The following is a 72,089-nucleotide window of genomic DNA, read 5'->3' as shown; positions in this document are numbered from 1 at the left end:
AGGACTGAGGACCTACAAAAAGCATGCAAGGAATTGACAAGGTTCACACCAGTCTACTGGGAGAGGGGACCCATAGTACCAGAACTGAGGCAAGCATGAGTGGAAAGGACAGATCCACTGAAGCCCAGTGGGATGGGGCTCATTATAAGCATGTTGGGTAGTGGGTGTCATGCTGGTTCCCACAGGTGGGAACCACATGTGGCTATATGTTTATGCTGGAGGGCGGGGAAGGGAAATGGAGCCTGCCAGCTCTTTTGTGTCTGGAGAAGTCCCTCAGCCAACCCTGCCCCTCTGGGTCACACTCTGAGATTAAAAAGTAACTCTTCCTCCCATATGCCTCAGATATTTTTCAAATTGCTGCTTCTACACTGTATCTCTATAGGCTGCTTGTCATGGTGTCTCTTTCAAGGCAGGTACTTTGCTTCTTATTGCACCTGGGATCTACCAGAACAGTCTGCTGATTTTTAAAATTCCAGTCTTTAAGTCCAGCTGGTTGTATGAACTCATGAAATTTGGGCCATCTAGTTTTGAAAGCCAAATATAGGGATTCATCTCCCCTCTGCCGGCTTCCCAGGGTGATAGTCTGTTTCTTTTCCTTCCATGTGCTTGTAGCTCCCTCCTTCCCACTGATGGTTCAAGGTTCTGTTAAGCTCCCTACTGATCTCTGCGTTTCCTACCATCTTCAATGTGGCCTCTTCTCTACCTTTAATGTGTAGTTTGTTCTGCTAATCTTTGGGTCATTTTCTGGATTGCTTATTGTGATGTGTTATCTAGTTGTATCCTTGGGATGAGGTATGCTTAGGGTCCTCCCACTCCACCATCTTCCTAGTGTCTCCTCCTTGGAAATCACCTTTGCCTGAGACAACAGGGAAAGAATAATAAGTTTCTTTGTTACTTCTCAGAGAAGTTTGAGGTCAGATCCAAATTTCCCCAAGTTGATGACTAATAGCAGTTACAAAGAAGTAAAAGGAAGGAAAAACAAAAGCTCATCTATTAAGCATTTTATTTCATCCCTGATGATCCAGAAGCCCTCCCTGTTGGTTTTCTTTGTTATACAGTTGGTAAGTAAGTGACTTTGGCAACTTACCAAGCCTGTCTGTGCTTTTGTTCTCTTATCTGAAAATAGAAGTAAAAATGTCTTCTATCATAGGATTGTCATAAGGATAACATGATTTAACTTATAGGATTTCTTTCTTTTTTTTTTAAGATTGTATTTATTTCACAGAGAATGAGAGAGTGATTGCATGCAAGCAGGGGGTAGGAGCAGAGGGAAAGGGAGAAGCAGATTCCCCACTGAGCAGGGAGCCCAGTGTGGGGCTTGATCCCAGGGCCCTGGGATCATGACCTGAGTTGAAGGCAGATGCTTAACCAACTGAGACACTAACTTAAATGATTTGTTAAAACACTGTCTGACATAAAGGCAAATGCTCCATAAGTGGTATAAGCCCTCTTATACCATTATTTCCCTCCAGCAGTCAGAGCAGCATCATCATCACCATCATCATCTTCACCACCACCACCACATTAACAACAATAGCCTTAAAAATAGCCTAGTGGGGATGCTGAAGATGGTGGCAAATCAGCTTGGACAAGAATTTCTCATTTACACTTTTGCTATTCCTCCTTCAGGAGCCAGGATTATTTCAAGAATTGACAGAGGTTCAGTGGATCTCAGGCACAGTGCACTATCCTGATTCAGGCATTTATTTTAAAAAAAGGTTGTTTTATTTTCAAATTCAGAAAAATTTAGAGAAAAAAAATTTAAAACCACTTAAGGTATTCTAGTTTGCGGAGGCCACTGTGATGTGTATGTTCTAAGTTTCCCATATGCGGGTAACTGAAAAGGAATAAAATGACTCATCTGGTTTGTTTTCCATAATCTCTCATGAACTTTGCTAGTTTAGACCTTTAAGTGGAAAAAAAGAAAATCTTGATTTTGTTGTTTAATAGCAGAGACCTTTTTTCTCTATAAGCATTCTCTCTATACATACATTTATACAGATGACAGTCCCTCAGCCCTTTCATTTTACTTCTTGGTTTAACTGTAATACTGTGTTAGTGATTTTTTTCAGTTTTCTCTTTTAACTGGGATGGTGTCAGATGTTGCATTTGTTGTCTGCTTCACATTTCCTCGCCCTTTCCACCTATTTACTTATCAGTGTTCCTCCCCATATCTGACTGGAGCCTAGCAGAAAAAAGATGTCAAACTGAAATTAGGATTTTTTTGGTTTAATAAATAGATAGTTTACAAAGGCATTTGTGGGGCTAGGGAGCCCTAGGGAATAGTGGATCACCTGATGCTAGTAATAGAGGGGACTGCTGTAGGGAAAGGGAGTGGCTTCTCAAATCCTAATGGAACCAGGGTGAGAGGGATGGAGCTGTGATGAGAGGAGCTGTGACCAACAGGGTGAGAGAGGCAGCCAGCCAGAAGTTTCCCCATGGAGACTGGGGTTCCAAATATTTCCACTTTTCTCTCTTCCTTCCCACCAGTCCCCTTCCAGGACTTCCCATTGGCTGATCCCAAGTGCAGCAAAGGCGTGGGAGCCTCTTGGTACAGTCACTACAGGTCAGCCTTAGCTGGGTAGAGTATGTTTGTAGGGAATATAGATTATATCCACATGCTTCCTACCCTTTCTTCTTTCTTTTTCACATCTGAGACACAGAGGCAATACCAGCAGCCCACCATTGTCCATTAACCATCTTTTCTCTGCCCTGTTATCAGCTCCTTCCTTTCAATCAACTAGGTCCCATCACTGGATACTTTTGTTCAGGTTTCTTCCATTTAACAACAACACAATAATGAAACCTTTCTTCCTTACTATGTGTCTTTTTAGCTTTCTTGAAGAAATGACAGTTAAGGCTTGGAGGGTTGAGCTGGTGTTAGCCAGGTAAAGAGTGCATTTAAGGCAGGGAGAACAATAGCAATTAGGGATAAGTAAAGGTCAGTGTGGTTGAAGCCTAAAGAGTAAGGCACAAGAGACCAAAGGACTAGCCTGGACCCAGATCATGCAGGACCCTCTAGGTTTCAGAAAGGATTTTAGATTTGGAAAACAAGGGGAACCTGATGCAGTCACTACTGCTGTATAACAAATTACCCCAAAATTATGTTCAGATGTTGTGTGGGGCTACTGTTAGCTGAAGTCGTAACTGGGTTGGATCATTCAGATGTTTCATTCATGGTTGAGAATTGATGCTGGGAGGTCATCTGAGGCTCTGGACTGGAGTGAATATGTATGACTTTTCTGGAATGGTAGTCTCAGAGTAGCTGAATTTTTCACAGTTGCATCCCCCAAAGTAAGTATCTCAAGGAAACTATATGAACGCTTTGTGACCCTTTTGGACCTAGCTTCGGAATTTACACAGTGTCCCTTCCACTGCATTCCATTAGTTATGAGTGAGTCATCAGGCTATCCTAGACTAAAGGGTGAGTGGAATTACATTCTACCTCTTGATGTGGAGTGTCACAATCACATGTGATCTTGTGAGCATGTGTGATGGGAGTTATTGTGGCCATTTCTGAAAATACAATCTATTAACCCATTGAAAAATTTGAACACAATAGTAATACAGGCCAATAGATGTCCTCAAAGAACACTATGATTGCTTCTCAAACTAAACTTTAGAGAGTGAACAAGGCTGTACATGGCAGTCTATGAAGGTAGTACATGCAAGAGATGACAAGGGCTTGGTGTAGAGTGCTGAGAGTAGAGATGATAAGCAATGAGCAAATCTGAGTTAAGTTGTAGAGTCAAGATTGCCAAATCTTGATGAAGACATGTGATAGAAAAATGATGCCAAGTGTGATTTCCAGGTGTTTGGATTTGAAGCTGCTGGGAAAATGCCAGCGCCATTTACTTAGGTTAGGGAGTCAAAAGGAGGAGCAATTATTAAGGGGAAAATCAAGGCCTCACTCTAGGTGGAGTGTAAATTGCATTTGGGGCAACTGAGTAGACTTATAGAGAGGCTAACTACACACTGCCTGGAGCTGAGAAGAGAATTCCAGACTATGTTAGAAATATGGAAGTTATCGTGGTCTTGATGATATATAGTAAAGCTATGAGAAGGGAGGAGATATGATTGGAGAAAGCCCTCAGGGAGATGAGAGATGGAGTGTTGGGGGAGAGCACAGAGGACCTGGATCTAGCTACTGCGCAGAGGAGAAGCTTCCAAAAGAAACAGAAATGGCCAGAAGTTGAGTTTATTTTCAGTGGAAGCACATGCACTTTTTCCAAACCCACATCAATGAATACAAAATCTCAATGTAAAACAATTGGAAATGTTAAATATGCTTCTCCCAATTATCTCTCTCTTTTTTAATATTAATACAACCATATATATATTTTTAATTTATTTATTTTCAGCATAACAGTATTCATTGTTTTTGCACCACACCCAGTGCTCCATGTAATCCGTGCCCTCTCTAATACCCACCACCTGGTTCCCCCAACCTCCCACCCCCGGCCCCTTCAAAACCCTCAGATTGTTTTTCAGAGTCTATAGTCTCTCATGGTTCACCTCCCCTTCCAATTTCCCCCAACTCCCTTCTCTTCTCTAACTCCCCTTGTCCTCCATGCTATTTGTTATGCTCCATAAATGAGTGAAATCATATGATAATTGACTCTCTCTGCTTGACTTATTTCACTCAGCATAATCTCTTCCAGTCCCGTCCATGTTGCTACAAAAGTTGGGTATTCATCCTTTCTGATGGAGGCATAATACTCCATAGTGTATATGGACCAAATCTTCCTTATCCATTCGTCCGTTGAAGGGCATCTTGGTTCTTTCCACAGTTTGGCGACCGTGGCCATTGCTACTATTAACATTCCCAATTATCTCTTAACAAGGATTCTTTCCTCTTGATCAAGCATCTTTCATACTTCACAGCCTAGCAGGCAGTTTATGAATTTCTGTTATTTCTGTGAGTGTGATATTTGTTTAAAATAATTTGCCATTAGAAATGAATGCTGATCTCTGTTCTCAGATAACTTGTTTTGCATCTTGTGTTCTCTTTGTTTAAAGCTACCTAGGTATAAAAACTATCTGGGTGTAAAAATAAAGTAATAACCTAGAATTAACTTTTAAAAATGTCACATGGTTGGTTTTATTAGAAGTAGTTTGTATACCATCCTGCTTGTCAGAGAAGTAACTATTTTGAGGTAAATGTGATGAAAACCCAAAAGGAGCCTCCAAATTAGGTAGTTAGACATAGGTAGGATTTCTCTCAAAGCAACAGCATCACGAGGTGTGTTGAGTGGCATCAAGAATATGGCTGGGTTGTATCATTTGATGCAATATAAAGGTAAAACATAGAATATCCCACTTTGTGTGTGTGTGTGTGTGTGTGTGTGTGTGTGTAAAATCACAAGAGTAGAGACTGACACGGATGAAGGTGAGAGAGGTAAAATGGAATAATGAAACAGAAAAGTGGGAAAGAGTTGTAATTCATGACTAATAATGGGGAGCACATAGAGGAATTATGTGGAGGAGATTTGGAAAACATTCTGATGAAAAGAATATTCTGATTTTAATGCTGACCCACCTAAAGAAGTGATCACTAGAGCATCCTCTAATGAGTCTTCCACCTTCTCAAACTTGTAACACTGATCACCTGCAACAAGTGATTATAGAGGTCTCCATTGGAATTACTTGCCCCTCTTTAGAAAGAGGGTCTTTGCTTAGTGGTATTTTCATAGCACGAGTTTTGATGCAATAACAGTGAAAATATGCTTAAGCAAGAGAGCGGCATGATCTGTTTCTTAAGATGGACGGGGGATGTTGGTGAGACTAGAGGCAAGGTGAACAGTTAGATCACCTGTAACAACCTAGACGTGACAGGATGGGCACGCGAACTGACTTGATAAAGGAGATAGAAGGGACAGCCTAGAATTGAGGGCAATTTTTGAAGTGGGTTAAACAGATATTGATGACTGATTCAGTTGGGTCTGGTGACATAAAGTTGTGATAAGGCTGATATATAGCCATAGGCAAACACAAATCTCTAAGATGGAACAGATTGTGGATATGATACGAATGATACAACTGCAGAACACATCCATGTGTTACCGTGTCAACAGCGCTATGAAGGGGTCAGGCAGGCATCATTCTGCTCTGAGGAAAGGCAACTCAGTCACTTCTAAAACCTATGATAGTCCAGATCTGTAGAGGTACTTCTCGCTTGCCACTAGCACACAGGAGATGGGGAGTAGGAGTAAGGGAAAGGATTTATCCATCTCTCCAGCACCATTCTAGCAATGACCATTTCTCCCTGTACTTTTATTTTTATTTTATTTTAGTATTTTATTTTATTTTTTGTGTTCCAAGATTCCTTATTTATGCATCCACCCAGTGCTCCATGCAATACATGCCCTCCTTAGTACCCACCACCAGGCTCACCCCCCACCCCACCAAAACCCTCAGTCTGTTTCTCAGAGTCCACAGTCTCTCATGCTTCGTCTCCCCTTCTGATTTCCCCCACTTCACTTTTCCTTTCCTTCTCCTAATGTCCTCCATGCATTCCTGTACTTTTAGTTACGGTCCTCTTCCAGGAACAGTCCCAGGTAGTCAGCTGGTCACGACAAACATCTTAGTGTAAATTAGGCAATCTTACTATGCATTGATTTGCACATGACTCATCCTAGTTCCCCTTCTAGTATGCCAGTTAGGTACTGGGGAGACTTGGAATTTAAGAGCTACAGTTTCCACATTCTCATGCAGCCAGGTTCTATATGTGACTCAGGTTTTATATATACGTGAGATTTGGAAGAAGAAAATAAGTGACGTGTGGCACTGTGGTAGGAGCATTTATTTCCTCTGAGGCAGCTCTGATGAAAAATCTGGGGAGAGAGGTGGATTGTGGCAGGACTGAAGTTGTCCCGGGAATGTTCTCACGGTGGGTAGGGTATTTCTCCTGTCTGCAGTCTCTCTTGACTCTTGACTCTTGACTCTTGGCCCTGCTGGAGCTGTAGTATGCCATTCAGTATTCTCTAATAAATGCCTTTCTGATCTAACCAGCAACAGTAGATTCTGTTGACTCTACCTAAGAATAATGATAATATTCAAACTACGTGTCTGTATCTACCTGCCTTAATAGACATGCATATGTTTATGTTGACTAACTTCTTTTGGCACAAGTGACAGCTTTGATAGTGATTTCAGCCTGAAACTGACATTTTAAAATTATGAAAAATTATGAAAAATTTAGAATTATTTCAAAAAATTTATTTAGTAGGGATTAATCAAACACTTAGGATTTTTTAAAACACAGTGCTAGACCTGGATGAATTTGATGTAGTCAATTCTGGCCTTCAAAGAATTGCAAAACTTAGTGTCACTCTCCTGCTTACAATTCCCATAGGAAACTAACCTAGGAGGGACAGACATGCATTTATTACATGAATAAATAAAACTATATGCCAAAGATACTTAGTAAATAAAATGGGGAGAGGTTCTTCTGGGATAGTTAATGCCAGACTAAAACTTCTCTTGGCCACCAAACCCTGCTTCTAAATGTGACTCTAAATTTCCCTAATATAATTTTCTTATAGTAAATTTCTTCCTTCCAGGGTAATTTGTTCAGGACAGAATTAACAGTAAGGTTTTCTTCTGCTTCCTGGTTGTGTAGTTCTCCTAAAAATCTACTGCTTTATTGTAGTCATGCAGACTCCCAGTTGGTCAAAACATGCATTTCCAGGCAACTTTTTCTTCTAGGTACTTATGCCCCAATTATTTCTTTTCAGGACAAACATTAGCTTATCTACTGCCCAATCTGTCCAATTATGCTACCCATCCCAGACAACTAGCTCCACAGGGGTTTTTCCCCACAGTTTCATACATGGTATTTCCTCCCCCCACCCCATCCTCGATTTGGCATTAGTAGCACCAGGTAGACAGTGGGAGGCATATTTTGCCATATAATGCCATTTCACAACTGAGAAAAAAGTAAAATAATGAAACTGTGAGACTTTCCTGACTTTACTCAGAACTGAAGGAACAACCACGTTTTGTTGTTGTCATTTCCCTATAATCAATGTGCTTGTTCAAGGTCACCTGAAATTTGTACTCTAAACACACTCCTAGGGCTTTGAAAGTAGGGACAAGTTCGGCATAAGATGAGAGTGGTGGCTTAAGGGGAATGATTGAGAGTCCTCGTCAGTCTGTGTTCTCAGACCACAAAGCTCAAGTGAAACTTAACATGCCATGTGATAGACATCAGGCAGGTAAGCCTAATTAAGGAGAGAAGGTACTTAAAGTCTAATGTGTTTTTTACAGTTATATTCTTTGCTTGAGGCTGAAATAACCATTCATAAGAACAGAGAACACTGTAGCCACTTCTAAAAATGAACAGTTGCCCACCAGCTGCTCAAACTAACATCAATTTTCTCCCCATTACAATTCATTGAAATCATAATGCATCATTTTTTACATTTATTTTTCAGGTTTCCAGGACTATTGATTCTTTGAAAACCTCAAATTCAGTCTTAGATTTCTGTGGACTTGGCTGGGGTTGACATCAATAACCTGAGCCAGCTTCTCTGAAACACTTTAGATCTAGCATGTCAGAATATTAGCTTGTGGCCCCTCAGAAAACTGACTTGTGCCACCTTAGGCCAAATCAGCTTAATAAACATTTATTGAACATCTCAGACCAAGGCTCTGAGATAAGAGCTCTGGAAGTATTAGTTGGAAAAATGTCCTTCCTGTAACAGTTTTTGGACTAATTGGGAAATAGTCAAGTAAAAACAAAACGAGTCAAACAAAACTCATCTGATCAGACTAAGGTATGATGAGCTATGATGTCGGCCCCTAGAAAAATGCTCAGCAACAAATGAAGCAAAGAAGAGGCAGTGAGTGAATGCTCAGGTCTCAAGCATCCCAGCATTTTAATGGGTATTAACCTTATATGCTCAGGCCATCATCAGTCGTTCATCTGGGAGGTACTGGAGTGAAAAGTAAGTGAACAATAAAAAACTGGAAAAAGAAGTCTAAATGAAACCCAAAGTAAGTAGGAAGGAAAGGAAACAAAAACAATACACAAAAAAACGCCCCACTTTTAGCCAGTGAAACCAAAAGCTCATTTTATGAGATGGTTGATAAAATTCATAAGCCAGAGGCAGGCTGATCAGAAAATGATAAAAATGAGAGAAGTGACATCAAGAGAGATTCTACAGATATTAAAAGAGTAATAAGGAAGTATTGTGATCAGCTTCACACCAGTAAATCTGATGATTTCATAAAATGGGAAAATTCCTTGAAAGACACAACAGTCAAAACTCATATAGTTAACTGAATACCTATGTATCTTAAAGAAATTGGGTTTCTAGTTAGAAACCTACCCACACATCCACAGCCACACACAGGCATGGCAACTCCAGGCAATACAGGTGTCTTCTTTGGTGAATTCCACCAAACATTTAAGAAAGAAATAATAGCAATTCTACATGAACTCTTCCAGAAAAGTGAAGGGAAGGGAATACTACTCAGACAATTTTAGCGGTCAGAATTTTCTTGATACCAAAGGCCAACAAAGAGTATAAGAAAAGAAAACTATGGACTAATATTGCTAATGATCACAGAGCTAGAAATATTAAACAGACTTTTAGAAAATTAAGTCAACAGTATATAAAATAGGAGAATATATCATAACAACATGGGGTAGTCTTGTTTATAACAGTCTTGTTAAGATAGTTTCCTTTAAACTGATATATAAATTCGGTGCAATTCCAAATCAAACTTTAGTATGCTTTTTCCTAGAAATTAACAAGCTGATTCTAAAATTTATATGGATATGTAAAGGTTCTAGGAGAACCAAAAGAGCCTTGAAAAAGAAGAATAAAGTTAGAAGCTAACATCTAATTTCAATATTAATTATAAATATACAGTCATGACATTGGCCTAAAAATAGGCAAATAGGTCAGAACAGTATACAGTCCAGAAATAATCCTACACATACATAAGCAACTAACTTTTGGCCAAAGTGCAAAGATAATTCAGTGGAGAAAAGAAAGTATTAATAAATTAGCTGAAACAAGTGGATATCCATGTGCCAGAAAAAAAAAGTACTTGCATTCATACCTTCCATAATTTACAAAATTTAACTCTAAATGGATTATAGACCTAAATGTAAGTCCTAAAGAAAATTTTTTTTTTTTTTTTTTTTTGTAGGCCTCTCTGTTTATGACCCTGTGATCAAGTTGCATGTTCTGCCAAATGAATGCTCCCCGGACTAAACTCCTAAAAGAAAACACAGGAGAAAATTTTTGTGATTATTGGGTTAGACAAAGATTTCTTTGATATGGCCCTATAAGAACAACCAATAAATCAAAAACAATGATAAATTAGACTTCATCAAAATAAGAAACTTCTCTTCAAAGATACTGTTAAAAGAATGAAAACAACAGAGTAGAAAAAAAAATGTGAAAATCACATTTAGTAAAGGACTGGAATCCAAACTTTATAAATACCTCTCAAAACTTGAAAACAAATATCTTAATAAGAGAATGGACGGAAGGTATGAGCAGACTCTACCTAACTCTATAATTTGATGCTTTATATATTCAAAGTCTGTATCGTTGGATGAAGGTGTTCAAGATTGTGTTGTGACTTACCTATTATTTTTAATTGATATTACCATACCTCTTTGTCCCATGACATTTTTGCCTTCCAATAAATCTTTTCAGATATCAAAATTCCCACTTTACTACATCTGTATCTTTGGGGTAAATACCCAGTAGTGCAATTGCAGGGTCATAGGGAAGCTCTATTTTTAATTTCCTGAGGAATCTCCACACTGTTCTCCAAAGTGGCTGTACCAACTTGCATTCCCACCAACAGTGTAAGAGGGTTCCCCTTTCTCCACATCCCCTCCAACACATGTTGTTTCCTGTCTTGCTAATTTTGGCCATTCTAAGTGGTGCTGGCCACGGTCACCAAACTGTGGAAAGAACCAAGATGCCCTTCAACGGACAAATGGATAAGGAAGATTTGGTCCATATACACTATGGAGTATTATGCCTCCATCAGAAAGGATGAATACCCAACTTTTGTAGCAACATGGACGGGACTGGAAGAGATTATGCTGAGTGAAATAAGTCAAGCAGAGAGAGTCAATTATCATATGATTTCACTCATTTATGGAGCATAACAAATAGCATGGAGGACAAGGGGAGATGGAGAGGAGAAGGGAGTTGAGGGAAATTGGAAGAGGAGGTGAACCATGAGAGACTATGGACTCTGAAAAACAATCTGAGTGTTTTGAAGGGGCCGGGGGTGGGAGGTTGGGGGAACCAGGTGGTGGGTATTAGAGAGGGCACGGATTACATGGAGCACTGGGTGTGGTGCAAAAACAATGAATACTGTCATGCTGAAAAAAAAAATTCCCATTTTAAGTTAAAAAAAAAAAAGTTTAGCTGGTAGGGATCTATATTACCACCCCTTCATATTCGGTGGGGAAGAGCAACTTTCTCAATGACAGTGGTGGAAGACCGTAACCATGCTGGACCTGGAAGTAAGAGTCCCTTGAAATTTCTGACATTGGAAGAACTCAAAAAGAGTGGGAAATGGCACAGTTAGCTGGTATCCAGAAAATGACAAAGACAAAATATATACACAAAGGACAGTGTCCACAAATGGGCTTCCAAGAACAATTTATGAACACTTAGTCTTAAAATAGAATGTGGACCATAATAACCAGAAGAATTTCCTGTTTTAAGATTTGTAAGCAAAAATTTTATAAATGAAGTAGATGGTTTTAATGCAGCAGTAAACCCGGATGCGATCACCAACTGAAGGGTTTTAGCTCAAATTTTATTTAAGGAAAAAAAAAGCAGTATATGATCAGATGCTCCACCACGACAGCTCTAACAGACCTTGGTAGTTACGTTTGTAGAAAGGACAGAGGCCCTCCTAAGTAAATGCAGTTCATCTGAATGAATTTTCTTTTCCCATAGTTACTTTTGCTTTTGAAAATTGAAAAGATGGGCTTTAAACAAACAGAGCTCTTGTTCTCCATTTGAGTACTAGTTTGTAATCTGACAAATATAGAATAAAACTAACCTTGAATTCAGTGCCCACCTTGATATCGGCACTTCTGCCTCTTACTGTCTTTCTGGAAGAGCGAAGAAAGAACTCCACATACCCAGCAGATGCCTTGAATTGGCTGTTTCACTTCTCTGCAAATTGCTACCTTTTCTGATTGTCTTTTCGGAACTACTAAGGGTTGAAATGTGGATGCAAACCAAAGTAAAACAATTCATTTTGTCCTAAGGGTTTTTGTGTTTGTTTAATTCAGTATTTGAGTAAAATCACTTTTTAATAAAAGATTTATTTGTCAGAGAGAGAACAAACAAGCAGGGGGAGCGACAGGAAGAGGAAGAAGCAGGTTCCTGGCTAAGCAAGGAGCCTGACCCAGGACTCCATCCCAGGACCCTGGGATCATGACCTGTGCCAAAGGCAGATGATTAACCAACTGAGCCACCCAGGCATCTCATAAAATCACTTTTGAAGCAGCAGTTATCAACTCTAAAAAGCAATAGGTAGTTTCATTAATCTTTTTCTTGAGAAAACCTTAGTTGTGGGTCATAACCTCTTCTTTAAATAGAATTTAACGTAACACTACTTCATAACTATCCTCTTTCTTGTCAATACGATAAAAAGCATGTGTTAATTAAAAAAAATACTCTACCTCCATTGCTAAAAAAGCCTATAAAAGAACAAATTGTATGACTAGTAGAAAGATTGAGCATCTGGCTGTGGACAATAAAATTCTGTCGACTAAAATTTCATAGGGAGGTAGCTCGTGGCGTCAGACCCTGGAAGGGTAAATACGTTTCTGCAGGTGAAACGGCAGCATTATAAGCAGAGAGAAAAGAATGTTCAGAGGCAGAAGGGAGATCTGCAAAACTTTCTACTATAGTCACGTTTAAATTACCTGGGTTGAATTAGGCTTAAGATACCACATGGTGATGCCTCCCAGGTCTTAGGTCTGCATTTTGGATCCATGAGTATATACAGGAGACTTTGGGGATGTGTACCTCATAACCTTACTGTTTAACTCTAGCTTCCTAGAAAGGAGAGACTGAGGCAAATCTTCTAAGCTGAAGTTTTATTAAGTGCAATTTTAGGATTGCAACAGAGATGAAATGAGTTAGGGAAGGAGCAAAAGGAATTGCAAGGTGGTGCATTACTGTCCTGCAAGAAAGCCAGCTGATCATTTTATCATGTATAGTGTCTAGACAGTCTATAGAGAACCACCTTGTCTGGGATAAATTCTTGGGGTAGAGGAGTGGGAGTAAGAAAGTGTAAGGAATTTATCCATTAGCTCCTTCATCTCCTGTTCCTTTGGGGTCAAAGTTTAGTTTGTTGTTTCTGGTTCATTACTCATTTTCTTTTATAGAAATAGAAATATATATCCATGCACACTCTCTGTATGGGACTTCACAGTCCTCCAGCTGGGTTAGGGGGAGTATGTACCTCCACCCCAGTGATGTCATGCCTGGCCACTCTTAGGCAGATGGGCTTACTGAGCGTTACTAGCTGATTATTGAGAAACGTGACAATGGGATAACTTGGCAAGATTATCCTGAAGATGATAATGCCTAGATCACAGAATTCCAAGTTGTAAATAGGTTCTGAGTACTAGGAATCCTACCCAGCTTAGTTTGGAGTAAAAGGATATTTTCCCTCCTAGGTAAGCCTGTCTCTCCATTGCCATGTTAGTCCACATGGTTCTGAGTAAAGTCTCTTAATAACTGTATATAAAAGCCTGAGCCAAGATTGAGCACCTAGATAGCCTATCTTAGTGGCTATGAGCACAAGCTTGGGGATCATACAGATGTGGGTTCAAATTCTGACTCCTTAACTGTGTAACTGTGGGCATTTTCTAAATTTCTATAAGCCTTTCTCAGAGATAAGGAGAAACAATTTGATGCATGTTTTGTAGTAATGAGCACTGTTGGGTGGGAAATCCTCCACTACCCTGGTCCAAGGTAGTATTTTAAGTCCTAATATCTTGTTGGATGGGTGGGGCCATATGACCTTCCGGCCAATGAATTATGAATGGAAGCTCTGAGTGTCATCTTGGAGCTGGTATGTGTTCCTCTAAAGACCTCTTTCTCTCTAGCATATGGTGATCAAATGTTCAAGATGGTGGCTCAATAAGTACTAGGAACAGAATCCCACTGCTGATCTGTGGAATCCCTGTAGTGTGAGCAAGTCCTAAACCTTCACTGATATAAGCCACTAGGATCTTTGATGGTGTCGATTACAGCAGCATTACCTGTCTTTTCCTGATATAGCATGAAAGCACTTAGTAAAGCTTCTGGCACATAGCAAGTAATCAAGAATATAGTCATTAAAATGGAATCTTATTATAGTTCCATTAGATGTATTCTCCAAAGATCTTTTGTTTTAACATCTTATCATTAGTGAAAAGAAAATACAAAGGAAGAAGCAGAAAGGATCTGAATATCTGTGGAATTTTGAAGTTTCTTTTTTGTAATCATTAATGTTACGATTGAATAAGCATACAGGCAGATCATTATTACGCACGTAATTATCTTAGCAAACTCTGAAAGTGTTGAGACAAGTAATTGTTTGCATGAAAAGTGTAAGTAGAAGCTAAAGTATAAATGCATGTGAATTTCCTTTTCTCATTTAGTATCTGTGATCATTTCTACCTGGTTGTTTGGACAAGAACTCCAGATAAAACATTGATTATTCATTTGAGGGCTATTATAAAAATAACAGGACAGAAGATAAGAAAGCATCCTATTAGCTCTCTTAAGGTGACATTGAACCTGCTACTTTAGTGGTCTCCAAATGCCAGTTATGATGTGCTATATCAGAATCGCCTGGGGAGTCAAATGGGAGAATTTTAATTTGCAAATAACTTTAAATCCACACAAAAGTTGCAAGATTACTACACAGAGCTCTTGACTTCCTTTTATCAGGATTTACTAATTTTTAACATTTCCTCATTTGTTTCCTCTCTCTTGAGACAAGAATATTCTTTTAAATTACCACGGTAGAGTTATCAAGCTCTAATGATTTACCATGGTTGTGCTATATTTATCTAGTCTATAATCCAATTTTGTTTACAGTCCAATTTTGTCAGTTGTCTTAATAATGCCCTTTATAGCATAATTGTTTTTTCAATACAGGATCTAGGCCAGGATTATATATTGCAGTCATTTACCATGCCTTGTTAATCTCCTTTCATCTGGGATGTTTCAGCCTTTTTATTTTTTTTGGTCTTTTGTTGAATTGATACTTTTGACAAATACAAGTAATTTATTTTCTAGAGTGATCCTTACATTGTGTTTGCTTCGTGTTTCCTCATAATTCAATTCAGGTTATGTATCCCTTGCCAGAATGCTATAAAAGCAATGTGTACTTTTCTTAGGGCATCACATCTAGAGGTGCTCAAAACCCATTTACCTCTCCTTAATGAGGTTAATTTTAATCACCCAGTAAAGGTTTTGTCCAGTTCCTCCATCTGGTGGTTACCATTTTGCTTCTTGCAAGTAACAGGTAATTTATGATTAAATACTTTAAGATAATGGCTATATCCTACTCTTCATCAAGTATTACACATTAGATTTAACAATAATTGTTGATTTTGGCCCCAGAAAAACAGTCTCTAAATTTATCAGTTGATCTTCTGTAAGGAGTAACCTAATGTTCTATTCTACCTATATATCTATATATACATCTATGTATGTTTCTATATGTCTATGTCTCTGTCTACCTACATTATCAGTATGGACTCATGGGCCCCTATTTTATTCAGTGGATTATAATCTATAACCATACTTAACCTGTTTAGATGCTCAGATTATTCTGACTTTGGCCAGTAGAACCGCCTTTAAGCTGACCAAACTGGCTGCCATGTCTTTTGGACATGTCCCCCATTGTGTGTGTGTGTGTGTGTGTGTGTGTGTGTGTGTGTATTCTGGCAACACTTTCTTATTTTGTAGCCAGGCAAGATGTTTCAGGCTTATGTTGCAACTACTCTTCCCCAGACCTGGACTATAGTTCCCAACAACTAAGCTAATTGAATTAAATGTCAAGGAGTGTGACCCAGGTAGTATTTTCAAAGAAAAACTCCTAAATAGTTCTGATGCTCCAGTAGCTGTATGAATACTATATTGTTGGATAAAAGGGGTTATAAAATGCCTCCTCATTATGTTAATGATCAGATCCTCCAGCCCTATTATGGGTTCTTGATTTTTGCAGGACTCTATTTTATACTTTCGGACCATCCACATGAGACCCAGTTACTTTCCAGAATGTCCTCTTACTCCCTGGTTGAAACTGGGACAAAGTGGTTCTCTTTTCCATGTGCCCCTTCTTGCCTGGTTCTAGTCGTGCTTTTTACTTCAGTGTCTTCTACTCCCACCTTCAGGTGTTTAGTGCTTTCTTGTTCTATTCCTTCATCTGACCCATCATTTGCCAGCATAAGGAAGGCATAACATATTCCAGGAAGGGAGCAAGCTGTTGGATATCAAGGTTTATTCATTCAATATTTCAACAAATATTTGTGGGTTAGTCTGAAACTTGAACTTGCTGGTTTTTTTTTTTTTAAAATATGCATGAAATCAAGCTGCTTCTTTGTTTCAATGACCTGAGTGGCCAAGAGCAACAGGATTAAAAACTCACTATAGTTTCTCTCTCTCCCTTGCTTTTGGTGTGAGTTCTTAGGTGTTCATTATGGAATAAATTCTCTAAAACGACTGGCCATTGATGATAATGTCCTGGTTAAAAGGTTCACTAATAGTAAAACTTGAGTATGCGCTAAAGAGCCCCTGTCCCCTGGCATTCACTTACATGTGTGCTTCCTTATCTGCTTCTGCTGCAAATCCTGCATGAGTAAATATTTGTGGGTAATCACAGACTAGAGAGAAGTGGAAGGTGTGGGAAAGAAGGATGTACAAGACCTGAATGTGGATGTTGGTAGAGGTGAGGCAGGCACTGAATGCTTAAGACAAACAAATGTCATGTTAAATCCCTGTGTCCAGGGAGAAGGCGACCCAAGACTAATAACAGATGGAAATGAATCCTCATGGGAGTCAACATTGAAGAGAATTTTCGGCATGAGAAATTAGAAGGCAGAAAGAGCCTTCCTTGGAAGCTTTCTAGATCTCCTAGATTCATGATGTGGAGGATAGGGAAAACTAGGAACAGGGTGCTGCCCGGATATAAGGCTCGGGGGATCAGATAGGGGAACCTATTGCTTTGTATATCCAAAGGGCCTGAAAGATGTTTCTTGGAACTTTAAGGCAGAGTGACTCTGGTGACTCTGTAGTCCACACCGAGGGCCTCAAGGGAGGAAACCCCGGAGCAAGATGTGTTCCTCGCTCTGGACTCTGCAAGAACAATGGGTTGCTGTAACGACTTGCCTGTATAAAGCCTGAGCATCCTCATACCTAGTGAAAAAAAGCTTTGCTTACACGGCAACTTGAACAGCCACAGTTGACAAAAGGCCACACCAGGGAAATTGCCCATTGGCCAAGGATTGTGCAGATCTATTTGATCTTGTTTCTTCTTCTTCTTTTTTTTTTTTCTTTTTTTTTTTTTTTAGAGAGAGAGACAGAAAGAGAGGGAACACAAGAAGGGGGGAGTGTGAGTTCCCACTGAGCAGGGAGCCTGATGCTGGGCTCGATCCCAGGTCTCCAGGATCATGACCTGAGCCAAAGGCAGATGCTTAACAACTGAGCCACCCAGGCACCCCGATCCTGTTTCTTCTTTAAGCCTTTTTTCCAGCAGACAGTTATAGAGCTTCCTGAGCTGCTACAAGGAAATGAAAGTTCCATTCACACCAGCACTGATGAGATTGAAGGGTAGATCCTTTAACTCCTGTGGATCTTCCACTTTGAATCATTTCCCTGTCATGGAAATATATAGGGCACTCTTTCTCACAGTCCTAATGCCTGTAACTCCCCATGATCCTCACTGTACAGCTCTGGCTCAGAGGAGGCAAGGGCGGAAAAACAATTGGCCAGGATGCAAGTGTAGCCTGGAAATGTGTCAAAGGTAGAAGGGGCATTAGAGCAAGGAACTGGACGCCTGCTCCAGAGCATGTCTGCTGTTGTGATCTGGGTTAAACTACTAAGCTGGGCAGAAGAGAGGAGAATGCAATAAACAACTAAGAGGTGGCTAACTCGAGTCCGTTGCAGAGTGGGACAAGTTCCGCAAAGCTCCCGATAAATGGAGGTCTTTCTACCTGGGGGCAGTTGGACAGCAGGCAAATGCTCTGCTAATGTGGTTAGAGACACAGCTCAAGAGAAACCCGCAGGGCAAATGCAGATGGTGAGGCTGTCATTTAGCAAAGGCAGAGTTTTGAGAAATGAAATGTTGTTCCCTTCACACAGTTATAGCTCTTCCTTCACTGTAAATTAAATGAGCTCATGGCTTCCGAAAATAAACCATAAATAATTTGTAGATCATCTTTTGGTGAATAATAGCACTCCTTAGAAGAGATGAAATACAAAAACGTGCACGCCTTAATAAAGGAGCATAGGGAATTCGCTTGCTGGTGGTTGGATGACAGCCTGTAGAATCGATGTGCTTTTAATGAGGGTATGTTTGGGGTGTGATGCTCAGAGAGGAAGCTTCATTTTCTGTATCTTGCTGACTTGTGCAATTCTCCTTAAGAAAAACGACAGCAACAACAAATCAGTTACTGAAAGCCCCAGCTAACAGCATTGGCTGAATGATTCATTTTTCTTGTCACTTCTGTGTCCAAGTGGCCTGAGCCTTGGGCTGAGTCCCCATGACAGGATAGCATCTGGGTCCCTGGGTCAAGTGGGACCTCTCCTCCTACCTCTGTCCTCTGAGTCCTTCTCTCCCAGAGGGAGCCCTTTGAAGTTACAGGCTATGTCTCCTGTCGATGACCTCACCTCAGGTAGATGTTCAGAGCTGTCTTATAAAGAGATTTTTAGGATTTGTGGCATTCGCTTTGAATGTATCCTCTGAACAGAATGTCTTAGGGGACTAATAAACAATGAATCAGGTAAAGAGGTTATAATTAGGTAGTTTTTAAATTCAGAAACCATCCATATTTAATATTAGCATTTGAAAACACTTCCTATTGCTCTGCCCACTCAGATTCAGGGACCTGCTGCTCTTCGGGGGCAGCTCACTCCTTGATAGCTGCTGCCGTCCTCCTAGAAACGGGGTCCAGGCGCTCTCCCTGTGAGAGAGACAGTGGATGTCACCGAACCCACAAGTAAGGAGATCAGGAGAGCTCCACATCTATCAGAAGCCTTCACTCTGTGTCTTAGAATAACAGAAAAAGTAAGAGAAAAGGAAGCACCTTTAAGAAAGGTGGAGGTATCTGTTGAAAGCATCATTGTGTTGGGGGTGGTTCGCTTTATGTGTATACGTGTGTATACTGAAGCACAATAGCACTGATCTTTCTGTTGGGGGTCAATCTCTAGAATAGCACTGTCCTAAAAGAAATACAATTTGAGCCACATACAGGATTTTAAATCTTCTTCTAGTCACATTAGAAAGGTTAAGCAGGTGAAATTATTTTTTTTTTTAAATTTTCAGCATAACAGTATTCCTTGTTTTTGCACCACACCCAGTGCTCCATGCAATCCATGCCCTCTCTAATACCCACCCCCTGGTTCCCCCAACCTCCCACCCCCCGCTGCTTCAAACCCCTCAGATGGTTAGGGTTAGGGTGAAATTAATTTTAAAAAATTACTTAATGCATTCAAAATATTATCATTTTGACATGTAATTAGTATAAAAATTATCAGTGAGGTATTTTATATTCTTTTTCTTTATACCAAGTCTTTGAAATCTGGTGTATATTTTACACTTATTTTTTAATTTAACTTTTCTTTTGCAAGTATTTCTTTGTATTGCGAATCCCCTTACTCAACACGATTGCTAGTGACTGAATGCTATTGAATCACAGGAAAGTACTGGAGTTTTCTACTTCTATATATTTGGACATGGAAGGTTTTCATTTTGGGTTATTACAAGTGACACAGAATTGTATCTGAAAAGGATAGTGAATGAGATAACTCTTTTACCTCAATTACCAATCAAAAATTACATGAGTACCCGTGGAGTTTGGAGGTGGGAGGGGGAAAGAGAGAGAGATACAGACAGGCTGGGAGATACATCTGTACATCATTCCCATATAGCGTTCCTATGTGCCAAGTTCCGTTCAGGGGTCGGGGATGAAGGAATCTTATTCCTCCTTAAATTTGGAATCCTAGAGTAAAGGACCTAATGGCAGCCTTGGTGGTCGTTGTGCTCTGGAGATGCTTGTTCCCGTAGAAGCATCCTGGAGTCATGACAACTCATCAGAACAGAGATGGCTGCATGTATCTCCTTGGGAAGGTGGGTCTAAGTTTTCTCTGCTTCCAGTGGTGTGTGGGAAACAGATATTTCCTTGGTGCTAAAGAGTGGTTTGAATGAGATGCTGAGAACAGGAAGAACCCAGAAGGGGCCATAGGGTCACAGCTGGGAAATGCACCTAAAGGTAGCAGTATGGATAGTACAATTCTGATGAAGAAGTGGCTTTCCAGGAGACACTAATATTAGGAGGTGCCCATGACTTTTGTATAGGCTATCATAGAACAAATTAAGTTAGAGGAATAGATAACTCCCTCTTTACCAATGTTATACCCTGCAGGATAAGGTGTGGAGAAAATTCTAAAAGAAACTAAGTTTTAAACCCCAAATGATTAAGACATCACTGGATTTGACAGACTTCACTTAGAATTGAGTTAATTATCAAGTATCATGCCATCAGTTGGAAGTGTAAATGGGTAAAAATGGAAATTTAATCTGGTTATAGAAAAATAAAGACATCTTTGTTTTGCAAAATAAAAGGGGAGGGAGTGAAATGCTCAATCTTTAAAATATGCATTGCTTCTGTCCTTGCTGCCATGGCTATATTTTTCAGAGGTGAAACAAAAATAAATGACTTCGATTGTTCAGGCACCGCAGAATCGCATATGAGTCCCAGAGGTGATTATTTTCCTTGAGAAACATAGACAGTAACCAAACACAACTTATTTCAGCTATCTGTATCTGACATGTCATTTCAACTCTATCAAAAGTTCCTGTTTTTCTTGAAAAATAGTTTCACTTATCTCTTTTGGTAGCAAAACAAATTAAGAAGTCTTTCAAGAGGAACAGGATGTGGAAGCTCACTGAGGCAGAGTAAGCCGGGCATGAGGTTGCAAGAACTATTAATAGGAGAGTCCTCTTCACTGGAAATTAGCATAATTGACATGCCCTGAATATGTCTTGTGTAAGTGACAAGAAATTGGTAGTAAATATGAATGTGGATTAGCTCAGTTTCCATTATTTGTTGATGGTTTACTTAGGTTATTCAGGTATTGGATGGCTGGTTGTAGGGGGACAGGTAAATAGCCACATCACCACAGTTGAGCATACATTCAAGTTCAGTGCAGTATAGAATGTTGCAACAAGTAAAATATGCAACTCTTTCCCTGTAGTTGCCCTCCGCAGAAGACAATGTGGACAAATGATGTGTCACAGAGTTTGAGAGGAAGGAGGGACATCAGAACGTCTGGTCTAGTGACTTTCAACATTTGGGACCCAAGAACACTTTTATAACAAACCTTTTGCAACACCCCTGTCCTACCCTAAAATAAGATTCACAGACAAGTAATGTATATACGTGTACAATTAAAAATGTCCTAACTAGAAGAGAAATAAAATGAGAGTAATGGATGATCATATATTCACAAGTGTGGTGATGGAAGACATACTGAAGTAGCCAAGAACTTGTAGTACTTAGAGTAAGTTAGATTTAAAAGAAGATCGGGAGCCATTCTGTACAATACAAGTGCAGAAGCATAGGTAGGTGTTGGGATAGAAACTATTTGAACCAGTATATATAAAAACTATGCAAAAAGGGGAGCCTGGGTGGCTCAGTTGGTTAAATGGCTGCCTTTGGCTCAGGCTATGATCTTGGGGTCCTGGGATCGAGCCCCACATCAGGCTCCCTGCTCACTGGGGAGTCTGGTTCTCCCTCTGCCCCTCCCTCTGCTTGTGCGTGCTCTCGCTTGCTTGCTCTCAAGTACATAAATTTTTTTAATTATGCAAAAATGTTCTCTTTTTACATGTGAAACAGGTTCTAGGCTAATTAATTATAATAAAGCCCGTCACATACCTCAGTGTCAGAGGGACATTAGAAAGTCATGCAGGATGTAGGACAACTCCTGATTGTTACTGACTGTGTTAAGCCTTGCAGGACATCCTGCATCCCTGTCCACACTTGCTAATACCATGAGCACCGTCCAATCCTGTGACAACCAGAACTTCTCCCACACATGGCCTGAATATCCCCTCTGGCAGCAGTGCTGCCCCTGAGGAGAACCAATGACCTAGTCTATTCATTTCATTTTATAGACAAATAAATTGATGACTAAACAGGTTAAATGACTGGTCCAAGGTCTCTCAGCTGGATAGAGGCAGAACAAGGAATAGTTCCTCCAATTCCTGCCCAGAGCCTTACCAACTTGGGCTACATTACTTCCTAGTGCTACCAAAACGTTTTGGGAAATGGAAGGTCAAATTAATGTTCTTCCAGTTTTTGGAAGGGGGGGACCAGACCATGCATTTTGAAGTGAAGTTTTCATGTAATTTAGGATTACTGGAGGAGGCTTGACAAAGCTAATGGAGACACTCCTTCATAAGCACCTCTTGGAGTTGTCACTCCCTCGGGTCCATTTCTCACCATGTCTGCCTTGGGCAAGGCTCTGCTTTTAGGCAATTCTTTTCTCCCCAGGGGAATAAGCAACCTGACACTGTACCAGTCATAGCTTCTGCAATATTAACAATATGAATAATAGTCTTCTACTGCCCTATGGTAGTTTTGTGTGAATTATATTTTTGTGGTAAGTACAACTCTCAGTAAAATACTATTGCTGTCTACCTACCTACTATGTGTGAGGCTTTGATCTAGGCCCTTTTGCAGCCTGATTTATTTTCTTCATAACGTTTAAGGTAGGTATTATTAGTCCCAATTTACAAGAGAAAATGGATGCTTAGGTTAAGGAGCGAAGGACAGAGAAAGAACATTGCAGGTATTTATAACAGAGTCTACAAACATCCCGAAGTCATAGAGTAGGGGCTAGTTTAACTAAGGTCTGAAGAATTTGTAGAAGAGTTAGAGTTGTTCTTTTGTCTCCTTCATTGTACCATTCCTTCTGAATAAGTTTTATAACCTCATTTCTTCTACTCCACTGACACCAGATTTTCTGAAAGAGGGTCTCCACACCATATGTGCAAGTTCAAGTCTCTTGCAGTACATCTCCACGCCACACTATCTTGCCGACATCAGCCTTGGGAAAACATCCAGTGACTTTCACATTTCCATATTCTTTGACTTTCCTTTGGTTCTGAGTTTAGAAGGTTCTGAAGCCCTTCACACAAATGGCCACCCTTTCTTCTTAAGTCTTTCATCTCTCTAATTTCTGCTTTTTGTTTCTCCTGTTTTCTTCCAGCTTCTAAATTCACATGTTCTTCTTATCACCATGTACAAAGAATCATTTCCTACAACAACCGATGCCCTTCTGTACTTCTAGACTATCATAACTTGTTTGAATAGAGCTAGTTGATTCACATAAGACTTGTTTCCATAAAAGAATTGATGTACCTTGTGTGAGGTCTTCCCTAAGCCATGATTCTGATTTCCAGATACTTCTAGGGAATCCTCATTGAGTGATGATATTGACATCTGGAACATCAAAATGGAATTTACTTTTCTTCTGTGAATAAGCTCTTACACTGTTTGATTTTTCTTCTTCAGAATGCCATCATTATTCCCCCCAGCATCCTGTTAATAACGGCTTCATTTTTTTTTTTTTTTATCTCTTCATGTTTATTGGGTCATGGGCTAAGTCCTAATGGTTTTAGCTTTTTGGAATCTCAAATATTTGTCTTCCCTTTCCATCTCACTGCCACTGGCCTGCCTTATTGTAACCAGTTATAACATTTTTGTTTCTACTTCCTCCAATCCACCTTGTACTCTGCTTCTAGAATGATTATTATAAAGCTTTTAAACCCACAATGACTTCTACATCCTCCATTGCATATAGATTTAATGCAATAATATTTTTATATATTAAATATTTTTCCTTTCCTTTGATTTCTCTTTTCTCCTCATTCCATCAGTTAACTAGTCCTCTTGCTCATTGTCTCAGGGCAGAGAGGAGATAAAACTAAAAATAGAAATGACCAGGGAGTCTTCCATATTTTTTTCCCCAAAAGCCTAAACCCTAGAACATAGCTCAGATTGTTTATGGTTTCCTGATCACAAACTTGGAGGAGTCAAGATTGTCCCAGACTAAAGGGCAATTCCACTCTGGACTAGAAGGATGGTGTATGGTGTATGGTGATGGTGGTAGTAGTAAGGACATGCTCTACTTTCCAACTAGTGCTACCAATAGTTGCAAAGACTCAGAAAAATTTGTAAACTTCTAGAGAGGGGGAACCTGGACTTCTCAGCATCAGTGCTGGGAATGTGGAGTGGTAGGGGTGGCATATGTTATATTAGATAGGGCAATAATCAGTCTTTTGAAGGAACCTCATTGGCTGGCAAGCTAGGAAGGGCTATCTTTGTAATAAATTGGATGGTAGACTCAAGGATCCAGTAATCCTGTGCCTTCCCAATTCCTAGGCATAATGCAAACCCTGAACTCACCCTCTCAAGGAGAGAAAAGGAGAGGAACACTGGGCGGGGGGGGGAAACGATTCAAATCTCTGGCCTGTTCAGCAGAGTGGACCTTGAACTAGAAATGAAGTTGAATGATTGAAATCAAGTCATGTTGCTTATACATGGAAGTTTGTGGGCTAAGATGCATAGTTTTACACAAAATTAGGTATAAAGCCTTTAAATTGAGTATGAAGCCCTGTAGAATGGGGCTTGAGTCAATGTTTCTAGTTTTATTTGTTTTTCCCTTTTTTTGGGGGATAAACTTACATTATTTTGATGAGTCTGCTTATAATTCCTTGGTCATATTTTCCTGCTTCTGCTACTTTGTTGACCCTTTCCTCTGCCTTGAAAGCACTCCTCCAACATCCCCTCACCTTAATCCTACCAGCTTTTCAACACCTTCTTAAATGCCATCTGCTTCACAAAAACTTTCTGTTGTTTCCCTTTGCTGAACTCAGGCATTTTTTTAAAATCATTTTTTAAATTTATTTTCAGCATAACAGTATTAGGCATTTTTTAAAAAAGATTTTATTTTATTATTTATTTGACAGATAGTGATCACAAGTGGGCAGAGAGGCAGGTAGAGAGAGAGGAGGAAGCAGGCTCCCCACTGAGCAGAGAGCCCGATGTGGGGCTCGATCCCAGGATCCTGGGATCATGACCAGAGCTGAAGGCAGAGGCTTTAAACCCACTGAGCCACCCAGGCACCCGTGAACTCAGGCATTTTACATATCCTTCTCCTCCGGCCTTTGCTAGACAAGGAAGTCCAGACTCCGCATTTACACTCAGCTCTAGTGTGGGTGCAACAAAGCCCATGGACTTCAGCATTGTGCTCATCCTCACAAACTACTTTTTTTTTTTTTTAACATATAATGTATTATTAGCCCCAGGGGTACAAGTCTGTGCCTCACAAACTACTTAAGCATCCTGTTCTCATGACCTGTTCCCTATTGATAATTAACAGGCAGAAGGTAAGAAAGGATGAGTTTTAAGGTGACAATTCTAGATGATCATTTGGTGCAGGACACCCTTGATAAGCTTAGAGGATGGAGGAGGGAGGAGTTCATCAAATGAGCTTAAACAATGATCTGTAACCCAGTTCTGTGAACTTGGGCACAAGAACAATGGAGTTTAAGTGCCATACTCTGAAACTAACATCAAAACAGTCTCTGTAATTTTTTTTGTAAAAATCTTTAATAAACCTGTTTCACTTAGAATTTTCCTGATCTGTGATCTGAATGTTGGATAATTGTTAAAGCAGCAACATGTCTGGCTCCCCAAATCTACCAAGATTGTTGTCCAAATTGGGGATACTTCCAAGGGCACTCACCATAATCTGCCTCATGTCTCAGTAATTACTTGAGTGTGTTTCCTATCATTCAATTATAAACTATTTGAGTTTAGGGTCTGTTTGCCTATTTTTGTATACTTTTTATCTGGCTTATAGTTAAGTGGTCGATAAATGTTGAATCAGATTCTTTCATATCATTTATTAATCCTATTTGCTCTTTTCATGAATCATTAATTTTTTTTTAAAGATTTTATTTATTTCTTTGACACAGAGAGAGACAGATCACAAGTAGGCAGAGAGGCAGGCAGAGAGAGAGGGAGAAGCAGGCTCCCCGCTGAGCAGAGAGCCCGATGTGGGGCTCGATCCCAGGACCCCGAGATCATGACCTGAGCTGAAGGCAGAGGCTTAAACCACTGAGCCACCCAGGCGCCCCATGAATCATTAATTTTTAAACTAATCTCAAAATGAGTTGAGACACTGTACGTTAAGTGCCTAGAAGAGACCACAGTAATAGAGACTATGTAGGGTTTTCTGAAACCGTCTAGAAGAGACCACAGTAATAGAGACTATGTAGGGTTTTCTGAAACAGTATTCTTTTTTTCCCTTTTCAATAATAGCACTTCATTACATGTGAAACCATATGCAAACCATTTTCCTTCATTTGTAAGATTTTCACGTTAGATTTTTAATTCAGATTATTTATGCACTAGATGATGTATCCTAATCTTTATACTGGAGAATATGGTGTCTATTCATATTATAGATGTCCATTAATGTTTGTTGATCCTGAATCAACTATATTTCCTTTCTTCTTAAAGTTGTGCTTTGCCTATAAAAGCAAGTTGGACAAGGTTCTCCTTCTCCAGATTTGAGTTTACATCATAGAAGATGCAAACACCTACATTAAGCATAGTTTTTTTGTTAGAATAAAAGTGCTTCAGATCAGTGCTTTCAGTTGCAAAGTTTAGATTGAAAATGACTTCTCTTTTCCCCTTACTCACCAGGGTAATGATAGAATTGATTTGTACACTTTGGGATCCTGTTTGGCTCCAAGAGTTAAATCAATATAAGGGAGTAAATGCCAATTAGAAGTGTTTGTGAGCTAGCTGAACCAGCCTGGTGTCAGAGAGCCTATAGACCTTTGAAGTTCTCAGTTTCTAAGTGTTCTCAGTTTAGGAAATTTTTGGTTATACTAAGCAGTGATTAAGACCAAAATGTGACCTTTCGGGCTTGGACAGGGGCACGGAAACCAACCTTTTCTCCCCCAAGAATGAACAAAATGCCTTCTTTGCCATTATTTTTTATGTGGTGTTTGAACCTTTGGGGCTGTTGGGGAATTTCTGAAACACTCAACAGGAAGTACCAGTCAGATCTCCACTAGAACGTGCTTATGCATGTGTGTAAATATAAGTGACAACAGGGGTGGGTAGGGTGGTGACACAAAAGTTGTACAAATAAATGACTTTACTATTACTTATAAATTTTATGAAGTTTTATGAAGTCAGAGTCTGGGTCATTTTGTTCGTCATTCTTTTTCCTGTGCCCTGAAAAGTATAAGTGATTGAAAAAAAAATTCTTGAACGGATGAAAGAATCATCTATCTATAGATCAGATTCTATGTGGGCCATTAAAACTGTGGATGGATCAGAAGACTTAAGAAATGTTCTGAATGTTTTGACATTTGGCAACTGTGATGGTTAATTTTTTTAACTTAAAAATTAAAACTGTGGATGGATCAGAAGATTCAAGAAAGGTTCTGAATGTTTTGACATTTGGCAACTGTGATGGTTAATTTTTTTTTAGTAGAAATTTGAGTTTTTAAATTTTTATTTTTTTTTATTGTGTTATGATGGTTGATTTTATGTGTTGACTGGGCCACAAGGTACCAGATAATTTGGTTAAACAATATTCTGGTGTTTTTCCAAGGATGTTTTTAGGTGAGATTAACATTTTAATTGGTGAAGTAGATTGTCCTCTATGATATATGTAGACCTCATCTAATTAGTCAAAAAAACAGTGTGAACAAAAACTGACCTTCTCATGAATGAGAGGGAATTCTTCGCTTGCCAGATTTTGGACTTCATTTGTACCATTAATTCTTCTGAGTCTCAAGCCTGCTGGCACATACTGCAGATTTGGAATTATCAGTCCCCATAATCACGTGGGCCAACATCTTACAATAGATTTGTTTCTCTAACTGTATAAATAAATCCTGTTGTTTTGGTTTCTCTAAAGAACCCTCACTAATAAAGCAACTGTGTAATTGTAGGCAAGTCATATAGTTTCTATCTCTTTCCTCTTCTCCAAATATGGAGGTAATAATATTTGCTCTTCAGAGTTATGATTAGATATGACTGAACACATGAATGAGATGCCTGTGGTCAAAATGTGATTCCAAGTGATTAAAGATAGTGATTAAAGATAGTAACTCATTTAACCTTAATAAAAAGCCAGTGAGATAACTTATACCCATTTTATAGACAAGGAAAGTGAGGCACAAAGGAATTCAATAGCTTGCCCAAGTTTACATAGTTAGCAATATTACATGTTCACTGAAACCCATGAACTCTTTCCGAAGCACACCAAAAGGCTACATTTCCCAGTTTGCCCTGTGGCTAGGTAGGAGCTATATGATTGATTTTAGTTGGTGAAGTGTGGACAGAGATGATTTATGTTATTTGCAGGTCTGGCTATAAAGCACAGTCACAAACCATCATATTCCCTTTTTCCCTTTCCATGACCACATTGAGGTCATTTGTTGAAGGTATCAGAGCTGTGAGATTAAAGAAACATGACTCTCTGACTCATCCCTTGGGGAAGAACTGCCAGCAGAGCCACTCCATGAGAAATAAATCGCATCGCACTTCGCATGATGAGCAACAATTTCTCACTGAATCAAACCTCTGAGATTTTAGGGTTTGTTAGCCCAACAGAGCCGAACCTAGACCATCTAATTGTGTGTTAGTGTTGGGGTTTAAACCAAGGTATTCCAGGTGGAGACATTATTTCCTTAACTGGTGTGGTGCAGTGCTTTCAGCTCTAGGCACATGGAAAATAAAATATTATCACTTAAAAATATTAATTTTGATTATTTTTTATTTTTTTAATTTAAATTTGATTAGCCAACATACAGTATATCTTTAATTTTTGATATAATGTCTAATAACTCCTTGTGTTATCTTGTCTTTTGAGAAATTTTCTTAATGTAAATAAAGTAAAAACATTTGGGTATTTTTTTATTGAAGTATAATTAACATATAGTATCATATTTGTTTCAGGTGTACAGCATGATTCAACAATTCTATATATTACTCAGTGCTCATCAAGATAAGTGTACTCTGTAGTCCCCTTAACCTATTTCACCCATCCCCATCTATCTCACCTTTAGCAACCACTAGTTTGTTCTCTGTATTTAAGTCTGATTTTTTGTTTCTCTTTTTTCTTTATTCATTTCTATCTTAAATCCCACATATGAGTAAAATCATATGGTATTTATCTTTCTCTGTCTGACTTATTTCAGTTAGCATTATACCCACTAGGACCATCTACATTGTTGCAAATGGCAAGATTCTGTTCTTTTTTTATGGTGGAGCAATGCTCTATTATGTGTGTGTCTGTCTGCATATCACCTCTCCCGTATTCATTTATGGATGTACACATGAGTTGCTTTGATATCTTGGCTATAATCTGCAATAAACATAGGGATGCCTATATCTTTTGAATTAGTGTTTTAATTTTTTTTTTTTTGGTAAATACCCAGTAGTGGAATTTTACTAGATCATATAGTAATTCTATTTTTAAATTTTTGAGGAAACTCCATACTGTTTTCCACAGTGACCAGACCAATTTGCATTTCCCCCAATAGAGCACAAGCGTTCCCCTTCTCCCACAACTTGCTATTTCTTGTCTTTTTGATACTAGCCATTCTGAAAGGTGTAATGTTGCATCCCATTGTAGTCTTGACTTGGATTTTCTTGATGATTAGTGATATTGAGCATCTTTGTTTTAATCCAAGCTAAACAGGTTTTGTTATAGTTAGATTTGCTAATATGCTAGTATGCATTATGAATTTCCTAGAGAGAGGACAGTGTGTGAAGTGTTCTTAAAATGACTTGTCCCCCCAGAAAAAAACACTGGGGAGGGTATGTGCTACGGTGAGTGCTGTGAATTATGTAAGACTGATGATTCACAGACCTGTACCCCTGGGGCAAATAATACATTATATGTTAATTTAAAAAATGATTTGTCCCATAGGACTCTTTTTGTGAACAACACATAGGAAATGTATTTTCGAAGCAGCTTATGTAGCAAGCACTCTGGACCTATACTTCCTGGGTTTAGATTCCAATTTCTCCACTAATAGTGGTATGGCCTTGGACAGAACACTTCACATTTTTCTTTTCTTTTAAGATTTTATTTATTTATTTGAGAGAGAGAGAAAGAGAGATCATGAGCAGGGGGAAAGGTTGGGGAGAAGCAGACTCTCTGCTGAACCAGAGCCCAATGTGGGACTTGATCCCAGGATCGTGACCTGAGCCAAAGGCAGACACTTAACTGACTGAGCCACCCAGGCACTCCACACTTCACCTTTCTGAACTTCAGTTTCTTCCTAGGTAAAATGAAGATGATAGTAACTGCAGGGTTGTTAAGAAATTTCCTTGGCCTGATATTTTAAAAAGGTAAAATATTGGCTGGCATGTACTAAATGCTGTGTGTGTTTAGTAAATTAATGAATACACCCTTCTCTTGCCTTGTCTACTAGTTTCCTATACTGTAAGCTCCTTGAAATCCAGGAATACTTTTTTCAATATTTGGAGGTTTACTACCTTAGTACCTACGAATGCCTATTAAGCATATACCTGGTGCTTAATAAATGTTGAGGAAATGAAAGGAAAATTGAATCTCATCCCATGATAGGAGGTCAGTAATCTGTAACTAAGTTTTTGTTATCTTTATACGGAACCAAGTTAAAGAATACCCACCGTTTGGCATTGTTATCAATAGATGCATGGTTGAGAAGAATGCAACAAATAACTTTGGCCTTGATTCTTGTGCTCCTGGTGCACAGGTAAGATGAGCAACAATCTCTGTTTTACTTCTTGAGTATGTTACATACCATGTCAGAACTTGGGAGAAGAAATTTTAATTAGCTAAGCAGCAGAGTCAGGTTAAAAAATGGTAACTAATTTTTTAAAAGCATTTTTCTCAAGGCTGTAATTAGTGTTAGTTATTTACCCCAAAATAATATTTTCCCTTGTATGCACCAGTGGGTGCTAATCACAGGTTCACCTTGGTGCATATTGGCCATATGTTTCCAGATCCTTCAACCAAAATTTCTAATTGTTGGGAATGGAGATTTGAGCTAAAAAAAAAATGTAACTGATAAAAGGTAAAAAATGGATTTTAAAAAACACTATGGAACAACACCAAAAAAATGGGAGGCTGAATCAATAAGAATTTGTACTGCATGGAGAGAGAAGCCAGATATGCTACTTCTCGGCAGAGGAAGTAGAGAAGGCAGGAGCACCAGGTGGATTTGGAGGACCCAAGCGTGGCCTTTCTCACAGGTAAGGTGTGGGGTAGTGATATTCAGAGGGGCATCTCGCTGGTGATAAGATATGTCCAGACAATGATATCTGAAAGTAAAACTAAAAGATAATTAATTCAAAACCATTTGCTTGGACTTAGCTCTTGTCAGGTTGAAAAGAACTTTACTGTAACACAGTGTTTTCAAACTGGGGTTCCCAGACTCCAGAGACCTTAGGTTATAAATCTTGAGTGTTCTATGAAAGAATTTTCAGATACTATGAGTTTTTTGGTTTTGTTTGTTTGTTTTGGCAGGGGGAGGCCTTGGGTTTTGTTTTGTTTTGAGAGAGAGAGAGAGAGAGAGAGAGAGAGCCAACAGAGCAGGGAGGGGCAAAGGGAGAGAATCCTGAGCAGGTTCCAGGCCCAGTGTGGAGCCAGACACAGGGCTTATCTCACCACTCTGAGATCATGACCAGAGCTGAAATCAAGAGTCAGATGCTTAACCAACTAAGCCACCCAGGCACCACAGATACGATGTTTTCGCTATGATGACAAACTAACCACCCCTCCAGCTCAACTAACAGATGTTTTTAATTATTTTTATGGCCACAATATTAAATGGAAAAAAGAATATTTCCCTCATTTCAGTACCTGTATTTGCTATCAGTCAGAGAAATGGGTAGATTAAAAATGAAAATGAAATGTTCATGTTAAGTGATTGATGATTCCATGGTGTGCTTAAGTGAGAATTGAGTAGATAAATGTGGTGGAAGAATTGAGTTGTCATACAGCACATGGTGATGTAATGCAATAACATCAAAAAATATTAACCAATTTATGAAAAATTTCATTTGAGTATAGTTAACAAACATTAGTTTCAGGGGTACAACATAGTGATTTGACAAATTTTTACATTATGCTATGCTCATCACTACTGTAGCTACCATTTGTCAACCAAACAGCACAATTACTATATCATTGACTATATTTCTTATTCTATGCCTTTTATTCCTGTAACTTCTTTATTCTATAACTGGGAGCTTGTATCTCCTACTTTCCTTCACCCATTTTGTCCATCGCCCCAACTCTTCCCCTCTGGCAACCATCAGTGTGTTTTCTGTATTTCTAGGTTTGATTCTTCTTTTTGTTTATTAATTTGTTTGTTTTTTAGATTCCACATATGAGTGATTTTACATGGTATTTGTCTTTCTCGTCTGACTTATTTCATTTAACATAGGTCCATCCGAATTGTTGCAAATGACACGATTTCACCCCTCTTTATGGCTATGTAATCTGTGTGTGTGTGTGTGTGTGTGTGTGTGTGTGCGCGCGCTCGTGCGCACGCGCGCCACATCTTCTTAATCTGCTCCTTTATGGATGGACACTTAGGTTGCTCATGTGCTACTGCAAATTATGCTACAATAAATATAGGATGCATATATCATTTCAAATTAGTGTGTTCCTTTTCTTAGCTAAATACCCAGTAGTGGAATTATTGGATCCTGTGTTATTTCTCTATTTAATTTTTTGAGGAAACTCCATATTGTTTTCCATGGTGGCTGTATCCATTTACATTCCCACCAACAGGGCATGAGGGTTACTTTGTCCATATTTTTACCAACACTTGTTATTTTTTTGACTTTCATTTTACCCATCTGACAAGTTTAAGTTGAAATCTTATTGTGGTTTTGATTTGCATTTCCTTGATGGTGAATGATATTGAGCATCTTTTCATGTGTCTGCTGGCCATGTGTATGTCTTCTTTGGGAAAATGTCTATTTAGATCCTTTACCCATTTTAACTGGATTATTACTTTTTGGGGGGTTGGAGTTGGGTGAGTTCTTTATATATTTTAGATACTAAGCCCTTATTGGTTATATCATTTGCAAATATCTTCTTCTGTTCAGTAGGTTGTCTTTTAATTTTGTTGGCAGTTTCTTTTCCAATGGGGGAAAAAATTGTTTTGGTGTAGTCCCAATAGTTTATTTTAGCTTTTATTTCCATTGTTAAAGGAGACATACCTAGAAAAATGTCTCTACAGCTGCTGTCAAAGAGATTACTGTATATGTTTTCTTCTAGGAATTTTATGGTTTCAGGTCTCTCATTTAGGTCTTTAATCCATTTTGGGTTTTGGGGTATGATATTAAGAAAGTGGTTCAGTTTCATCATTTTGTATGTAGCTGTCCAGTTTTTACAGTATCATTTATTGAAGAGGCTGTCTTTTCCCTATTATATATTCTTACCTCCTTTGTCATAGATTAATTGACCATATAAATGTGGCTAAATTTGGGGGGTGTCTAGTCCATTCTATTGATCGGTGTGTCAGTTTTATGTGCCAGTACCATACTGTTTTGGTTATTATAGCTTTGTAGTATGTCTTGAAATCTGGAATTGTGATACTTCCAGGTTTGTTCTTCTTTCTCAAGATAGCTGTGGCTATTCAGGATCTTTTGGTCTCACACAAATTTTCTAGTATTGTGAAAAATTCTGCTGTTACTTTGATAAGAATTGCATTAAATCTGGGGACATTTGGGTGGCTCAGTTGATTAAGCATCTGCCTTTGGCTCAGGTGGTGATCCTAACTAAGGTCCTGGGATCAAGTCCTGGATCAGGCTCCTTGCTCAGTAGGGAACCTGCTTCTTCCTTTGCTTGCCACTTCCCCTGCTTGTGCTCTCTCACTCTCTCTGATTAAAAAAAAAAAAAAAAAAAAGGATTGCATTGAATCTGAAGATGGCTCTGTGTAGTCTAGACATTTGAACAATCCAAGTTAAGAATTTAACTGGGTTGTTCAATTAATCCAATTAATTAATTAATTAATCCAATTAATTCTTTCAATCCAAGACCATTTATTTATGTCCTCTTCAATTTCTTAATCAATGTTTTATAGTTTTAAGAATACAGGTATTTTACCTCTTGGTTAAGTTTATTCCTAGGTATTCTTTTTAGTGTAGTTGTAAATGGGATTGTTTTCTTAATTTCTCTTCCTGACTCTTCATTATTAGTGTATAGAAATGCTACCAATTTCTGTATATTATTTTTGTATCCTGCAACTTTACTGAATGCATTTATCACTTTTATTAGTTTTTTAATGGAGTCTTTAGGATTTTCTGTGTATAGTATCATGTCATCTGCAAATAGTGTAAGCCCTACTTCTTTCTTACCAATTTGGATGCCTTGTATTTCTTTTTCTTGTCTGATTGCTGTGGCTGTGACTTCCAGTACTATGTTGAATGAGAGTTGTGAGAGTGGGCATCTTTTTGTTTCTGACGTTAGAGGAAAAGCTCTGTTTTCCACCATTAAGTAAGAATTTAGCGGTGGGTTTTTCATATATGGCCTTTATTATGTTGAAGTATGTTCCCTCTAATCTCACATTGTTGACAGTCTGTCATGAACAGGTGTTGAATTTCATCAAATGCTTTTTCTGTACCTATTGATCTGATAACCTGATTCTATCCTTTTGTTGATGTGTTGTATCACATTAACTCTTACCTAAATGTTTGGAGAATTCATCGGTGAAACCATCTGGCCCCAGACTTTTATTTTTTGAAAATTTCTTGATTATTGATTCAATTTGATTACTAATAATTGGTCTCATCAAATTTCATTATTTTTTCCTGACTCAATTTTGGAAGATTGTATTTTTCTAAGAATTTATCTATTTTCTAGGTTTTCCAGTTTGTTGGCATGAAATTTTCTATAGTATTGTCATAATTTGTGTTTCTGTGGTATCAGTTATTACTTCTCCTCTTTCATTTTTGATTTAATTATTTAGGTTGTTTCTTTTTTTATTGAAATTCTTATGCCTAAGAATTTATCAATTTTGTTTACCTTTTCGAAGAAACAGCCTCTGGTTTGATTGATTCATTTCTGTTGTTTTTTCAAGTCTCTGTGTCATTTACATCTATTCTGATCTTTATTATTTCCTTCCTTCTACTCACTTTGGGCTTTGTTCTTTTTTTGCTGTTTTAGTTGTAAAGTTGATTTTCTTATTTGAGCTTTTTCTTTTTTCTTGAGGTAGGCCTCTATAGCCATATATTTTTCTCTTAGAACTGCTTTTGCATCCCAAAGATTTTGGACCATTGAGTTTTCATTTTCACTCATCTTCATGTATTTCTTAAAAATTCTTGTTTAATTGATTTACTGACTAATTGGTTGCTTAGTATTTTGTTATTTAGTCTCCATGTAGTTGTGTTTTTTACAGCTTTTTCCTTGTAATTGATTTCTATTTTGACTGATTTCTACTGTTGTAACTAGAATAGGTGCATGATATGCTTTAAATCTTTAAAAGTCTAGTGGTGCCTGGGTGGCTCAGTTGGTTGAGCATCTGACTCTTGGTTTTGGCTCAGGTCATGATCTCTGGTTCATGAGATTGAGCCCTGCATTCTCTCCCTGTCCCTCTGTTCCTCCCCCAACTTACACACACTATCCTTTTAAAATAGTGTTTGCATATTTACTTTTTCTCAATAAATTATAAGAAAGGCACCTATGAATTGTACATTTATATAAATAAATAAATCTACCAAATTTAAAAGAAAGTGAATCTTCAAAACTTTATTGAGGCTCATTTTATGGCCTAACATATGACCTATCTTGGAGAATGTTCCAAGTGCACTTGAAAATTGCATTTTGTTGATTTTAGATGGAATGTTTGTGTGTGTATGTATATGTATGTGTATATATATATATGTGTGTGTGTGTGTGTGTGTATGTGTGTATGTATATGTATATATATGTATATGTGTATATATGTATATATATGCACATATATGTGTATATGTGTATATGTATACATGTATATACACACACACATATATTATGTTCTTGTGGTCCAACATGCATTCAAAGAGATCATTTCCTTGTGGATTTTCTACTTAATGGTCTATCCATTGATGTAAGTAGGTTTGTAAAGTCCCCTACTATTACTGGGTTACCATCAATTTCTCTCTTTATGTCTGTTAATATTTGCTTTATGTATTTAGGTGCTCCAGTGTTGGATGGGTAGATATTTATAATTGCTGTATCCTCTTGTTAGATTGATTCCTTTATCATTATGTAATATCCTTTGTCTCTTATTACAGTCTGTTTTAAAGTCTATTTTGTGTGATATAAGTATTGCTGGCCCAGCTTTTTTCTACTTCTATATGCATAATAAATGTTTTCTCATCCCTTTAGTTTTAGTTTATATGTGTCTTTAAGTCTAAAGTGAGTCTTATGTAGGCAGCATATAGATGGGCATTTTTTTCTAATCCATTCAGTCACCCTATGTTTTGGAGCATTTAGGCCACTTACATTTAAAGTAATTATTTTGGGGGGGATAAGTGTGCACAGACTAATGTAATTATTGATAGGTATGTACTAATTGCCATTCTGTTATTTCTTTTGTGGGTGTTTTTGTAGTTCCTCTCCATACTTTCTTCTCTTGCTCTCTTTGTGATTGATAAGCTTCTATAGTGTTAAGTTCGCTTTCTTTCTCTTTATTTTTTGTTTATCTATCGTAAATTTTAGGTCTGTGGTTACCAGTAATTAAATTGCCATTTAAGTTCTAACACATTCTAATATAATTTATCTTAATATTCTTATATTCATTACTTTCATTTTTCTTCCTGCTCCATGTTTTATGTATATACTGTCATATTTTACATCTTTTTATTCATAGTTTTCTCACATCTAATTATGACCATTCTTTTCCAATTAAAGAAGACCCTTTAACATTTCCCATATAGCTGGTTTAGTGATCATAAGCTCCTTTATCTTTTGTTTGTGTAGAAAACTCTTTATTTATCTTTCAAATCTGAATGATAATCTTGTTGTTTAGCATATTCTTGTAGGTTTTTTTTTTTGTTTTTTTTTTTTAGCACTTTGAATATATCATGCTACTCCCTTCTGGCTTGCAAAGTTTCTGTTGAAAAATTAGCTGATAGCCTTATAGGGTTTCCCTTATAGGTAACTCATCTATTTCTGCTTTAAAAATTGTCTTTTTATATTTAATCTTTGACATTTATTATGTGTTATGTTGTGGACCTCCTGGGGTTCATCTTCTTTGAGGCTCTCTGTACTTCTTGAACCTGGATGTTTCTATTTCCTTTCCTAGTTTAGGGAAGTTTTTGCTATTTATTTCTTCAAGTAAGTTTTCTGCTCCTTTCTCTCTTATTCTGAGACCTTTATAATGCACATGTTTATTTGCTTGATGTTGTCCAAGGGATTTTTTATTGAGACTTAATGAATATAATTTCATTTTCTTTTATATTTTCTTTTATTAATTATTTTTAAATTTTTCATTATATTCAGTTAGCCAACCTTCAGTACATCATAATTTTTTGTTGTAGTGTTCAACGATTCATTAGTTGTGTATAACTCCCAGTGCTCCATGGGACTCTTAACCTAGCCTCAATTTTTAAACATTCTTTTCCTTTCTCCTTGTTTTTCTTTTTTAATACTCAGCTTGGTTGTTTCCATCACTGTCTTCCAGATCACTGATATGTTCTGCTAATCTTCTGCTGATGGCCTCTCCTATTTTTTATTTCAGTTATTGTATTATGCAACTCTGATTGGTTCTTCTTCATATTTTCTGTCACCTCATTGAAGATCTCATTGTGTTCATCCATTCTTTGCTCCAGCCTGGTGAGCATCTTTCCAATAATTACTTATATTCTTTATCAGCCATATTTCTTATCTGTTTTTCATTTCATTTTCTGTAGATTTTTTTCTTATTCTTTCTTTTGAAGCATATTCCTCTGTCTCCCTAGTTTGCTTGATGTTCTGTGTTTCTGTGGTTAGGTGGAATAGCTACTTCTCAAAAACTTGAAGGAATGGTCTCATGTATTGTTGTCCCCTTTGTAGAGCTATTTGTGTTGGTGACGTTTTTTGGCTGACTACCTGGAGCTGTGGTTGGTGTGGACTGGGATCCTCGGCTCTCCACCCAGTGCCTTGGCAGATTGCTAGAGCTAAAGTGGATGCAAGATGGGGTGTCCTGAGGCTCTATTCATAGACAGCTCTTAGGAAGGAGAGCTGAAGTAGTGTTATCTGGGGTGTCCTGGGACTCTCTGCAGAGGGTTTCCTGACAGGATGGTTAGAACTGAGGTGATGCATGGACCAGGTGATGTGCAGGACTCTCCACACTGAGAGCAACCTGGTAGGACTGATGAAGCTGAATTTGTGGCAAGCTAAGGTATTCCAGGGTGCTTAGTGCAGGGTTTCCTGGCTGGATGACTAGAGCCAAGGCTATGGGCAGGAGTATTCTGGGGCACTCTGTGCAGGGGTTCCCCTGTCTAGGTGGCTGGAACTGATGCAAGCACAGGCTTGGGGTTGCCAGGGTGCTTCATGCAGTGGGCACTTAGGCAAGGAAGCTGGATCACCCAGAGGTTCTGCAATGTTCTGCCCTGGGGATGCCCTACTAAGCCACCTGGAGCTGAAGTAGGGTGGGCCTGGATGTTCACACCTGTGTCACATTGCCATGATGGCTGGAGCTGTGGTCAGCACTGATCAGGAGTGTTCTGGTGTGTGTTGCTTTATGGCTGCCTTGGTGAGATTGCCAGGGCTGGTGTGGTGTAGGGGTCTGGAGCTCACTGAAGAGTCAGGCTAGTTAAGATGTTCAGACTGTGCACTGTTTGTGCTTTCAAGGTGGGGAATGGAGTGTAGACCATGTCCATCAACCCCTCCCACCCAGAGACTGGTTCAGAAGCCCCCTACCCTGACACTGTTTGGCAGAGGTCTAGGACCAGCTTTTTTTATATGCTAGTTGTTCTTCCATGTATTTATTTATTTTAAAGATTTTATTTATTTATTTGACAGGGATCACAAGTAGGCAGAGCAACAGCAGAGAGGGGGAAGCAGGCTCCATGCTGAGCAGAGAGCCCGATGCAGGGCCCCATCCCAGGACCCTGAGATCACGACCTGACCTGAAGGCAGAGAGCCTTAGCCCACTGAGCCACCTAGGTGCCCCGCTAGTTGTTCTTTTAAACCATGGCTTTTCTTTTGTGCCCCTGGGTGACCAAGGCTGGTTTGGGCTTTGGGACCTAGGGCTCATTGAGGCGTTAGGTTGGCTAGTGTGTGTGGTCTCTGCTCCTGCTCAATTTATTAAGGTGGGGGGTTAGTGTAAACTGTGTCTGCCATCCCCTCCCACTCGGAGAGCATTCCCATAGCTCCCCTCTCCATTTGGCAAAATTCTAGGGCTGTCCTTTTTATATGCTAGTTGTTCTTCTAAATCACAGCTTTATTTCTGTGCCCAAGCATGAGCAGGGCCGGTGTGGGCTAGTGAATCTGGGGCTCAACAGAGTGGCAAGCTGGTTATGGCATCCTGATCCTACTCTGTTCTGTGCTTTCAAGGTGAAGGGGGAAAATAAACCATGTCGCATTCCAGTCCCTCTGACCCAGACAGAATTCACTCAGATCCATCAGTACCTGGCAGTTTTATACCTGGGTCTTTCATATGCTAGTTTGCTCTTTTAAACCATGGCTTTTTTTTTTTTCCCCTGTGCATAGGACAGGGGAATCTGTTCTTAGTCCTTCAGCACTATCCCTACCCACTGCAGGCTGGAGGTTCCCTTTGTTACCTTGTCTCTGTCTCCTCTTTTATATCTTTTATTGTACAGAATCTATTCAGTTAGCCCAAAGTTCCTCAAGAGGAATTGTTCTATACATAGGGGTCTGTTCTATACATTTGGTGTGTTCCATGAATGAAGGAAGTTTGGAGTCTTCATTCATCACTATATCTTGGACTAGAAGTCTCCTAACAAATACTTTCTGTCCATACTGTTTACAGAAGAGATGCTAGTGGAGTCCTATCCTACTTGGACTTTATATTACATCCTAATCACAGAACATGTAGGAGGTGGAAAACCTTTGCTTATATTTGGGGGACCTGAGAGTAGAAGGTATCTGAGCTTTGCTCCCAGGGTTAGAGTCTAATAGAGGTGGCAAAACCCACATAGATTTTGTTTGTTGAGCATAGCTGGAAAGTGGAGTTGTTGACAGTACAATGGGGACTCCCAAGCTTCAGCCAGGCATAGATATGGAAGAAGGTGCTGGAAAACTAAAGGAACAAAATGACAGAAACAAGAGTACTCTTCTTGGGGACCCACACGTGCTACCAATGGACTTGTCCACAACATGAGTATGGACAGAGGATTTGAATATCAGATAGTTACCCTCCCTGTCCCACAGAATTCCTATGTCTTTGTCATATGCTTTGGTACCATCTAAGAACTACAGAACTTAGGTACAATCATGGGGAGAAGCAAGGCAGACCATAAATTAACCCTGAGATTAAGTTTCTGTTGTCCTGGAAGATGATAGCTAAAAAGATAAATTAAACTGAGCCATGGAAATAATGGAGAAAATTATTTTTAGGTACACCTGCATTTATAGGCAAATATATATGCTTCTGTAGCATTAATTATAGGAATCCCAACTCAAATGAACCTGGACAGTAACAGATCAAGCCCTCTTCTTGTTATAAGCAGATTCATTTTCAGCAATCAAGATTATCTGTTCATTAAATAATGTTAATAGGAATTTATCAGTATTGTAGTTTTGTTTTATATTTGTATTGGTTTTATGCTATTGAAGAGCTATAAGAATTATACCCAATTCTAGGGGTGCCTGGGTGACTAAATTGGTTAAGCATCTGCTTAACCAATGTTAAGGTCATGATCTCAGGGTCCTGGGATGGAGCCCTACATTGGGCTCTCTGCACAGCAGGGAGCCTGCTTCTCCCTCCGCCTCTGCCTGCCACTTGCCTGCTTATGCTCTCTCTCTCGGTCAAATACATAAATAAAACTTGGGAAAAAACTGAGGATTTCAGAGGGGATGGGGTAACAGGTGATGGGTAGTAAGGAGGGCATGTGCTGTGATGAGCACTGGGTGTTATATGCAACCAATGATGAACTGAACACGACTTCTAAAACTAATGATGTATTATACACTAGCTAACAGAACATAATAAAAAAAAGAATTACACCAATTTTATGTTTTTGCATGTTGAGTATCATACCAATCACATCAACATTTAATTCACATCAACATTTTAGTTCACTAGAATATTTTTTTATTTGAAAGGGGCCCAGAATTTTTATATTTGAGAAACTCTGTTCTGAACAAAGATGGTAAAAAATCTAAGAATATGAAATTGAGATTTTGACATTATTTTTCCAGTTGACCAGAAATTGACCACTATTAACTCTGCAAAACAATTCCAGTTATTTATAGAAGCTAATTTAAGATGGAGAAGGTCATGCGTTTATTCTCGATCAGGCTTTATTAAGTTCACATTGAGCACTTATTGGGATTCAGAACTTGTGCTAGGAATACAAAGATAAATAAAACATGGCTCCTGCATTCAAGTAGGATCTTCAGCTATAGGGAAATAGGCATATACAATTAAGTGAATAAGAAAATACTGCTCTTGGGGTTTGAACAATATTGTAATGAGAACACAGTCATATTCTTCTTTTTGCAAATGTGGTATGTTGCAAAAAATGGATACAAATTTATCTCCTCTTTGTGTCCATGTCCGTGCAGTTCATGCAGAAGTGCAGTTTATTCTTCTGTCCCTTCAACTTGGTCTGGCTCTGTGACTTGCTTTGGCCAATAGAATGTATTAGAATGGCCAAAATTAGCAAGAAAGGAAACAACATGTGTTGGAGGGGATGTGGAGAAAGGGGAACCCTCTTACACTGTTGGTGGGAATGCAAGTTGGTGCAGCCTCTTTGGAGAACAGTGTGGAGATTCCTCAAGAAATTAAAAATAGAGCTTCCCTATGACCCTGCAATTGCACTACTGGGTATTTACCCCAAGGATACAGATGTAGTGAAAAGAAGGGCCATCTGCACCCCAATGTTTATAGCAGCAATGGCCACGGTTGCCAAACTGTGGAAAGAACAAAAATGCCCTTCAACGGACGAATGGATAAGGATGTGGTCCATATACACTATGGAGTATTATGCCTCCATCAGAAAGGATAAATACCCAACTTTTGTAGCCACATGGATGGGACTGGAAGAGATTATGCTGAGTGAAATAAGTCAAGCAGAGAGAGTCAATTATCATATGGTTTCACTTATTTGTGGAGCATAACAAATAGCATGGAGGACATGGGGAGTTAGGAGAAGGCATTTGAGGGCAATTGGAAGGGGAGGTGAACACTGAGAGACTATGGACTCTGAAAAACAATCTGAAGGGTTTGAAGAGGTGGGGGGGTGGGAGGTTGGGGGAACCAGGTGGTGGGTATTAGAGAGGGCACAGACTGCATGGAGCACTGGGTGTGGTACAAAAACAATGAATACTGTTATGCTGAAAAAAAAAAAAAAGAAAGAATGTATTAGCAGGGACAGTGTATCAGTTCTGAGCTTAGGCTACAGGAGCCAGTTGTACTTCCACTCTCATTTTTGGAATCTCACTGTCACCATGGGAACAAGCCTGCGACAGCCTTTTGGAGTATGAGAGACTATATGGAACAGAGGCAAACTCTCCCAGCTAAGGATCCACTAGACTAGCCTGACAATAGCTAAGCACAGACACACAAGGTAACACCTGACCTAGAACATCCAAGGGAGTAATTTCTACAGAAAGAAAAGAATGGGGAGGGCAGGATGTTTCAGACAGAGGAGGAAGCATAAACAAAGGCACGGGGGCCTAGTGTTCATGGTGTTCTGGGAATAACCAACGCCATAGTTGGAATCAAGAAGAGTTTAAACCAAAAAATACAGAAAGTTGAGGACAAGATGGTGGAATTATGGGAAGAGAAACCTTTATAAGAGGTGGTAATAATAAAACATTGTAAAAAATGTTAGAGAAATAAACAAGAGAGGCTTGTGAAAGGGTAGCTTTGCAGGGGTACGGTCAACAGTGATCAGTGAGATCAGGTAAGGTGAGAATAGGAAAACATTGGTTTGATTTGGCAGTGCTGAGAAAGACATTGGTGAATTCTAAAGAGTGTGTTTTGTTTTTGTTTTTGTTTTGGTGGAACTGCCAAGTCCTCTCCTGTCAGCAGGAAAATTGTCTTACAGAAAACAAAAAATTGTTAAAACAAGCTCTAGCTTATTATCACATCAGCAAGCTCAGATAAGTATCTCCAGTGTGTGTGAATCCTTGGATTTGCATGCAGGGTAATCTCACACTCTATCCCAGCTAAATGCAGTTTGTCATTTCTTTCCTGCTGATTATGCAGGTGTACATTTTTCCTTCTTCATAATAAGGATGTATTGGCTGTGAGCTTTGGAAGATGGAGTTTGTTTCTTATTTCTTGATATTTCTATTAAGTATCTCTTAACAACTTCAGATGCCTGAGATCATTATAGTCTCTGGGCTATACCACTGGAGCTTTGGGAACATATCTATGGCAATAAATTTCAGTATGTGGAATTAGGATAAGCACCAATTTTCTGCAGAATTAGGATAATAGAAAAAATATTAAAACTGGGGGAAAATCCTTGAGAACAGGACAGTAAAGATATGGAAATCTGTCTTCTACGAGGTATTATTTCTAAAAAACAAAACAAAAAATTAATCCTGTAGTTTCCCCCAACCATTGACTCCTTATAGCTACAAAATGAAGTCCAGTGTCTTCTCCGTTCTCTCTTGATGCATTCAAATCAATCCCAAACATTTACCATTTCAGTTGTTTCTGGACCCCCGAGTGTTAGGAGAAGATAACTTTCCTGTTCCTACCATTAGCGTCTCTGTGGCAAGCCACGCCTCAGCACTTCATTTTACTGGCTTCTAGAATTTTGACTAAGGGTAGATCACAAACTGGCACCCAGGACTGCACAAAGACTTGTCTGAGCCTGGATGTTTTGGGACATACATTACACCAACTCCCCAACACTCTTCCTGCCATTGAAATCATATTAATAGCACTGGTATGAGTGTATGTGTGCACATGGGTGTCAGGTCGTTATTTGTTACTCAGAATGATCCCACCTCCTTGGGAGACTTATTTACTAATCTGGAAAAGCAGGGTTCTTTAGAACACTTCTCCAGGAACAAAGGAGGTGGAGGGTGTCATTCCCTACCCCACCCCCAGCCTAGACACACAGACACCTACAGGAATGAGCACAGTGCCAACTTTCTCCATCTACCTGCTAACAGTGTGTCCTACCTGTTGCATTCTCCTGCAAACTTGACCTATCCAGCCGGGCCTTGGCTTCAGGTCTCCTCTCACAGGAGACGCCTCCTTGCATTCTTCTGCAGATCTGCCCCTCCAGCACTATGGCAACAGTTTTCTAAAGTGGATCCAGGGGCGCCTGGGTGACTCAGTGGGTTCAAGCCTCTGCCTTCAGCTCAGGTCATGATCTCAGGGTCCTGGGATCCAGCCCTGCATCAGGCTCTCTGCTCAGCAGGAAGCCTGCTTCTCCCTCTTTCCCTGCCTGCCTCTCTGCCTACTTGTGATCTCTCTTGCTGTCAAATAAAGAAACAAAATCTTAAAAAATAATAATAAAGTGGATCCAGGTCCCTCCCAAAAGAGACCTGCGTCAACCTTGCTACCCCTGTGTGCACCACCCGTGCTCTCCTGTAAAACTACTACCTCCTATAAGCTCTTGTTAGATCTAAAACGAAGCCACAAACCTGGCAGTGTGCAAACAGCTCTGACAGGGATAGCATCACTCCAAAGTGACTCCTGCCCTGGGGAGAGGGGAAGATAATCACACACAAGAGTCCTACCACAGCCCCAGCAGTGGACTGGGGCAGACATCTGGTCCAACTGCAGGCCCCACCCACCAAGAAATCTCAGGAAACAACACAGGGAAAGCATTTTTTAGGTCAGTGCTACTGCATTCTGGCAAGTCCCTGGTCTGACTCAACTCAAGTCCTAGGTGGCCTCACTCTGGCCCACTAACATCATAGGAACCAAACCCTGCTCGTAACAGGCAAAGAGAGCCATTCCAGATGACTGGACTGAAGTCAAAATTGGCTCACTGTTAAAAAGAGAAGTTAGGAAAACTTTGAGAACATTCTTATATTCACTACTCTTGGTAATGTCGTACCTTGAAAATGTAGAAATATGGAATTTTGGCTGAAGTCTGACTCTTAATGCTTTTACATATTCAGTTTGTATAAATCACAATCACTGGCTAATATGTTAGTGCCTCTTATGTGCTCCTATGAATGTTCCTGCTGACTGCTCCTGAAAAGGAATGCTATATTCATAAAAGTTGGACCTTTAATAAATCATTCAAGTATGAAATAAAATGCCATGATTCTACAGATTCCAGACTTGCATTTAATTTACAGTTTATAGACTTTTCTATGATTTTTCATTATGCAGGTTTTTGGAAGTTTAAATAAATAATAAAGTTATTAGTATTGCATATAATTACACTCATAAGTCTTTTAGAGAATCTGTAGTAGAGCTGCATCATATGTAACTCAATACCTTCTCAGCCAAGGGGATAAAAGATTCAAGAAGTAGAAATAACAATTTAGGAGGACCAAAGATGTATTCCCTTCATTGACTTAAATTCTATAAAGTGACAGTGATTTTAAAATACTGCTTCCGCTTTCGGCTGCAAGGACCCCTAGGTTGTGAAAAACATTGTTGAAATTCTTTTTTAAACTTCTTCCCCCATTACCAGGTGTCTTCCAACCTCTTCACTAGGGAACCAAAGGATTTTCAGGGGATAATTTTGAGTATATGCAATCTTCTCTTTGTTCTAATGGCTAGTACCTGGGTAACATGTGCACCTACTGTGTGGGTGACCATAAGAATAAAAAGAACTCATGTGAAGATCAGGGTATTCTGTTCCCCTTTAACATTTCCTTAGAAACTAACCAAGTCTCTGAATTACAGAAATCCTAGCAAACTGTAACAAAAGCTTTATACTCTTCAACCAAGCAAGCACTTTGTGTAACCGATTACTTCCTCCCTCTTGCTACCACTTTTAGGCAGGTGATAGTTTTTACTTTAGTTATGTAAGCTATTACAATTTTAATGTTAACCAAAAGAGTGTGAATTTTTCAAAAGTTAACATAGACAAATTGCAGAATATTTGAAGAATATATGCTTAAAGTTCTTATTTTTAATTTCTGATAAGACAATTAGTGATAGTAAAAGATTCATATAAAAATATCCTACATCCCATGAACAATGTGCATAGGGTTCCACTTCCCATTTGATTCAGATTTAATTTTTTGACTATTATGTGGCTAACACTTTTACAACATTTTTTACACATCACAACACATTTTACAAATATTTACTCAGAAAATAAATGAAATATGTTATATTAGGAATTTGTCAGTGCTTTTTCTTTCTACTACTTCTTTGGCAAAATTAGGCTTACAAGTAATACAGAGACTGAAGACCAGTGAGTTAGTGGACAGTGAGCATTCTACCATCATTTCTGTAATTTCTGTACCAAAACACTCTTGGATATGTAAAGAGCTCTCTTTACAAAGTTTGTGGATTGGTAGATCTGCAAAAGGAAACACTCTAGTCATAAAGATAAGCTGCTCACTGAGAGATGGAAGTAAGTGTGGCAGATGGAGAATGATGAAATTAATGTGGAAACTTGGGGCTTTTAGAGGAGGTCCAGAAATTATGAGGGAGGACTATATTATTTGTCTATATAGAAGCAGGAAAATAAAAAGAAGCCACTATTAGATCTCTGTACTGGGCTATAAGAAGGAAAGAGAAAATCAGGAAAAGGAGCCCCCAGTGTAGGGTATTAAGAGGGCTGTTTCAAATTGAGTGGGAACTGTGGTTAGAAGTGTGCTTTACTAGGGCTCTGGTTACAATTAAGAATGAACTAAGTGTTGCTAAAATCCTAAAACTCCTGATGGACAAACTAAACAGATAATCCATTTAAGGAGAAATACAAACCATGCACAACATATAAAAATGTTTAACTTGTAGAAACCGAAGTTTTAATTAAAATTTTGATTTTTGCTTCCAGGTACAAGGTAGGATTGTATGTTGGGCATGGGCATATAATGTGCTTTGGGCCATGAAGCATGAGTGAAATGACGTATGTCACTTGCAGAAAGAAGCAGAATAGTAGGAAATGAAGCAAAGAGGTAGTGAATGGTCACATAATATAGGACTATGGGCCATTGTAAGGCTTTAACTTTTATTTCCTCTGAAGGAACTAGGAAGCCATTGGAAAGTTTGGGCTAAGGAGTGGCACGATGTAATACATGTGTAATAGTATCACATGTGTTGAAAAGAAATTATACGGAGCAAGGGAAGCAGTAGGGAGGTTAGTAGGGAGGCTGCTGTACTAATTGGGGTAAAAGATTATGGCGGGCTGGACAGAGGTGGTGAGAGGTGGCTGGACTCATTGATACTAGAAAATGGACATACACTGCTCTTAAATGTTAATGTTTGGGGGCTTGGAACCATCATTGTATGTATTTTTTATTTTTATTGAACTGCTAAATTTTGCACATTATGCTAGAACCTGGGGACAGAAGGAAATTATCAGAGGAAGAAAAGCTCAGTAGATGTACTTATGAATTTAATTTCTATTTTGTGATGACACAGTTTCAAAGTAATTATTTTTTTCAGAATAAAATTCATTCAGTACAGTATTAATAGAAACAAAAATCACTGACTCAGAAAAGAAAAATAATTACAATGTGAAATAAGTATAATTTTTGAGCAAGACATTAGGGTTTGAGTTATTTAGGTGGTTCTTTGCTTTTGGTTTCTGTTTATTGTTTTTAAATAATTTTTTGAGGATAGTTGAAACACAGTGTTGCATTAACTTCAGATTACAGCATTGTGATTTGAGAAGTATATGCTGTGCTTGCCACAGGTATACCTGTGTCTGTCACCTGCAACAGTATTACAATATTATTAACTATATGCTGTATGCTCTGCCTTTTATTCCTGCGACTTATTCATTCCATCAATGGAAGCCTATATCTCCCTCTCTCCTTCCCTCATTTTTCCCATCTCCTCACCCCCTCCTCTCTGGCAACCATCAGTTTCCTGTATCTGTAGGTCTGACTCTGCTTTTGTTTACTCCTTTTTTTTTGGGTTCCACATGAGTGAAATCATATGGTATTTATTTGTCTTTGTCAGCCTGGCTTATATCACTTTGCATAATACCCCCTAGGTTCATGCATGTTGCAGATGGCAAGATCTCCTATTCCATTGTGTGTGTGTATACCACGTCTTTCTTAACCGTTTGCCTTTTGATGGACACCCAGGTTACTGCCATATCTTAGCTATTGTAAATGACACTTTTATATCTTAGTTATTGTTAATAATGCTTCCATAAATATAAGAGAGCATATATATTTTTCAAATTAGTGTTTTTTGTTTTCTTTGGGTAAATACTCAATGGTGGATCTATTACATGATATGGTACTTCTATTTTTAACTTATTGAGGAATATTCAGAAGGTTTTCCACCAAGGCTGTACCACGTTAAATTCCTACCAACAGTGAATGAGGTTTCCCTGTTCACATTATTAACAATACTTGCTATTTCTTGTTTTTTAAATTATTACTATTGTAGTCATTCTAACAGGTGTGAGAGGATACCTCACTGTGGTTTTGATTTGAATTTCTCTGATTATTATGATTTTAAGCATCTTTTTTTGTGTTTGCTTGGCCATCTGTATGTCTTCTTTGGAAAAATGTCCTTGGAAAAATGTATGTGTTTTTTTTTTTTAATTTAATTTAATTTTTTTAGCGTTCCAAGATTCATTGCTTATGCACTACACCCAGTGCTTCATGCAATATGTGCCCTCCTTAATACCCATCACCAGACTCATCCAACCCTCCCACACCCTCCCTTCCAAAACCCTCAGTTTGTTTCTTAGAGTCTACAGTCTCTCATGGTTCGTCTCCCTCCCCGATTTACCCCAATTCATTTTTCCATTCCATCGCCTAATGTCCTCTATGTTATTCCTTATGCTCCTCAAGTATGGTCCATATATACAATGGAATATTATGCCTCCATCAGAAAGGATGAATACCCAACTTTTCTATCAATATGGTCAGGACTGGAGGAGATTATGCTGAGTGAAATAAGTGAAGCAGAGAAAGTAAATTATCAAATGTATGTTCTTTTGCAAAATGGCCCTAAGCCCTTTTTTTTTTAAAAATTGCATTGGATTTTTGGTGTTAAATTATGTGAAGTTTATAGATTTTGGATATTAATTAATCCCTTATCAAATATATCGTACGCAAGTATTGTTCTTATTGGTGAAGGCTGCCTTTTTATTTTGTTGATTTTTTGTTTGCTGTGTAAAAATTCTTTATTTTGATATAGTCCTAATTGTCTATTTTCTCTCATTTCCCTGACCTAAGAGACGTATCTAGTAAATGTTGCTCTAGCTGATATCAGAAAAATTAATGCCTGTGCTGTCTTCTGGGATTTGTGTGGTTTCCAGTCTCATGTTTAGGTGCTTAATCCATTTTGAGTTATTTTATACATGGCATTAGAACATACATAGCACAGTTTCATTCTTTTACAGTGTAGTTGTGCTGTGCTCCCAGCATCATTTTTTGATGAGACTTTTTTTTTTTTAAAGATTTTATTTATTTATTTGAGAGAGAAAGAGAAAATGAGAGAGAGAGAGAGAGAGAAAGAGAGAGAGAGAACAGGTAGGGGGAGGAGCACAGGGAGAAGAAGATTTGCTGCTGAGCAGGGAGCCTGATGTGGTACTCAATCCTAGGACTCTGAGCTTAACCCACTGAGCCACCCAGGGCCTGCAACTTTTCCCTCATTTCCCTCAATTCCCCCATTTTCCCTGTCTTTCCCAGACAACTATCTTGCCTTGTTTGTTATAGATCAACATTCCAAATACATTCTACAAGGTCAGCATTGGTTTGGTTTATTTCTGGGCTCTCTATTCTGTTCTACTATGTATGTGTCTTTTTTGGCCAGTGCCATACTGTTTTGATGACTGCAGATTTGTAGTATATCTTGAAATGTGCACTTATGGTCTCTAGCTTTGTCCTTTGCTCTTGGGATTGCTTTGTCTATTTGGGGTCTTTTGTTAGTTCCATACAAGTTTTAGGATTATTTGTTGTAGTTATGTGGACTAGATATGTTCTAGTTATATGGACAACATAAATGTTGTGGGTATTTTAAATAGGCATTATATTAAATCTGTAGATGACTTTGGGTAGCATGGACATTTTAACAATATTGGTTCTTTCAATCCATGAGCATGGATTTTTTTTTCCATTTGCTTGTTTATCTTTAATTTCTTTTATCAACATTTTATAGATTTTGGAACACAGGTCTTTTATCTCCTTGATTAAATTTGTTCTTAAGTTATTTTTATTCTTTTTGGTTTAATTGTAAATATTATTATTTTCTTAATTTATCTTTCTGCTACTTTATTAATAGTGTATGGAAACACTACTGATTTCCATATTTAGTTTTGTATACTGCAACTTTATTGAATTCATTTATTACTTCTAGTAGTTTATGGATGGAGTCTTTAGGATTTCCTATATAAAGTGTGATGTCATCTGCAAATAGCTGCAAGTTAACTACTTCTTTACCAACACAGATTTCTTTTCTTTCTTTTTCTTATCTAGTGCCATGGCTAGGATTTGCAGTTTTATCTTACATAGTAGTGAGAGTGGATATCTTTATCTTGTTCCTGAACTTAGAGGAAAAGCTCTCAGGTTTGGTGGTTTTTTTTTGTTTGTTTGTTTTGTTTTTTTTTTTTACCACTAAGCTGTTAATTGTGGGGTTTTTCACATATGGCCTTTATTATGTTAAGGTATGTTTCCTTTATATCCATTTTGTTGAGAGTTTTTTCATGAATGAATGTTGAATTTCGTTAACTGCTTTTTCTACATCTATTGAGATGATCACATGATTTTCATCCTTCATTTTGTTGCTATGTTGTATCACTTGGATATGCAAATACTGAACAACCCTTTTATCTCTGGGATAAATCCCACTTGATTATGGTGAACATCCTTTAAAAGTATTGTTGAATGCAGTTTGGTAATATTGTGTTGAGGATTTTTTCATCTATCTTATTAGGGATATTGGCCTATAGTTTTCTTTTTATGTGGTGTCTCTGTCTTGTCTTGGATTTTTGTTTGTTGGAAGGTTTCTTTTTTAAATTTATTTTTTAAATTATGTTACTGATTCAATTATATCAGTAGTACTTGATCTGTTCAGATTTTCTTTTCTTTTTTTTTCCTGATTCAGTTTTGGAAGAGTGTACGTTCCTAGGAATTTATACATTTCTACTAGGTTGTCCAATTTTTTGACATACAATTTTCCATAGTATTCTAATTATTGTGTTTCTATGGTGTCAGTTTTTACTTCTCCTTTCTCATTTCTGATTTTATTTAGGTCCTTTTCCTTTTTTACTTGATGAGTCTGGCTAAGAGTTTATCACATTAGTTTAACTTTTCAAAGAACAAACTCTTGGTTTGATTATTGTTTTTTATTTTTTGTTTCTGTCATTTATTTCTGCTTTAAGCTTTATTATTTCCTTCCTTCTACTCATCTTGGGGTCTTGATATTTGTTTTCTCTCCTTTTTCTAATTACTTTAGGTATTAGATTGTTTATCTGAGGTTTTTCTTGTGTCTTGAGGTAGGAGTATATTACTGTTTATTACCCTCTAAGAGCTGCTTTTGCCTCATCACAAAGATTCTGGACCATTGTATTTTCATCTCATTGTATTTTTAAATTTCTTTGATTTCTCCAATGACCTAATGGATGCTTAGTATTATGTTATTTAGTCACCAAGTGTTTGTGTTCTTTCTTTTTTTCTTGTGTTTGATTTTGAGTTTTATACCATTGTGCTCAGAATAAATGCAAGGTATAATTTAAATCTTCAAAAATTTCCTTAGGATTGTTTTGTGGCCTACCATGTGATTTATTCTGGAGAGTGTTCCAAGTGCACTTGAAAAGAATATGTAATCTGTTGTTCTCAGATGGAATATTCTACATACATCTGTTATGGCCATCTGGTACAGTGTGTCATTCAAAGGCACTGTTTCATTGTTGATTTTCTACTAGGATGATCTATCTGCTGATGTAAGTAGGGTGTTAATGTCCCCTAGTATTATTGTATTATCATTGATTTCCCTCTTTATGTCTATTAATATTTGCTTTATGTATTTAAGTTCTCCAGAGTTGGGTGGATTTATGATTGTCTTATCTTTCTGGATTGATTTTTTTTATCATTAGGCAATGTCCTTCGTTGCTCTTTTTCAGTCTCTCTTGGTTTATCTTGTCTGATGTAAGTACTTCTTTCCCAGCTTTTGTTTCCACTTGCATTTGCATTGTAAATATTTCTTTTCTAAATTTTTTATTTAAAATTATTTATCATAAAGTGTTTTATTACTTTCAGAGGTAGAGTTTAGTGATTCATCAATTGCATATAACACCCAGGCCTCACTACATCAAATGCCCACCTTAATGCCCAAACCTAATTACTTCATCTCCCACCCACCTCTTCTCCAGCAACCCTCAGCTTTTTGCTATAGTTAAAGAGTCTCCTATGGTTTGTCTACCTCTTTGATTTCATCTTACTTTCTTTTTCCTTTCCTTCCCCTATGTTCATCTGTTTTGTTTCTTAAATTCCATGTATGGGTGAAATCATATTATCTTTGTCCTTCTCTGATTGACTTACTGCACTTAGCATAATATCTTCTTAGTTCCATCCATGTTGCTGCAAATGGCAAGATTTCATTCTTTTTGATGGCTGAGTAGTATTTCACTGTGTATATATACCACCTCTTCTTTATCCATTCATCTATTGATTGACGTCTGGGTTGTTTCCATATTTTGGCTAGTGTGGACACATATTTGTATCCTCTGGATAAATACCTAGTAGTGAAGTTGTTGGGTCAGAGGGTAAATCTGTTTTTAACTTTTCGAGGAACCTCCATGCTGCTTTCCAGAGTGGCTGCACCAGTTTGATTTCCTACCAACAGTGTAAGAGGTTTCCCTTTCTTTGCATCCTTGCCAACAACTTTGTTTCCTGAGTTGTTAATTTTAGCCATTCTGACTAGTGTGAGTTTTGGATTTGTGTTTCTCTGATGTCAAGTGATGTAGACTGTGTTGTTGGCCATTTGTCTTCTTTGGAGCAATGTCTTTTCACGTCTTTTACTAATTTCTTAACTGGATTATTTGTTTTTTGGGTGTTGAGTTTGATAAGTTCTCCATAGATTTTGGATACTAGCCCTTCATCTGATAAAACATTTGGAAATACCTTCTTCCCTTCTGTAAGTTATCTTCTAGTTTTGGTGACTCTTTCATTTACTGTGCAAAAGCTTTTGATCTTGATGAAGTGCCAATAACTTTTTAAAAAATATTTATTAGAGAGCAAGCATAAACAGAGGATGGGGTGAACAGAGAGAAAGGGAGATGCAGGCTTCCTGCTGAGCAGAGGGCCTGACACAGGGCTCGATTCCTAGACCTTGGTATTATGACTTGAGCCAAAAGCAGATGGCTTATGGACTGAGTCACCCAGGGGCCCACCAAATAGCTCATTTTTGCTTTTGTTTCCCTTGCCTTTGGAGATATGTTTAGCAAGAAGTTGCTGTGAACAATGTCAAAGAAATTGCTGCTTGTGTTCTCCTCTAGGATTTTGATGGATTCCTGTCTCACATTCAGGTCTTTCACTCATTTTGAGTTAATTTTTCATTCTTCTGCTTGTGACTGTCCAATTTTGCCAACACCATTTGTTGCACTGTCTTTTTTCAGTTGGATATTTTTTCCCGTTTTGTTGAAGATAAGTTAACCATAGAGTTGAGGGTCCATTTCTGGGTTCTCTGTTCTGTTCCATTAACCTATATGTCTGTTTTTGTGCCAGTACCATACTATCTTGATTATTAGAGCTTTGTAATATAGCTTGAAGTCAGGAATCCTGATGCCACCAACTTTGGTTTTCTTTTGCAATGCCCCTTTGACTATTCAGGGTCTTTTCTGGTTCTATACAAATGGAATGTTTGTTCCAGGTCTGTGAAAAATGCTGATGGTATTTTGATAGGGATTGTATTGAATGTGTAGATTGCTTTGGGTAGTATGTAGACATTTTAACAGTATACTTTCAGCCCATGAGCATGGAATGTTTTTCCATTTCTTTGTGTCTTCTTCAATTTATTTCATAAGTGTCCTGTAGTATTCAGAGTACAGATCCTTTACCTCTTTGGTTAGGTTTATTCCTAGTTATCTTATGGTTTTTGGTGCAATTGTAAATGGGTTTGATCCTTCATTTCTCTTTTTTGTACCTCATTGTTAATTTACAGAAATGCAACTTATTTCTGTGAGTTGATTTTATATCCTGCCACTTTGCTGAATTTCTGTATGAGTTCTAGCAATTTTGGGGTGGAGTATTTTGGGTTTTCAACATAGAGTATCCTATCATCTGTGAAGAGTGAAAGTTTGACTTCTTCTTTGCCAATTTTTGATGCCCTTTATTTCTTTTTTTAAATTATTAATATGTAATGCATTATTTGCTTCAGGGCTATAGGTCTATGGTTCATCAGTCTTACAAAATTCATAGTACTCACCATAGCACATACCCTCTCCAGTGTCCATCACCCAGCCACCCCATCCCTTCCACTCTGCTCCACTCCAGCAACCTTCAGTTCATTTCCTGACATTAAGAGTCTCTTATGGTTCATCTCCCTCTATGGTTTTATTTCTTTCTTTTCTTTTCTTGTCTGATTGCTGAGGCTAGGACTTCCAGATCTGTGTTGACTAATGTGGTGAGAGTGGACATCCTGGTCATGTTTCTGACCTTAGGGGAAAAGCTCTCAGTTTTCCCCCATTGAGGATGATACTACCTGTGGGTTTTTTTTTGTATATGACTTTTATGATATTAAGGTATATTCCCCATAACCCTATATGGTGGAGGGTTTATTAAGGAAGGATGCTGTATTTTGCCAAATGCTTTTTCTGTACCTACTGAGAGAATCATATGGTTCTTTTCTTTCATTAATGTGGTGTATCACCATTGGTTGACTTGTGGATGTTGGTCTACCCTTGCAGCCCAGGAATAAATCCTCCTTAGTCATGGTGAATAATCCTCTTAATGTACTGTTGGATCCTATTAGCTAGTATCTTGGTGAGAATTTTTACATCGATGTTCATCAGGGATATTGGTCTGTAATTCTCCTTTTTGGTGGGGCCTTTGATTTTGGGATCAAGGTAATGCTGGTCTCACAGAACGAGTTTGGAAGTTTTCCTTCGATTTCATTTTCTTTTTAGATTTATTTTATTTACTTGAGAGAGAGAGCATGAGAGGGGAGAGGTCAGAGGGTGAAGCAGATTCCCCACTGAGCAGGGAGCCCGAAGTGGGACTTAAACCTGGGACTCCAGGATCATGACCTGAGCTGAAGGCAGTCACTTAACCAAAGGAGCCACCCAGGCACCCTTGATTTCTATCTTTTGAAACAGTTTCAGAAGAATAGGCATTAATTCTTCTTTAAAAGTTTGGTTGAATTCCACTGGGAGGCCATCTGGCCCCAGACTCTCGTTTGTTGGGAGATTTTGGATTAGTGCTTCAATTTCTTTGCTGGTTATGGGTCTTCTCATATTTTCTGGTTATTTCTATTTCAGTTTTGGTGGTTTATATGTTGCTAGGAATGTATCCATTTCTTCCAGATTGCCTAATTTGTTGCCATATAGTTGCTCATAATATACTCTTATACTTGATTTTATTTCTTCAGTGTTGGTTGTGATCTCCACTCTTTCACTGTGATTTTTCTTTATTTTGGGTCCTTTCTCTTTTCTTTTTGACAGATGTGGCTAGGGGTTTATTGATCTTATTAATTCTTTCACAAAAGCAGCTCCTAGTTTTGTTGATCTGTTCTATTGCTCTTTTTCTTTTTATTTCATTGTTTTCTGCTCTAGTTTTTAATATTTCTCTTTTGCTGGATTTAGGCTTTCTTTGCTGTTCTTTCCCTAGCTCCTTTAGGTGTAAGATTAGGTGCATTTGAGACTTGTTTCTTGAGAAAAGCCTGTATTGCTATGTACTTCTCTCTCAGGACTGCTTTTGCTGCATCCCAGAGGTTCTGACCTGTCCTGTTTTCCTTTTCATTTGTTTCCTTATATTTTTAAAATTCTTTTATTTCCTGGTTGACTCATTCATTCTTTAGTAGAATGCTCTTTAACCCCCATGTATTTGTTGTCCATCCAAATTTTCTCTTGTGGTTGACTTCACGTTTTAAAGCTTTGTGGTCTGAAAATATGCATGGTATGATCTCAGTCTTTTGGTACAGATAGAGACCTGATTTGTGACCCAGAATGTGATGTATTCTGGAGAATGTTTCTTGCACACTTGAGAAAAATGTGTATTCTGTTGTTTTAGGTTGAAATGCTCTGAATATATCTGTTAAGTCCATCTGGCCCAGTGTGTCATTCCAAGCCCTTGTTTCTTTGTTGAGCCTCTGTTTAGATGACATGTCCACTGCTGTGAGTGGGGTGTTGAAGTCCCCTACTCTTGTTGCATGATTATCAATGTGTGTCTTTAATTTTGTTATAAATTGGTTTATGTAATTAGCTGCTCCCAAGTTAGGGGCATGGATATTTACAATTATTAGATCTTGTTGGATAGACCCCTTTGTTATGACATTGTGTCCTTCATCTCTTATTATAGTCTTTGGTTTAAAATCTGGCTTGTCTGATATAAGGATGGTAGTCAGCCTTCTTTTGGTGCCCATTAGCATGATAAATGGTTCCCCATCCCCTCACTTTCAATCTGGAGGTGTTTTGGGGTTTAAGATGAGTCTCTTGTAATCAGCATATTGATGGGTCTTGTTTTTGTTTTGTTTTGTTTTGTTTTGTTTTAATCAAGTCTGATATCCTGTATTTTGACTGGAGCATTTATTCCATGTACATTCAGAGTAATTATTGAAAGAGATGAATTTAGTGCCGCTTTATTACCTGTAAAGTCACTGTTTCTGTAGATTACCTTTGTTTCTTTCTGGTCTTTGTTATGTTTGGGCTCTCCACTCAAATGATCCCCTTTAATATTTCTGGGAGGTCTGGTTCAGCATTTATGAATTCCTTTAGTTTTGTTTGTCCTGGAAACTTTATCTGTCCTATTCTGAATGAAAGCCTTGCTGAATAAAGTATTCTTCATTACATATTTTTCCTATTAAGCATATTGAATATATCAAGGCAGTCCTATCTGTCCCTCCATGTCTCTGTAGACAGACCTGCTGCCAGTTTATGTGTTTACTCTTGTAAGTTAAGGACTTCTTGTCCCAAACTGCTATATGGATTTTCGTCTTATCTCTGAAATTTGCAAGCTTCACTCTTACCTGTTGAGGTGTTGACCTATTTTTGTTGATTTTGAGGGGATTTCTCTGTGCCTCCTGGACTTGAATACCTGTTTACTTGAACACCTGTTTCTTTCCCTAGATTAGGGAAGTTCTCAGGTATAATTTGTTCATATAAACCTTCTGCACCCCTCCTTTTCTGGGACCTCTATTAGTTTAATATTATTTCACTTTATGGTATTGCTAATATCTCACATTATTCCTTCATGATCCATTAGTTGTTTTTCTCTTTTTGTCAGTCTCCTTATTCTCCATCATTTTGTCTTCTATACCACTGACTTTCTCTCTTCTGCCTCATTTATCCTGGCAGTCAGAGCCTCCATTTTTCACTGTGTATCAGTAATAACATTTTAAATTTTGCCTTGATTAAATTTTAGCTTTTTAATTTCTCCATTAAGGGAATCTGTGCTGTCTTCACTGCTTTTTTTTTTTTTTTAAGATTTTATTTATTTATTTGACAGACAGATCACAAGCAGGCAGAGAGGCAGGCAGAGAGAAAGAGAGAGGAGAAAGCAGGCTTCCTGCCAAGCAGAGAGCCCAATGCAGGACTCGATCCCAGGACCCCGAGATCATGACCCGAGCTGAAGGCAGACGCTTAACCCACTGAGCCACCCAGGCGTCCCTCTTCTCTGCTTTTTTTACACCCAGCCAGTATGTTTATAGTCATCATTTTGAATTACAGTTCCAACATCTTACCTATATCATATTGATTAAGTCCCTTACATATTGATTAAGCCTCCTGTTCTTTCTTTTGGGATGACTTTCTTTGTCTCATCATTATGTCCAGAAAAGAATAAAAAGAGAAAAGACAAAAGAAAAGACAAAACTAGCAACAACAATACCAGAAAAATACAAACAAAGCAAACCAGAAGAAAACAGAAACAAAATAAAATAAGAAAAATTAAACAAAGTAAAACTGAATGAAACAGTAAACTAGGTCATGGGTGTATTTTGGTCTGGGTATTAAAAGAGACCGGTTCTCAGGTGTCCTTGCCCTGGTAGAATCACACCCTTCTTTCTAGGGTATAAGTGGCTCTGGATTGCACCAGGTGGTGCTGTTTTGCTCCCTGAAGCCTTTCAGTACTGATTGGGGGGGTGGGGATGAAAATGGCAGTGCTCCTATCTGTAGCCCTGGAATTGGACCTTCGCACCCACCACTCTTCAGTGAGTTCTCACAGAAAAGCAATCGATCACTCTTGTATCCCTGGTTTCCATCCAAATTCTGGATTCACCAAGCCTGTGACTGAACATTTTTATCTCAGGAACACAACCCAGTTTCCAGTCTCCAAACTTCATGGACTCCTGCAGCGCAGATGCATGGCATTTCTCCCAGAGGAGGGAAGGGCTTCTCCTCTGCTTCTGCATTTTGCTGGGCCTGTACCCCAAGAGCAGTCGCCCACCTGTGTTGTGGTTCGTTGTTTATGGCAACACCAGTGGAGAGACAGTGCCTAGTCTCACTGTTTTCAGCCAGCTTCCCTGCTCCAATGCTTGGAAACTCTGCTGCACTCAGGCACCTGCATTTCTTTTGTTATCCCAGGGATCCTGAGACCTATCTGTCCCTCCTGGGATTCTGCTCCCCTTTGCCACCTGAGCATCTTTTGGCCACATGTCTCCAATTATAGCAGACTTCTAAAAGTTCTAATTTTGTGCTCCACTGTTTATTATAGTTTCTGGTAGCCCGAGTAAGAGCTCCCTCCCCTCCATGGTTTATCTTCTGATATATCCTCCCAGATTCATGTTTCTGCACCTCCTACATTCCAAAAAGTAGTTGCTTTTCTATTTGTAGAACTGCAGCACTTTTCTCAGATCTCCCATTGATTTCACAGGTGTTCAGAATGATTTGATAACTATCTAGTTGAATTCTAGGGACTAGATGAAATTAGGGCCCCCTACTCCTCGGCTATCTTAACTCCTCCACCATGGTAAATGTTTTTCATACCTTCACTTTCAGTCTGTATGTGTCTTTAGACCCCTATAGGGTCCTATAGGCAGCAATAGATTGGTCTTTGTTTTTCTGGGGTTTTTTGTTTTGTTTTGTGTTTTTATCCATTCCACCACTTTAGGTATTTTAATTGTAACACTTAGATCAGTTATATTTAAAATAATTATTGATAATTATGTACTTATTTCATTTTTGTTATTTTCTGGTTGTTTTCATAGCTCTCTTCTGTTTCCTTTTTTCTTCTCTTGCTCTCTTTCTTTGTGGTGAGTTTCTATTGTGTTTTGTTTGGCTTTCTTTCTCTTTATTGTTTGTATACATATCCTAGATTTTGAGTTTGTGGTTACCATGAGGTTCATATATTATATCATTCTATGTAAATAGCTATCTATTAATTTGATGGTAATTTAAGTTCAAACATATCCTAGGAGAAAAAAAAAACTTTAAAAAAACTTTTCCATGTTTTATGTACGTGGTGTCCTCTTTCACATCTTTTTATTCATAGTTTCCTCACATCTGATTATAGCTATTTCTTTTTCACTTAAAGAAGTCCTTTTAACATTTCTGGTTTAATGGTCATAAACTCCTTAACTCTTGTTTGGGAAACTCTTATGTCTCTTTCAAATATAAATGAGAATCTTATGGGGTACAGTATTCTTGGTTGTGGGTTTTTTTCCTTTTAGCACTTTGAATATATCATGTTATTCCCTTCTGGCCTTTAAAGTTTCTGCTAAAAAATCAGCTGATAGTCTTATACAATTTCGCTTGTATATAACTTCTTGCTGCTTTCTTACTGCTTTAAAATTATTTTTTAAGCTTTCAGATTTTAATTATTATGTGCAATAGTGTGGACCTACTCACTTTGATTTTGTTTGGATTTCTCTCTGCCTCCTGAATCTGGATTTCTGTTCCCTTCCTCACATATGGGAAGTTTTCAGCTCTTATTTCTTCAGATAAGTTTTCTGCCCCTTTCTCTCATTTCTTCTTCTGAGACCCCTGTAAGATAAATATTTATTGATTTTGTTCAAGAGATCTCTTAACCTAGTCTTATTTTCAAAAATTGTTTTCTCTTTTTGCTATTCAACTTACATGTTTTCCATTATCCTGCCTTTCAGACCACTGATACTTTTTTAATTTCTTTTTTTGCATTCACAAATCTACTATTGAGTCTCTTTGGCATGTTTTTTATTTCAGTTTTTATATTCTTTTACTCTGATTGGCTTTTATTTTTTTAAATCTTATTCATTTGACAGAGAGTGAGAAAGAGAGAGCCCAAGCAGGAGGCATGGAAGAGGAAGAAGCAGTTTCCCCACTGAGTAGGCAGCCCGATGCAGGGCTCCATCCCAGGTCTCTGGGATCATGACCTGAGCCAAAGGTAGATGCATAATCAACTGAGCCACCCAGGCACCCCTGATTGGTTCATTTTTATATTTTCTCTTTATTGAAGTTCTCACTGACTTCCTCCACTCTTCTCTTCAGCCTGGTAAACATGTTTATGACTCTTTTTTTCTTTTTAAATTTTTAAATATTTTATTTATTAGAGAGTGAGAGAGCTAGCATGAGTGGCAGGGAGGGATAGAGGACAACCAGACTCCCCACTGAGCATGGAGCCTGACATGGGACTTGATCTCATGATCCTGAGATCATGACCTGAGCTAAAGTCAGTCACTTAAACTATTGAGCCATCTAGGTGCCCCATGACCATTATTTTAATTTTTTTTTTTAAATTGGGCATACCGCTCATCTCTGTTTCAGTATTTTTTCTGAGCTTTTTTTCATAGCTTTGGAGAATATTCTCTTGTCTCCTCATTCTGCTTGATTTTTTGTGCTTGCTTTTATTAGAACAGCCACTTCTAAATTTGAAGGAATGGATTTATGGATGGTTGCCCCTATGTAGACTGTGTGTGTTGGTGACTTTTGCTCGCTGGCTAAAATTGCAACAGATGTGGGCTTTGGGTTCTAGGTTTTTCCACACAGTGGGTATCCTGCCAGAAGCTGAAGTAGATGCAGGCCAGGGTATCTAGAAGTTCTATGCTCTAAGGGCATATTGGCAGGACAGTTGGGATTGAAATGGATACAAGTTGGGGATGTCTTGGGGTACTTTGTGCAGGGAGTGCTTTGGTGGGGTGGCTGGAGCTGAGGGAGTGTGAAGGCTGGGAGGTCCCTGAGCAGTCTGCACAGAGGTTAGCTTACATGGATAGATGAAACTAAAGTGGCTGCAAGCTAAAGTAGATGTCAACCAGGGTGTTCTAGGATTCTTCAATCAGAGGGTATCCTGAAGGGGAGGCTGGAGTTGAGGTGGTATTCAGGCTGTGAGGCCCTGTGGCATTCAGCTTGGTGGGTGGGGGGTATTGGGGAGAGACTTCCAGGACATTTATAGCTGAAGTGTGTGGCGGCCAGTGTTGTCCCTGGATTCTTTAAACAAATATATGCCCTGGTAGAATAGTTGAAGATAAAATAGTTACAAACCAGGTTGTCCAAAGGCTCTTTCCCCTGAAGGTCATCCAGTAAGAAAGCTAAAGCTATATCAGGCACAAGCCAGGGGGTATCAAGGTGATCCGTGAAGATGGTGCCCTGCCTAGATGACTACATCTGAGGCTGCCGAGGTAGAAGTGTTCTGGGGTGTTCCATGCAGACAGTTCCCTGGTGGGGTGTCTGAAACCAATGCATGGGATGGGGTTCCTGGGGTGCTCCATGTAGAGGACAACCTGGAAGAGTGGTTTGATCTGAAGCAGATGTCAACAGGAAGGTTCTGGAGTGCTCTGCACTAGAAGCGCCCTAGCAGGACATCTGAAGCCAAAGTTGTATGGGCCTGGAGTGTCTCAGGATGCTTTGTGCCTGTGTCATCTTGATGTGAAGGTTGGCGCTGTAATGAGTGCTAACCAGGCGTGTCCCAGTATGTACCACCATGTTGCTACCTTGGTGGGGATAGCTGGGTCTGGCGTGGACTATGGGTTCTGAGCTCACTGAGGTGGCAGGCTGGTTAGGAAGACTGGAGTGCACACTGCCCTGTGCTTTCAAGTGAAAGTAGGGGGGAAGCACAGATTGTGTCCATCAGCTCCTCCCTCCCAGAGAGTGTTCATGCAGCTCCCTCCACTGCTTGTAGGAGTTCTAGCACTGTCTCCTTTATATGCTAGTTGCGCTTTTAAACCATGGCTTTTTTTTTTTTTTTCTTCTTCTGTTCCCAAGTACAGAGGAATCTGTTCCCAGTGTCTCAGTACTATCCCTCCTGACCATAGTTCACAGCACTGGGAGTGGGGGTTTTCTTTGTTATTGTGTCTTTGTATCTTTGTTATTTTCTCTTTTGCAGAAGCTGTTCAGTTGGCTTTCAGTTCCTCTTCAGGAGGAATTATTCTATAAATAAGCGTAATTTGGTGTATTTCAAGGGGGTGAGTTCAAGGTCTTCTTTCCTCCCCATCTTGGACTGGTACTTGCTTTGAGTTTTTAAATGCCTAATGGAAAGTAAAAACCAATCATTTAAAGATAGGAAGATGGTCTGAAAAATAATACCAGTATTATAACTTAATTCTGTTCTGAAATTTGAAATAAATGTCCTTGAGCATAAGAACATTAAAAAAATGCTCAGATTAATCACTACTCTGGATAAATAAGAAGGTCCAATAATTTGAAGGGGAACTATTGATTCAGGTTCTAATAGCTTTGTGAGTCAAAATTTCTTTCTTCGTAAAATGGGAGCATTAAACTAGGTCTTTCTTTTGATTTCAATTATAGTTGTAGAACTGGAAATATTTATTCTTTCTTCTAAGAAGAGTATGTTGAAGAATAGTCACATAGATATTAACCATTCGTGGATATTCATAAAATTCAGGGCCAGTGGGTAAGAACACTGGCATATTTTTCTCCTTGGGTGGATACATTTCCTCATAACAGAAGGATGTATTTTGCTAAAATTCTGTTTAGCTTCACATGATTCATTTTTTTAAGATTTTATTTATTTATTTGACAGAGATCACAAGTAGGCAGAGAGGCAGGCAGAAAGAGAGGAAGGGAAGCAGGCTTGCTGAGCAGAGAGCCTGATGTGGGACTCGATCCCAGGACGCTGGGATCATGACCTGAGCTGAAGACAGAGGCTTTAACCCACTGAGCCACTCAGGTGCCCTCAAATGATTCATTTTTTTAAACTTAAAAATTCCAAAAAAAAAAAAAAACCAACAACAAACAAAAAATAAATAAACTTAGAAATTCCAACAAATGGTTTGAGATAGGCAGGAGTTTTTGCTTTATAAAATATGATCTCTTTTTACCCTTCAAGTGGAGAACTTGCCTGAACGGGGACATTGAAGACAGGTTAAAAGGGATAGGTTCTTAAGAGGAGCCCGTCTCAACTCATCTGGCTGATCTTCAGGTCCTAGTCTGAAAGTAGAGCTAATATGACGACACAGCAACCAGGGTGTTCCAAGAGTACCTTATTTTCCTACCAACATCATTCCTTCTCCTCATCCTGGGAAAACAAGTTTGGTTCTTTGGGTGCCCACAGCTGCTACATGGCGAGCCTGATTTTCAACGCTACAGCTGGCCACCAGCTGCCAGACTTTTTCAAAGCTTTCTCAGTGTCTTCTGCTATACTCAGTCTGACCTAAGTAAAGGTGTAACTTGCTTCCCAGTGTAGCTGGAGGATTCAGGGTCAAGCTGTCAGCGTAGACACTCACTGAGAGATGCCTCTATCATGTGCCCTGTAGTCTCCCTGAGAAGCTGTACAAGCTAGCTAGGATAGAATATGGATGGATGGATGGATGGATGGATGGATGGATGGATGGATGACAAATAAGGATCCACGGAAGAATATGTAAGCAGATAGAGATATAGTTGGCCAATAGGTAGGTAGGTAGAGTATTATGAGAAGGAAATGACTTAGTGATTGCTTTGCAACAAAGAGCAAAGTGAACCAAGATCCAGTGAGTGATAAAGTGACTAGCAGTAAGGTATCAGTAAAGGTTGTAATTGCACAAACATTGCTTTGAGGGCCCACATTATGGGGTAATGGCATTATAATGAGAAAAACCACAGGCAAATGAAGTAAACAGTATTTCAAAGTAGAGATGCATAAAATCTTGTTAGCTTCATTTTGGCAAAGTCCAGGGAAGTGTTTAAATTACAAGGAGGAGGTGATATCAGACAGGATAGCCCAGATGATACTGTGGTAATAACTTCCAAAGATTAATGGCTAAAAATAAATATATATTTATTTCTTGGTTATGTTCCATGTCCTTTGCGGGTGTACAGGGAATTTTATTCGTTATTTGTTAGCCATTTCCATAGAAATTGCTCATTGCCAAGCCAAAGTGGAGAAAGAAAACTCCAGAGGTTCTTGTATCATCAGTTAAGCACTCTGTCTGAGAAACATCAAATAGTATTTTGCCTTAGCATTTATCTGTCAGAATAAATCACATGACTCTACCCAATCACAAGGGGGCCAGAGAGTGCAGCCCTGCCTTGTGCCTAGATGGGGGACAGACAGAACAATTTCGTGAATGTTACTGCTACCATCTGCACTTTTGTTTAACAATATTCCCTTTATTTTTCATCCCACACATGCAATAGCACCATTCTTAGTCCATATAAGACAACCAGAAAGTTTGATCTGCTTATAAAACTCAAAGTTTAGAAGATTTAGTCTCAAGGTGTAATGCACAACCCTAAAACCTCAGTGCCTGTCACCCAGCTTCACTATTTCAGGGTCACTCTGACCCATATGGCATCTTCCTTCTCGAGAGGGCTTTTCAGAGACTGTGGCTCCTAAACTGTCTGGGTTCCGCTGCTTTGCTTAATTTGTTAAAAAGAAAGGAGAAAGAACCCAAAATAAAGAAAAATCACAGTGAAAGAGCGGAGATCACAACCAACACTGAAGAAATAAAATCAACTATAAGAGTATATTATGAGCAACTACATGGCCCAAATTAAGCAATTTGGAAGAAATGGATACATTCCTAGAAACATATAAATCACCAAAACTGGAATAGGAATAACCAGAAAATATGAGCAGACCCATAACCAGCAAATAAATTGAAGCAGTAATCTAGAAACTCCCAACAAACAAGATTCCAGGGCCAGATGGCCTCCCAGTGGAATTCAACCAAACTTTTAAGGAAGAATAAATACCTATTCTTCTGAAGCTGTTTCAAAAGATAGAAATCAAAGGCCATTGCTGCTCTGAACATTGGGGTACAGATGGCCCTTCTTTTCACTACATCTGTATCTTTGGGGTAAATACCCAGTAGTACAATTGCAGGGTCATAGGGAAACTCTATTTTTAATTTCTTAAGGAATCTCCACACTGTTTTTCAAAGTGGCTGCACCAACTTCCATTCCCACCAACAGTGTAAGAGGGTTCCCCTTTCTCCACATCCTCTCCAACACACGTTGTTTGCTGTCTTGTTAATCGTGGCCATTCTAACTGGTGTAAGGTGGTATCTCAATGTGGTTTTGATTTAATCTCCCTGATGGCTAATGATGATGACCATTTTTTCATGTGTCTCTTAGCCATTTGTATGTCTTCTTTGGAGAAGTGTCTGTTCATGTCTTCTGCCCATTTTTTGATATGATTATCTGTTTTTTGTGTGTTGAGTTTGAGGAGTTCTTTATAGATCTTGGATATCAGCCCTTTGTACGGTCATTTGTGAATATCTTCTCCCATTCTGTGGGTTGCCTCTTTGTTTTGTTGACTGTTTCCTTTGCTGTGCAGAACCTTTTGATCTTGATGAAGTCCCAAAAGTTCATTTTTGCTTTTGTTTCCTTTGCCTTTGGAAACATATCGTGAAAGAAGTTGCTGTGGCTGATGTCAAAGAGGTTATTGCCTATGTTCTCCTCAAGGATTTTGATTGATTCCTGCCTCAAATTTAGGTCTTTTATCCATTTCGAGTTTATTTTTGTGTATGGTGTAAGAGAATGGTCAAGTTTAATTCTTCTACACATAGCTGTCCAATTTTCCCAGCACCATTTATTGAAGAGACTGTCTTTTTTCCACTGTATATTTTTTCCTGATTTGTGAAAGATTAGTTGGCCATAGAGTTGAGGGTCTGTATCTGGGCTCTCTACTCCATTCCACCAGTCTATGTGTCTGTTTTTGTGCCAGTACCATGCTGTCTTGGTGATCACAGCTTTGCAGTAAAACTTGAAATCAGGCAACGTGATGCCCCCAGTTTTGTTTTTCTTTTTCAACATTTCCTTAGCAATTCGGGGTCTCTTCTGATTCCATACAAATTTTAGGATTGTTTGCTCCAGCTCTTTGAAAAATGCCAGTGGAATTTTGATCAGGATGGCATAGAAAGTATAGATTGCTCTAGGCAGTGTAGACATTTTAACAATGTTTATTCTTCTGATCCATGAGCATGGAATGCTCTTCCATCTTTTTGTGTCTTCTTCAATTTCTTTCACGAGTGTTCTGTAGTTCCTTGAGTACAGATCCTTTACCTCTTTGGTTAGGTTTGTTCCCAGGTATCTTATGGTTCTTGGTGCTATAGTAAATGGAATTGATTCTCTCATTTCCATTTCTATATTTTCATTGTTAGTGTATAAGAAAGCAACTGATTCCTGTACATTGAATTTGTATCCTGCCACATTACTGAATTGCTGTATGAGTTCTAGTAGTTTGGGGGTAGAATCTTTTGGGTTTTCCATATAAAGTATCATGCCATCTCTGAAGAGAGAGAGTTTGACTTCTTCTTTGCCAATTTGAATACCTTTCATTTCTTTTTGTTGTCTGATTGCTGTTGTTAGGAGTTCTAGTACTGTGTTGAACAGCAGTGGTGAGAGTGGACATCCTTGTTGTGTTCCTGATCTCAACGGGAAGGCTGTCAGCTTTTCTCCATTGAGTATGATATTCACTGTGGGTTTTTCATAGATAGATTTTATGAAGTTCAGGAATGTTCCCTCTATCTGTATACTTTGAATTGTTTTAATCAGGAACAGATGGTGTATCTTGTCCAGTGCTTTTTCTGCATCAATTGAGAGGACCACGTGGTCCTTCTCTCTTCTCTTTTTGATTTGTTCTATTACATTGATTGATTTGTGAATGTTGAACTACCCTTGCCATCCCATGAATAAATCCCACCTGGTTGTGGTGGATAATCTTTTTAATGTACTGTTGGATCCTATAGCTAGGATCTTGTTGAGAATCTTGGCATCCATATTCATCGGGGATATTGGTCTGAAAATGTCCTTTTTGGTGGGGTCTTTGCCTGGTTTGGGGATCAGGGTAATGCTGACTTCATAAAAAGAGTCTGGAAGTTTTCCTTTTGTTTCTGTTTTTTGAAACAGCCTCAGGAGGATAGGTATTATTTCTTCTTTGAATGTTTGGTAGAATTCTCCAAGGAATCCATCAGGTCCTAGGCAAGACTTGTTTTTTTGGGAGGTTTTTGATCACTGCTTCAATATCCTTACTAGATATTGGTCTGTTCAGGTTGTCAATATCTTCCTGATTCAGTTTTGGAAGTTTATAGGTTTCCAGGAATACACCATTTCGTCTAGGTTCCTTAACGTATTGGCATGTAACTGTTGATAATAATTTCTGATGATTGCTTCTATTTCCTTATTGTCAGTTGTGATCTCTCCCGTCCCATTCATAATTTTATTAATTTGGGTCCATCCTCTTTTCCTTTGTATTAGTTTGGCCAATGGTTTATCGATCTTATTGATTCTTTCAAAAAACCAGCTTCTAGTTTCTTTGATGTGTTCTACTGTATTTCTAGTTTCTATCTTATTGATCTCTGCTCTAATCTTGATTATTTCCCTTCTTGTGTGTGGGGTTGGCTTAATTTGTTGTTGATTCTCCAGTTCTTTAAGGTGTAGAGACAGCTAGTGTATTCTGGATTTTTCAATTTTTTTGAGAGAGGCTTGGATGGCTATGTATTTCCCCCTTAGGACCGCCTTTGCTGTATCCCAATGGTTTTGGACCGAAGTGTCTTCATTCTCATTGGTTTCCATGAATGGTTTAAGTTCTTCTTTGATTTCCTGGTTGATCCAAGCACTCATAAGCCAAGTGGTCTTTAGCTTCCAGATGTTTGAATTCCTTCCAAACTTTTCCTTGTAGTTGAGCTCCAGTTTCAAAGCATTGTGATCTGAGAATATGCAGGGAATAATCTCAGTCTTTTGGTATCAGTTGAGCCCTGATTTGTGACCCAGTATGTGGTCTATTCTGGAGAAGGTTCCATATGCACTCGAGAAGAATGAGTATTCTGTTGTTTTAGGGTGGAATGTTCTTTATATATCTATGAGGTCCATCTGGTCCAATGTGTCATTCAGTGCTCTTGTTTCTTTATTATTTTTTTGCTTGGATGATCTATTACTGAGAGTGGTGTGTTAAGATCTCCTACTATTAATGTATTTATACCAATATGACTCTTTATCTTGATTAACAGATGTCTTATGTAGTTGGCTGCTCCCATATTGGGGCATAAATATTTCCACTTGTTAGATCTTCTTGGTGGATAGATCCTTTAAGAATTATGTAGTGTCCTTCTTTATCTCTGACTACAGTCTGTAGTTTAAAATCTAATTTATCTAAGAATCGCTACCCCAGCTTTCTTTTGGGGCCCACTGGCATGAAAGATGCTTCTCCATCCCTTCACTTTCAGTCTGGCTGTATCCTTAGGTTCAAAATGGGTCTCTTGTAGACAACATATGGACGGGTCTTGTTGTTTTATCCATTCTGCAACCCTGTGCTATTTTATGGGAGCATTTAGGCCATTAATGTTGAGAGTGATTATTGAAAGATACATTTTTATTGACATCATGTTGCCTGTGAAATCCTTGTTTCTATAGATTATCTTTATAAATTTCTGTTCTATGACACTTGTGGGTTCTTTCTTCTTTTATAGAACCCCCCTTAATATTTCTTATAGTGCTGGCTTGGTGGTCACGTACTCTTTTAAACCTTGCTGGTCTTGGGAGCTCTTTATCTCTCCATCCATTTTGAATGTCAGCTTTGCTGGATAAAGTATTCTTGGCTGCATGTTCTTCTCATTTAGTGCCCTGAATCCTCTTCTAGCTTGCTAGGTTTCTGTGGCCAGGTCTGACATTATTCTGAAGGACCTTACTCTGTAAGTAAGGACTCTTTTCCCCCTAGCTGCTCTCAAGAACTCCTGTCTAAAATTATTCATCAGTTTCACAATCTGCTGTCTTGAGGTCTTTCTAAATTCTATGATCTTGGCGAGGATCCTTCTGCCTCTAGGACATGAACAGTGGTTCCATTTCCCAGGTGGGAAAAAATTTCATGGAAAATTTGTTCAACTAGACCTTGTAGTCTTCTTTCTTTCTGCCCCCCCCCCCCCCCCCCCAGGGATCCCAATAATTCTGACGTTAGAACAATTCATGGTGTCATTTATTTCCCTAATTCTGTTTTCACGGCTTCTAAGCTGTTTGTTCCAGGCCTCTCCTGATTCTTTTTCTCTATCAGTTTGTCCTCTAGATCACTAATTTTATCTTTTGCCTTAGTTACCCTAGCTGTTAGAGAATTTAGATTAGATTGGATCTCACTAATTGATTCCATGTTGTCATTAATGGTTTTCTCCAACCTAGCCATTGCCTGGATAATTGTTACCCTGAATTCCCTTTCCGACATACTGTTTATGTCCATATCCAATAGCTCTGATGGAGAGGGCACAGTCTCTGAATTTTTCCTCTGTTGGGCATTCCTCCTCCTAGTCATTTTGGTGAGAGGTGGTTGAAGAGATGTGTAGCTGGATGTATCAACCATAATCCAGGCAAGGTGCACCCTGGAATGCTTCTGAGCAATCAGGCATCCCCACCAAAAAGAAAGAAAAAAGAAAAAGAGAGAAAGAGAGAGATGGGGGAAAAAAAAGAGAGAGAGAGAGAAAAGACCCAGCCAGAATGGGCCCCAAAGGTAAGATTTATAAGGTATACAAACAAAAAGACTGACAAAAGTAAATGACAAGAAAATAAAAGAACCCAGCCAAAACGAACCCCAAGGATAAGATTTATATAATACCAGAACAAAAACAAATACACAGAAACACTGACAGAGGAAAAAGTTGGGAGGGTGGTTATAAATCCTTGATGTGGGTGAGAAAGGTTATTTTGATTCTTTCTGGGTGTATCTTGACATCTTTGTTAAAGGACTCAACTTTCCAGAAAAAAAGGGAGATTAAAACCGGTTTATATATAGGGGTAGTATTGATTAGGGAAAGAGGATTACCTTGAAGCTTATATGTATATTAAAAAAATAGAAAAGCAAAATAAAAACATAGGTGTATGTATGAAAAAAGTTCACATTAAAAGGTTATTATGGAATATTTATTGAACCTTTCATTGTAATGGTAAGTAGGTTAAAAAAAATTAAAAAGAACGAGTGAGAATGAATTAAAAATAAAAGTTGTATCTATGAAATATACAGGTTTTAGGGCAATACCAGGAGCTTAATATCTTGTTTTTCCCTGATATTGGGGTTTTACAGTTTTATGGGGTCCCTATGGTGGCTGTCCTCTCATTCTTTTGGCTGGCTTTCTCAGGGAGGGGGCTGCCATGTTGTTGTTTTTCAGTCTGTCTTTCTTGGGTTGAGTCCTCTTGCTCCTTATCAAGGGGCTAGGCTCTGTGGAAATCGGTTTTTCAGGCTTTTGTTCCCTGGAGGTTTTTGTTCTTTGGCGGCTTTTTGCAGCTTTTCCGAGGTTTGATGGAAAGCAAACTGCACCCAGACCTCTGTCTCAGAGAGAAGCCTCAGTCTACTCCCCTCTGGGTAGTCCAGAACACACAGACTCCCCCGTCTGCAAACTCCACTGAGCCATGCAACCTCCTACAGGCAGTGTACATCCCCAGCCACCATCTCAGGGGTCGCCCAAAGGGCCCAGTTGTCTCTGCATCCCTGTGTTAATAAAACTGCAAGCGACATTGGTCCAGGGAGACTGCTTCCAGTGGCTGCCTTTGCCAGGTCAGCTTTGTGGTGTCCAGACTGCCTGAGAGATCCCAACCAGAGATAGCATGCTGAGATTTTCAAGCCTGTGCTGGGAGTGTTCAGATTCTTGGCTGGTCCTAGACACCACTGGCTAGTGCCTGCATGGAGCTCTCTTAGGAGAGGGTGGGGAGCGAGGTTCAGGCCCTGGTCATGCAGTGCACATGTAGAGTGCAAAAGGCTGTGGTTCTAGAGAGCACTGGCTGGCGTCCAACCAGACTCCCTCATGTGCTGGTGGGAGTGCGCAGAGCCTAGAGCTGGTGCAAGTAGTGGAAAGCCAGGGGCTCAGGGACCACAGTCTGGAGGCTTCGCTGCATTCTCTCTGGCATGGGTGGTCGCTGGTGGTGGCTGTCCTGGGTCCATGGGCTTAGGCCTGTGCCCATGATCTCCTGATTCCACCAGTTGGCCCTTAAGATCTTTTGCTCTTTTTGAGTGATTTTAACCAACTCCAGGTTAATGCACTCTCACAGGGCACTCTCGTAT

This window comes from Lontra canadensis, unplaced genomic scaffold, assembly GCF_010015895.1.
Source record: "Lontra canadensis isolate GAN:19392208 unplaced genomic scaffold, GSC_riverotter_1.0 scaffold51, whole genome shotgun sequence".
Classification (NCBI taxonomy): Eukaryota; Metazoa; Chordata; class Mammalia; order Carnivora; family Mustelidae; genus Lontra; species Lontra canadensis.
Note: the sequence above shows the minus strand (reverse complement) of the source record.